General features: G+C 45.9%; 5 protein-coding genes and 2 pseudogenes across 9 annotated transcripts; 1 reads left to right on the top strand and 6 right to left on the bottom strand.

Annotated features, from left to right (window-relative positions):
- Positions 1-2925: 2925 nt before the first annotated feature.
- On the bottom strand, positions 2926-5267 carry LOC116903565 (N-acetyltransferase family 8 member 2). The gene is made up of 2 exons (XM_032906184.1): positions 5122-5267; positions 2926-4778 (listed from the first exon to the last, which is right to left on the bottom strand). The coding sequence occupies exon 2, from the start codon at positions 4702-4704 to the stop codon at positions 4024-4026; it is 681 nt and encodes a 226-aa protein (XP_032762075.1). The 5' UTR covers positions 4705-4778; positions 5122-5267; the 3' UTR covers positions 2926-4023.
- A 6137-nt stretch (positions 5268-11404) lies between these two features.
- LOC116903563 lies at positions 11405-13906 on the bottom strand (annotated as a pseudogene). Its single transcript, XR_004388286.1, has one exon. The product of XR_004388286.1 is annotated as an N-acetyltransferase family 8 member 2-like (transcript).
- A 7830-nt stretch (positions 13907-21736) lies between these two features.
- On the bottom strand, positions 21737-28313 carry LOC116903562 (probable N-acetyltransferase CML1). The gene is made up of 2 exons (XM_032906179.1): positions 27910-28313; positions 21737-23766 (listed from the first exon to the last, which is right to left on the bottom strand). The coding sequence occupies exon 2, from the start codon at positions 23732-23734 to the stop codon at positions 23039-23041; it is 696 nt and encodes a 231-aa protein (XP_032762070.1). The 5' UTR covers positions 23735-23766; positions 27910-28313; the 3' UTR covers positions 21737-23038.
- Positions 28078-41957, top strand: Tprkb (TP53RK binding protein). Of its 3 annotated transcripts, none has more exons than XM_032906181.1 (6): positions 28078-28169; positions 33266-33343; positions 35982-36143; positions 38851-38973; positions 40430-40606; positions 41372-41957. In XM_032906181.1, exons 3-6 carry the CDS (start codon positions 36003-36005, stop codon positions 41456-41458), a joined length of 528 nt encoding a protein of 175 aa, XP_032762072.1. In that variant the 5' UTR covers positions 28078-28169; positions 33266-33343; positions 35982-36002; the 3' UTR covers positions 41459-41957. The 3 variants fall into 3 exon arrangements, with proteins under 3 accessions (XP_032762072.1, XP_032762074.1, XP_032762071.1); XM_032906180.1 differs by lacking the exon at positions 28078-28169 and adding an exon at positions 31761-32429 and having other exon boundaries at positions 33255-33343; XM_032906183.1 differs by lacking the exon at positions 33266-33343 and having other exon boundaries at positions 28149-28169; positions 35984-36143.
- Positions 28092-33560, bottom strand: LOC116904317 (annotated as a pseudogene).
- Positions 41958-44529: 2572 nt separating the features above from the next.
- Positions 44530-48242, bottom strand: LOC116903560 (probable N-acetyltransferase CML6). Of its 2 annotated transcripts, none has more exons than XM_032906177.1 (2): positions 45990-48242; positions 44530-45373 (listed from the first exon to the last, which is right to left on the bottom strand). In XM_032906177.1, the coding sequence occupies exon 2, from the start codon at positions 45311-45313 to the stop codon at positions 44645-44647; it is 669 nt and encodes a 222-aa protein (XP_032762068.1). In that variant the 5' UTR covers positions 45314-45373; positions 45990-48242; the 3' UTR covers positions 44530-44644. The 2 variants fall into 2 exon arrangements, with proteins under 2 accessions (XP_032762068.1, XP_032762069.1); XM_032906178.1 differs by having other exon boundaries at positions 47857-48056.
- A 7442-nt stretch (positions 48243-55684) lies between these two features.
- On the bottom strand, positions 55685-69589 carry Dusp11 (dual specificity phosphatase 11). Its single transcript, XM_032906176.1, has 9 exons — positions 69368-69589; positions 67127-67202; positions 66494-66625; positions 61809-61932; positions 60797-60857; positions 59215-59261; positions 58724-58799; positions 58333-58506; positions 55685-56162 (listed from the first exon to the last, which is right to left on the bottom strand). The coding sequence occupies exons 1-9, from the start codon at positions 69460-69462 to the stop codon at positions 55967-55969; spliced, it is 981 nt and encodes a 326-aa protein (XP_032762067.1). The 5' UTR covers positions 69463-69589; the 3' UTR covers positions 55685-55966.
- Positions 69590-69902: the final 313 nt, after the last annotated feature.

Genomic DNA, 69902 nt, shown 5'->3' with positions numbered 1-69902 from the left:
TATCTTCCCTGGAAAAGTCAGTTACAAAACACTTGGCACCACTAGGGACTAAAGCCAGATGACCCTGAGAGGATCGGTTGCATCAGCTTGCAATGAGAGATAAGACACACCACCCAGGCTAATTAGCAAGATGGTCTCTGGCCTGCACACGCTCACCTTCGCACACAGGCTGAAGGACTGAGACAATGCCATCCTATCCTAACTTTATTTTATGTCAGCTTGGTCACTTCTCAGCTCTCCACCCTCAGGCAGCCACCTCTGCCTTGGCAATGCTTCAAGGACTGCCTGTGACCTTATCTACGGGCTAAATGTGTTGGAAAGATAATGTGGAGCTCTGAAAAGGAATCAGAAGTTACTCAGCTGTTCTAACTCCCTCATTATATACCCCCCCTCCCGAACATTGATGTAATTATAGTTTTGTCTTTTAAGACACTCTAAGGCAGAACTTTGGCAGCAAGAGGTTTTACAGAGGCACGAGCTCACTCTTGGTCTGGCTGTCCAAAGAAAAGGACTGAACACTTGTAATTTGATCAGTCAGCTTGGTTGTCAATAACTATCTCATGTAGCCTGTTTCCCAGGCACCACACATGCAAAGTAGATGAATGTGATACCTCTTGTAAATGACCAATCAAGCAAAAAGTGGTTGTTTAATCAACTCCAGGCAGGTATGTTGTAGAAGCTGTCTGAATCAGTCCAGTCATTATCCTCAACTCCTAACCAAACACATTAATTGGAAAGCTGGTTGGTTCTGATGGAAAGAGTTCAGGGATATATCCCCTAAAGCAAGAAATAATCAACAAAGACTGTGCCAAAACCACACTGCAGTGGGCAACTTTGCCAGGCGACTTTCCAGGGACCGTTGGTTTAAGGTGGGAATGGCCATGCTCTGATTGCTAAACTTGAACTTCATAGATTTTACTATTTGAGATTAAGGACATCTGTTTCACTAACTCTATGTAGCCCTCCCCATGATCCTTAAAACCTTCCTTGGGATTGGAGAGATGACTGAGTGTTTAAGAGCATGTGTTGTTCTTGATGAAGACAAGGGTTCAGATCCCAGCACCCACATAGTGGCTCACAATGATCTTTAACTCTACTTATAGAGGACCTGATATCTTCTAACATCCATGGTACCAGAATGGAGTACATACATAGATATAGGCAAACACTCATGTGCAAACTATGTCATGTAACAATTTCCTCTGAAATCAAAACATTCCATCCTACAGGGAAGCTCCTTAAGCAGGAAGGTGAACAACTCACATTAGCTTCAGAAAGTCCCTGAAACTGACTAGATTCAATAGCCCTCCTCCCCCGGCCCCCTGCCTAGAATAAGCAATAAAGCTTCAAAAATGATGCTTAACCAAACTTCAAAACAAACAAACAAACAAAAAAAACACAAGACCAGGCAAACCACCTAGAAAAAGCACACGTCAGCCAAGCTTCCTGGAAGACATTTGGACAAGAGTCGCTTGGAAAGGACAGTCTCCAGTCTGTTGCAATGCCTATCTCTGAGTCACTTCTACTCATGTTAAGTACACACTCACTGGCATTCCTGGAAGTAACACTCAATAAAACTCATTAGTTCAGTCAGAGTCAAAGTGGGACAGCCACTGGCTCTGGCCGCTGACATTTCTAGCCTTGGAGATGCTAACTCTAAGAGTTCATAAATTTCCAAACAATGTTCTTTCCTCTTTTTATGAAGGTATACAATGTGAAATTAGCCTATGGCCACACTGTAAGACTTTGTGGCCATCACTCAATCAAAAGTGATGGCCATAATCATATTTCTCTGGTTCTGTGGTACTATGTCATGTAATAATTTCCTCTGAAATCAAAACGTTCCATCCTTCAGGGAAGTTCCTTAAGCAGAAGGTGAACAACTCACATTAACTTCAGGAAGTCCCTGAAACTGACTAGATTCAATACCCTCTCTCTCCCGGCCCCCTGCCTAGAATTATTGCTTTGAAGGAATGAAGCTTCAAAGATAACGCTTAGCCAAACTTCAAAACAAACAAACAAACAAACAAACAAGACCAGACAAACCATCTGGAAAAAGCACAAGTCCCATCCATAGGTACATGCAGCCATCAGAACAGCATGGGCTGCAGCTTCGAATCCTCCAGGAAGAGCTGGGGAAGCATTACTGACTTATGCAGAATTGGTTCAAGAGGACTGATGACATTTGCTCCCCTCCTTGAGATGGCTACATGGCACCTACATAAAGCACTGTTTAGGTCAGACATGTAAGTGTTGATATTAGCCTCGTGGGTGTAGAAAGCTCCGTGTCCCCTCTGTTATTCATCATGGAGCATGGCCTCTGCTGCTCCCCCTGTGGGGATCACAAGACATGGAACACAGAAATAACCCTCCATGGCAGACAGAATTCCAACAGGACAACTGGTCACCCTGTCCTCTCAGCTGAAAGTGCAGCTGCTGAGCTCATAAGGACCATGACAGGGGGAGCAGAGAGTGGGAGGATGTGGGTGGCTGTTAGTATGGCATTTTGGGTGCTGCCAGCCAATCTTACTGCCCTGGGGCTGCTGCCATGCCTGCACAGAAAGAGCAGGGGCTGGACAAGGAGGTCCAGCACAGATCTGAGGCTGTGTCCAGAGCAGAGTCCCTGAGCAGGAGAGATGGCAGTAAGGCGTTGGAGAGTCACACAGCTTCCCAGGTGCCAAGGACATGCTGATTACCCACCTTGGCCGTCCTTCCACCCTGGTCTTGCTTGGCCTCTCTGTTCCTGTCCTTTGGCTCCCTTCCCAGGTCGGTACAAAATGACTAAAACCATCTGTTTTTGTGCCTGTGTCAGGGTTTGTGTCTGAATTTGCCTGGAGATGTGAACGAACATCTATTCATACCATCCAGGCCCTGTGACAGACCCAAGCAAAGAAGCAAACACCAATCTACCCAAGTCAAGGTGGATGAAACATTTTATTGGAGCTACAGGGACTCAGATGAGGGATTACTGATGGGGGCGTGGGTCGTGCAGGCAGTATTACCATTGCAGAGGTAACGTCTCACACAATCTACAACACTGGGGTTCCTAACAGGCTTCACTCTGCCTGGGTGACTTTAGAGAGGGGCCCTCTCCTGGGTCTGCTGATCCTCAGTCATCCCTCAACACGAAGATGCTTCAGTTCAGACCAAACAGATACAGGAGACTACACACAAGATCATATTATCCACCCAACCCCCTCATTAGTTCTGAGACTTTTCTCCACTCTACAGTGCTGTTCTAACTCCTGAATGACCATTTTAACTTTTTACAGAGGGTAACCAGGAGCACTGGATGCCTACTGCTCTCCAACCCAAGCAAGTACCAATTGGTCCTGGGGTTTTTCTCCAGGGCAATATTCATGAGACTTCCTGACCCCATATCATCTTCCTGGATCCCCAAGAAGCTTTCATGCTCTGCAACCATATAGTTGGACTTTCCCATGAGACTGGGACCAAATAAGCACCCAGGAGAGGCTGTTCAAAGCTATTCCCACTGCATCAGAGGTCCCTTTCCTGCCTCTGCACAAGGGTGACTTAGGAGTAAGTTACACACTTCCTTGCTCTAGCTCTCGAGGGGCGCCCACCCTGACCTATGACTGTGGTGCACCTCTACCATGGAGACTCCATTTCTACATGAGTCGTAGAATTTTCAATAACCCACGCCTGTGTGTGTGAGGAAAGCCTTTGTTTTGAGTTCACTTATCTTGCGTGCAAAGATCCTGAATCCTGTCTGAGCTGGAACTTCAGCTCGCCAAAGTTGCTGATAGCTAACGGACTCCTAGTGAATGTGTGCAGGGTCCACTCGGCTGGGTTTCGTGCTCTCTTATCACAGCACTAGAAAGATGAAAGAAAGACCCTTAAAAAGGCAGAATGGAGCAGGAGGCCAACACCCAGAGGTCACCACCAGCACTGCTGCATCTGAAAGGGATGGAAAGGGAGCCTTGGTCTTGGTAAATGAACTGCCAGGGTTGGCTTGTTCCTAAAGCAGAGTGAACTGGAGCCCTCTAGACAAAGGAAAAAAGATCACATCCTTGGTTCCCAGACAGAAGGGAGAGAGTAGGTGAAATGAAAGATAGAAAGACCCATTAACCTCTTGGTTATGCTGACAAAGTAATGGCCTGTCTTCTGGAAGCCCATGCCCTGGTACAGAGACATAGCGCTATACTGCATATTGCCAGTCACAAGGACAACATCTGTGTAGCCCTGGCCCCGTGCAAACTGGAGCACAGTTCTGACCAGTGCTTTCGCTATCCCCTGTCCTCGATTCTGTGAGGACACAGACAGGCGAAAGAGCTGCAGCTGCTTCCTCCCTGATGGAGGATCCTTGACTGGCAGAGCACCCACTATGCCCACCACCTGGCCCCCAGACTCAGCCACCCAGAAGGAGCCATGTGCATTCAGGTAAGACTTGGTGATGTCAGCCAGGTCTGCCTGCAAACATTTAACCACATAATTTCTGCAAGAAACCCAGAAAATGAGCCGCAGGCAAAGGAGAAAGAGGAAACTGTACACTGTGGCCAGGAGCCAAGAGCCAGACACTAGGACTATGGTCACGGGCACCGCAGGTAAGAGCAGGAGAGAATGAGGCAGTGTCAGCATATGGTAGAAGGCAGCAGGGACATGCTCCTCCATGCCTCTGGAGAACAAGTCCAGGACCCTTCTGTGGTCCCTGTCCTGGAACTGTCTGATGTGATAAGGAGCCATGGGGAGACTTCTGCCTCTCAAGTATCAGTGATCACCAGGGATGTCCAGACCTTCTTGCACAGCTTCCCTGAGCCCTGCAGGAAACAGAGGAAGGCAGGTCAGCCCCCCAATGCCCTCCCAAACTCCCAGAAGCCAGTGAGACTCCATCCACAGGTGGGCCTCTGTTGACACCCATGAGGAAGCAGGACACTATCCTGGGACAACATGTCAGGTTGTCCTCACCTAATGACCCCATTTCTTCCCTTTTCTAGTCATGTGTCCCTGGGACATGTTCCATGACCTGTCTGAGCCTGTGTGTCTTCCCCTGCAGATCATGGTAAAACAACGCCTGGTTTCGAGGTTGCTTTGAAGATTTAACCCAGGAAGCTGTGCGCAGAGCCCTCCCTGAGATCCTCCTCCGGTTACAAGTTCTCTGACCTTTGGGACCTGAGGTGCCACACTGTGGAAAGATGTGCAGTTCTGAGATCTTCTGTTTCCTCTTCAGGGTCCAGACATTGAAAACTCCTGTGTTTCCAGGTACAAGCTTGAACAATTCCTCTTTCCAGCAACCAGAGAGATTCAGTCTACAGAAAAGCAAAGGATCAAAGAAAAATGTCTCCACCCATGGGACTCCAGACTCCCAGAAACCCAAGTCTCACCTCTCTGTCCTCTCACCTAACACCACACATCCAAGTGTCCAGGATGGCCTCCTCTTCTGATTATGTCCAGGAGGACCTGCCAGAGCATGCTTAAACTCTAGGGCACAGATCTGGCCTGGAACTTCATTGGCTGACTCCTGGACAACCTTAAACCAAAGGTCAGGAGCTGAAAAGTGAAAGGGAAGAGAACCCATATTTGTTTATCTCTTGATGACTCCAGGATTAACCTGGAGGGGAAACTGGCTCTGCCTGGCCCTGAGTTCCTGCTCATTTTGGGAAGAGTCTCCCTACTTTCTGTCCCTTTTAATCATAGCCTCTTACACCCAGTGTACTTTGCCACGTCTGGTTTCCAGGCTAGTCACTGACATTGGCACCTACCTCCTGGAAGAGGCCTGTGCTTGGGAGATGCTGAGCTTATCTTTCTCTCTATGCTATGGTTGGTCCTGAGATAACAGATCCTGATCTTCCAAACTGACTTCCTGTCCCCCCCCCACCCTCAGGGATGCTGTCACTCAGCTTCCTTGCTGATTCACCTGCTTTACTGAATGTGTCCTTTCCAGCCCTTGCAATGCTTTGGTCCAGGTAATCGGCCCCACAGTCAGCAGCTGACTGAGCTTGGCAGCCCCTTCAGAACCAAGACATCAAACTCTTCACAGATGACCTGAGGAAGTCCTTCAACACACCAGGGAAGAGTGACATCATACTCTTCACACAGATTATCTGAGGAAGTATTTGATCCACTGGGGAAAAGTGACAGAGGAGCTCCTTTTCTTGTAAGATACCCCGAGACATGGATGCTCTTTCCCCTAGGACTGACCTACCTATCAGTGAGGGTCCTTCTGTCTGCACTCATGGCGTCCTACACAGGGCCATGATGTATCCAAGCCGGCACTTCTTCGGTGCTGTTAGCTTGGGCCTATTGTAGGCAGGGCCAGTGGGCTCCCAGGAGACAGACAATAAGGTGGAACATCACAGAATCTCCTCAGGAATCATCATGTGGCAAAGTTGGGAGCTTTGGACATGGTCTAGGTAGCAGAAACAAGGCCACAAAGACAGGGAAGACAGGTACAGCACAAGACCATGGTGTACGCTGGTACATTCTGGAGCATTTAACTTAGGACTGTGGTTACTTGGGGTGGGGTGGGGAAGTGAGCTTTAAGGAGAAAGAGGAAAGGCCTTCCTGGTGGGGTCTGATATTGAAAATTCTCAGGAGTTTTAGGGCTTGAAGGATCAGGAGAAGCCTTCAGAACTTGAAAGGAAATTGTAAGAAAGACCAGAAGATGTAGGAGAGAGGATGAGAGGTGGTGAGGATTTCCAGGGAGGACTAGGGATTGAGGCTCTAGGAGAGCTTAGTTCACCCCTTGCCATCAGTGAGGGAGCTTCTCAGGATGAAGGGAGAGAGAGACTCCCCTGAGCAGGACTAAAGAGGAGCCTGAAGACCGTATGGTCATTGTTTCAGGGGAAAGAGACCACACATAGAGGGGGTACATTAGGATGGGGGAGAAAAGTGGGAGGGAGGGAGGGGAGAGAGAACAAGTTCAAGTGTATGAAGCATGCAGCCTTACAAGGAGCAAAGAGAAATCCTTTTAACTGTGGGATGCGTGTACTGGGTGTATGTTTATATGACTTGATCTATATGTGACAATCAATCGGAGAGAGAGAAAGATGGCAGCGACTTCCCCAAAGGCAGTGATGCATCTGAGCTAGAGAAGGCCCAGGCTCAGGTACAAAGTGCTCTGAAGGCAGCTGGGCCAGGAGAGCAACCTTGCTGGAAAGAAATCAAGCTACCTGCGGGTAAACAGCACGTGAGGCCCGGCTCTGATGTGAGTTTGCCTGAAACAAAAGGCTTTCCTTCTGTTAATTCCCTCAGGGCTGGGGTGTGCCATTGCCTTGCATTGCATGGTCTGTGGGCATCTCATGGCTTTGGCATCGTCTGTGGGCATCTCATGGTTTATATGGTCTAAAAGGCAGCAATGTCTGAAGTGACAAGGAATCATTTGGGCTGGCAGGGACCCAGGAGACACGGGTAGTTGAGAGTAAAGACATCATGATATCTAAGCCTCCACCAGTGTTGGCCCCTTAGAGCACTGCGTTGATCTTATCCCACTCCCCGCCTCCACAATACCAAGAGCACATGAGGTACAGGAGGTGTCCATCCAATATCCGGTCCTGGAAACTCAGTATCCTCGGAAATGCTCGTCGTGGTTGAGGCTGTTAATCCTGCTCAAGGCTTCCAAGCACTCCTGAAACTCCTTCAATGCAAAACACTCACTCACCTCCCCACGTGGGTGCCTCCCTAATTCCTCCTGAGAGCCCACTTGATCAGAGTCCAGAATATTCTTGGAAAGAACCGTGACTCTTCCCTTGGTGATTATCTCTCCCCACCCCAAGGAGAACCTGAGGGTCTCTAATGAGAGCCATGATGTTGGCTAAGAACAAAGGCACGACTCAAAAACACCATTTCAATTTCCACCTCTGCCGAAAGAGCACCTGATTTCCTCTGAGTCAGCAAGCCATGCTCTGCAGTGAGGAAGACTCATTGGAAGGAAGGTGCAGACGACACCACCAGGATCTGAAAGACTTCCTGTCTACCTGGGCAGGAATTGTGAGGAAGATCTTCCCGAGCTGACAGAGACTGAGTGTGAGCTTCGCTCTCAGGAACTGACACAGCGAGTGCTTCTCCTGCCTTGTGGACACTTTTCTTGTGAGATGGAACTCAGACTTCTGGCCCAAGTTTGCTGTGCGCCCTCCAAGGCCAAGGGTGGGGAACAGGTGAAAGGGGTGCGCACCTCAGCACTGCACGGCTCGGCTCCTCGCTCCCTGCCGCCCCCTGGAGGCAGTACGCGAGGATGAAGCAGGAGGAGAGAGCTGAGGCCAATGAAGATCTTGTGCTTGCAGGAGACAGTGTCTGTGGTGTCCATTGGTCTCTAGGGCTTCCTGCTCAGTGGCTACTCGGCCTTTGCCCTAAATCACATTGTTTCCAATTAAAAAAATACAACCAAGCACTTCACAATTTAAGGGATTAAAATTCTGTGTATACAACGTCCCCCGAGGTCATGAAACCATAGTCCATTAGGAATCAAAGAGCTGTCAAAGGGAGCAGTGTTACTGGCTCACAGAAAACCAGCGATCACACACTGATGTATGACAGCGCTTCAGGCTCTGAGTAATCCTTTTGCTTGCTGACCCATGTCAGATCTGGTGGCTACCATCTGATTTCCCACTACAAACTGGAAAATGATGATTAACTCCATCATGTTCAACCCTTTGCAAGGGAAACTTGTCTGTGAAAGAAAGGAAGCACACGACTGAGGAAGAAGGCAGGTCAGGAGATGTTTCAGACATAGAAAACACTAGTTCCTTGTTTTCCTTTGCTGTCAGGGGTTTTGAAAGCCGTCTTAGCGAATGTCACTTCAATTCTGATAACCTTGAAGTGGGAGGGAAGAAATAATACCTAACATTTCAAATAGACGGACATCAGGTTTGTCTAAAATTCTTCCTGAAATAACAAGTACCTAGGGAATCAAGACTGTTAGGGGCCGGGAAGGCGATGCTCAGTAAAGCCCTTGCTGGACGAATATGAGCACCGCGATGGGGAGAGCCTCCACACCCAGATTCTCCTTTAACAAACCGGGGGAGGGGTGGCCAGGGAGCCAGAATCTGCATGCTCATATCAGAGGAGGACTTGAGGAACTGGTTCTTTCCTTCCACTGTGGGACCTGGCATTGACCTTAGCTTCCCTGCAATGGAAAGAGTGGGAGAAGGAGGAGGCAGGCTCTCCATAGTGGATTTTGGTGTGAGGCTGTTACTGTCCCCACTACCCATGCCCGTGCACAGGTCAGGCTGCTGCACTGCACCTCTAATGGCTGCACAGGGGAAGCTGCCCCAGGACACTCTGAAGGCCAGTGCTGGGATGGGCTGCCCAAGCCATCTCGCAAGCACTGCCGGTCACTAACACATTGTCCACTTTGACTGCTGCAGTGCTGGTGCATTTCATTAATGTGTGTGTCCTGAGGCTGATTTGTGAAGCTTTTACTTCTCTCCGTGGGGTGTGTGTGATCCCTGTGAGTCTCTGACCAAGAAAAGGAGAAAAGTGTTGCCATTGCCCCGGGAAGAAGTTAATGGAAGTGCCCATGTCTCTTAAAGGATTGTCTGAGCCCATGTAAGAACAGTGTTCTCTTCAGTAACCAGTCAAGTCTGAAGCCTGAGGTATGCTTTGGAAGAGAAGCTCATTTCTCGCTGTAATGCACTCTGGGAGAAAAGCAGATGAAGAAGCTAGGGATATGGCTCCATCAGAAGCCTGCTTGCCATACAAGGTGACTCCCTTCTTTGGTCCTTCAGGTCAGCCTCAACTCTGTGTCCATGACCAGAAACTTGCAGTGGAACTCCAAGTGAAGCCCGGGACTCACACACTTGGCACTTTCAGGCTTCCGTACAGGACATGATTTATATGTGAGGAAGAGGCTCAGCGGACTTTCTTGCCACTTTGGAGGGGACACGATACTCTCTGATTTATTCAACCACACGCTTGAAGTTCCAGCTCCCCCTGAACCTTACACTGCTTCTTCCAAGGAAGCTTGTTTGGGTGAGAAACTCTCCTCATCAATATCACACTGTTCATGTCTCAGGCTCCACAACCTAAGGTGGATGCTAAAGACAGAGACCGCAGGAACGTATTTTATATTTTATATTAAAAATACGTTGCAGCCCCCTTTCCCTACATTTGTATCTGTGCCTCTGTTCCTGGGGTCATGGACTCATTCAGTTGGAACAAAAGTGGCACAGCCATTGGCTCTGGTCACAGTCCCTCCATTGTGACAGAAACTCCACACAGTTTGCCATTTCCAGCCTTGGAGACCCTTGCCCTTTGAGTTTATACCTGTCCACACATTTCTCTTTCCTTCATTGTTTTTGTTTGTTTTTTTTTAAATGAAAAGTATACAGTAAGAATTAACCTATGGCCACACTGTAAGACTTTGTAGCCATGGCTCCATCAAAAGTGTTGGCCATAATCATATTTCTCAAATCCCAGGCAATCCCAGCGAACACTGCCTCCTTTTCTGTCTCTCCCAAACTCAAGCACCTCCATTCTGCAAGGTTAACTTGCAGTTTGGCCCATGGCTCATGCCATAGTTTCCTATTTACCGTGCTGACTTCCCAACCCCAGTGCATCCTCCTTCTTGTATCAGCCCCTCTGACTCAGAGATGCCATCCCATCCATGGGTGCATGCAGCCATCAGAACAGCATGGGCTGCAGCTTCGAATCCTCCAGGAAGAGCTGGGGAAGCATTACTGACTTATGCAGAATTGGTTCAAGAGGACTGATGACATTTGCTCCCCTCCTTAAGATGGCTACATGGCACCTACATAAAGCACTGTTTAGGTCAGACATTTAAGTGTTGATATTAGCCTCGTGGGTGTAGAAAGCTCCGTGTCCCCTCTGTTATTCATGATGGAGCATGGCCTCTGCTGCTCCCCCTGTGGGGATCACAAGACATGGAACACAGAAATAACCCTCCATGGCAGACAGAATTCCAACAGGACAACTGGTCACCCTGTCCTCTCTGCTGAAAGTGCAGCTGCTGAGCTCATAAGGACCATGACAGGGGGAGCAGAGAGTGGGAGGATGTGGGTGGCTGTTAGTATGGCATTTTGGGTGCTGCCAGCCAATCTTACTGCCCTGGGGCTGCTGCCATGCCTGCACAGAAAGAGCAGGGGCTGGACAAGGAGGTCCAGCACAGATCTGAGGCTGTGTCCAGAGCAGAGTCCCTGAGCAGGAGAGATGGCAGTAAGGCGTTGGAGAGTCACACAGCTTCCCAGGTGCCAAGGACATGCTGATTACCCACCTTGGCCGTCCTTCCACCCTGGTCTTGCTTGGCCTCTCTGTTCCTGTCCTTTGGCTCCCTTCCCAGGTGGGTACAAAATGAGTAAAACCATCTGTTTTTGTGCCTGTGTCAGGGTTTTGACTCTGAATTTGCCTGGAGATGTGAACGAACATCTATTCATACCATCCAGGCCCTGTGACAGACCCAAGCAAAGAAGCAAACACCAATCTACCCAAGTCAAGGTGGATGAAACATTTTATTGGAGCTACAGGGACTCAGATGAGGGATTACTGATGGGGGCATGGGTCGTGCAGGCAGTATTACCATTGCAGAGGTAATGCCTCACACAATCTACAACACTGGGGTTCCTAACAGGCTTCTCTCTGCCTGGGTGACTTTAGAGAGGGGCCCTCTCCTGGGTCTGCTGAGCCTCAACAAGAAGATGCTTCAGTTCAGACCAAACACATACAGGAGACTACACCCACTCCAGATCTTATATCTGTAAGGCATCCCCTTCCATACCTCTTCTAAGGCTTGGAGCAAGTGATACATGTACACATCTATTTTCATTTACAGCCCAACATCAGGCTCTATCACAGATCACTCGCTGATCCTCAGCAATTGGACAAGGTCTGAGTCTCTGGAGTAACTACCACCCACTGTGAAAGCTCCCTTTACCACTGAGGCTGGCACCGCAGTCATAGGGCATAAAAACAAATGTTTTGAAGGCAAGAGCACACACTATACCTGTTTAATAAAAAATAAAACAATACTAGTAGTAGTCTACTTACTATGGCCTATGGCCTCCATGCCCACGGAATTGTGTCCTGGCTTAGAATAACGAATGGGAATGCTAACCAGCGGAGGTCTCAAACATAAAGTATCTGTGCTCAAATATTACAATTCCACTATGGCACTACGACTAGTCTTGCGTGTAACAACACAGCACACAGGCTGCAACAAATCTCCCTCAGGCCCTGAGCCTCTTGGCACCAGCACACAAGGCTCTTTCAGCCTAGCCTCTGCTTGACTCCTCCATGTTCTAAAACCAAACAATGTGATGTCCTCACACAGGAGTTCTCCAGTTCCTGCATGCAACCAAAAGCAGTGGCAACACTTGTGCGATTCATTGGCCTTCAGGGTCTTTTCCAAAAATTCATGAAGGCTGCCTGTGCCTAGCACGGTAATCTTCACCCAACAACCTCATTAGTTCAGAGACTGCGTTTCTCCACTCTACAGTGCCGTTCTAACACCTGAACAGCCATTTTAACATTTTACAGAAGATAACCAGGAGCACTGGAAACCATTGCTCTCAAACCCAAGGAAATGCCAATTCGTCCTGGGGTTTTTCTCTAGGGTGACATTTGGATGATAATTCTGGATCCCATGTCCTTTCCCTGGATCTCCAAGAAGATTTCATGCTCTGCATGCATTAGGTTGGGCTTTCTCATGAGACTGGGACCAAATAAGCACCCAGGAGAGGCTGTTCAAAGCTATTCCCTCTGCATCAGAGGTCCCTTTCCTGCCTCTGCACAAGGGTGACTTAGGAGTAAGTTACACACTTCCTTGCTCTAGCTCTCGAGGGCGCCCACCCTGACCCATCTATGACTGTGGTGCACCTCTACCATGGAGACTCCATTTCTACATGAGTCGTAGAATTTTCAATAACCCACACGTTCCGTGTGTGTGAGGAAAGCCTTTGTTTTGAGTTCACTTATCTTGCCTGCAAAGATCCTGAATCCTGTCTGAGCTGGAACTTCAGCTCGCCAAGGTTGCTGATAGCTAACGGACTCCTAGTGAATGTGTGCAGGGTCCACTCGGCTGGGTTTCGTGCTCTCTTATCACAGCACTAGAAAGATGAAACAGAGACCCTTAAAAAGGCAGAATGGAGCAGGAGGCCAACACCCAGAGGTCACCACCAGCACTGCTGCATCTGAAAGGGATGGAAAGGGAGCCTTGGTCTTGGTAAATGAACTGCCAGGGTTGGCTTGTTCCTAAAGCAGAGTGAACTGGAGCCCTCTAGACAAAGGAAAAAAGATCACATCCTTGGTTCCCAGACAGAAGGGAGAGAGTAGGTGAAATGAAGGATAGAAAGACCAATTAACCTCGTGGTTATGCTCATAAAGTGCTGGCCTGTCTTCTGGAAACCCATGCCCTGGTACAGAGACATAGCGCTGTACTGCACACTGCTGGTCTGTAGGACAACATCACTGTATCCTTGATCCCGTGCAAACTGGAGCACAGTTCTGACCAGTGCTTTGCTATCCCTGTCCTCGATTCTGTGAGGACACAGACAGGCGAAAGAGCTGCAGCTGCTTCCTCCCTGATGGAGGATCCTTGACTGGCAGAGCACCCACTATGCCCACCACCTGGCCCCCAGACTCAGCCACCCAGAAGGAGCCATGTGCATTCAGGTAAGACTTGGTGATGTCAGCCAGGTCTGATTTCAAACACATAGCCACATAATTTCTCCATGATAACCAGATAAGGAGCCACAGGCAAAGGAGAAAGAGGAAACTGTACACTGTGGCCAGGAGCCAAGAACCAGACACTAGGACTAAGGTCACGGGCACCCCAGGAAAGAGCAGGAGAGAATGAGGCAGTGTCAGCACATGGTAGAAGGCAGCAGGGACATGCTCCTCCATGCCTCTGGAGAACAAGTCCAGGACCCTTCTGTGGTCCCTGTCCTGGAACTGTCTGATGTGATAAGGAGCCATGAGGAGCCTTCTGCCTCTCAAGTATCAGTGTTCACCAGGGACGGCCAGACCTCTGCACAGCTTCCTGAGCCCTGCAGGAAACAGAGGAAGGCAGGTCAGCCCCCCAATGCCCTCCCACACCCCCAGAAGCCAGTGAGACTCCATCCACAGGTGGGCCTCTGTTGACACCCATGAGGAAGCAGGACACTATCCTGGGACAACATGTCAGGTTGTCCTCACCTAATGACCCCATTTCTTCCCTTTTCTAGTCATGTGTCCCTGGGACATGTTCCATGACCTGTCTGAGCCTGTGTGTCTTCCCCTGCAGATCATGGTAAAACAACGCCTGGTTTCGAGGTTGCTTTGAAGATTTAACCCAGGAAGCTGTGTGCAGAGCCCTCCCTGAGATCCTCCTCCGGTTACAAGTTCTCTGACCTTTGGGACCTGAGGTGCCACACTGTGGAAAGATGTGCAGTTCTGAGATCTTCTGTTTCCTCTTCAGGGTCCAGACATTGAAAACTCCTGTGTTTCCAGATACGAGCTTGACGAATTCCTCTTTCCAGCAACCAGAGAAATTCAGTCTACAGAAAAGCAAAGGATCAATGCAAAAACTCTCCCCATGGGACTTCAGTGAATCCTAATGATCCAAACTGACTTCCTGTCCCTCCTCCTGCCCCTCAGGGATGCTGTCACTCAGCCTCCATGTTGATGCACCTACTTTACTGAATGTGTCCAGCATTTGCAGTGCTTTGGTCCAGGTAATCGGCCCCACAGTCAGCAGCTGACTGAGCTTGGCAGCCCCTTCAGAACCAAGACATCAAACTCTTCACAGATGACCTGAGGAAGTCCTTCAGCACACCAGGCAAGAGTGACATCATACTCCACACAGATTATCTGAGGAAGTATTCAACACACCAGGGAAGAGTGACAGAGGAGCTCCTTTTCTTGTAAGATACCCCAAGACATGGATGCTCTTTCCCCTAGGACTGACCTACCTATCAGTGAGGGTCCTTCTGTCTGCACTCATGGCGTCCTACACAGGGTCAAGATGTATGCAAGCCGGCACTTCTTTGGTGCTGTTAACTTGGGCCTATTGTAGGCAGGGCCAGTGGGTTCCCAGGAGACAGACAATAAGGTGGAACATCACAGAATCTCCCCAGGAATCGTCATGTGGCAAAGTTGGGAGCTTTGGACATGGTCTAGGTAGCAGAAACAGGGCCACAAAGACAGGGATGACAGGTACAGCACAAGACCATGGTGTACGCTGGTACATTCTGGAGCATTTAACCTGGGACTGTGGTTACTTGGGGTGGGGTGGGGCAGTGAGCTTTAAGGGGAAAGAGGAAAGGCATTCCTGGTGGGGTCTGATATTGAAAATTCTCAGGAGTTTTAGGGCTTGAAGGATCAGGAGGAGCCTTCAGAACTTGAAAGGAAATTATAAGAAAGACAAGAAGATGTTGGAGAGAGGATGAGAGGTGGTGAGGATTTCCAGGGAGGACTAGGGATTGAGGCTCTAGGAGAGCTTAGTTTACCTCTCGCCATCAGTGAGGGAGCTTCTCAGGCTGAAGGGAGAGAGAGACTCCCCTGAGCAGGACTAAAGAGGAGCCTGAAGGCCGTATGGTCATTGTTTCAGGGGAAAGAGACCATACATAGAGGGGGTACATTAGGATGGGGGAGAAAGGCGGGAGGGAGGAAGGGGAGAGAGAACAAGTTCAAGTGTATGAAGCATGCAGCCTTACAAGGAGCAAAGAGAAATCCTTTTAACTGTGGGATGCGTGTACTATGTGCATGTTCATATGACTTGATCTATGGCATATGATGGCAGCGACTTCCCCAAAGGCAGTGATGCATCTGAACTAGAGAAGGCCCAGGCTCAGGTACAAAGTGCTCTGAAGGCAGCTGGGCCAGGAGAGCAACCTTGCTGGAAAGAAATCAAGCTACCTGCGGGTAAACAGCACGTGAGGCCCGGCTCTGATGTGAGTTTGCCTGAAACAAAAGGCTTTCCTTCTGTTAATTCCCTCAGGGCTGGGGTGTGCCATTGCCTTGCATTGCATGGTCTGTGGGCACTTCATGGTTTATATGGTCTAAAAGACAGCAATGTCTGAGGTGACAAAGGAATCATTTGGATTGGCAGAGAACCAGGAGACACAAGGGTAGCTGAGAGCAGAGTAAATATGACAAGACCTCTGAGCCTCCACCATGTAGACATACATTTTGGAGCCACGATGACAGTAGATTTAACCCAATTAGGGTGGGGGGTACACACTGAGCCCACATCTATGGCAGAGTAACCGAGATCCTGCTGGGGTGAGGCCATGTTGGGAAAACTCATGGTTTGTCTGTCAATGCTGCCTTCAGCTTTCTTGCACAGGGCAAACCAGAAGCTGGAACCAGGGTCCTGGAGGACACTGCTGTTACCACCTGAATGGCAAACGTTCCCCAAAGGGTTATGTGTTTTAGCGTTTGTTCTCCAGAGGCTGTCATTGTTTTGGTAGGTTGTAGACTCTTTCAGGCCAGGGTAGCATTAATGTGGGACCACAGGGGTAGACTAGAGGGTTACAGCCTCCTCAGCTTGGGACCTGAGTTCTGCTCCCTGCTGCACCTGGATGTAAGCTGCATGCCAAACCCTGAAGTTACTCCTGCTGTGCCTCCAGCATCCCCCACACAAAATGATACTCATACTCATACACACACAAACTGAGGCTAAGTCGATCCCCATTTTAAAAAAAAAAAAAAAGCCTATTTGTGGTCTCTTGTGCTCCTGGAATTGAGTCCATGCCCCCTAATAAGGATGCAGAACCTGCAGAGGCAGGCCCTTGCTGTCCATCACCCACTCTCTTCCTTGGTGGTCTCCTTAAGAATAGTGCGTTGATCTAATCCCACTCACTGCCTCCACAATACCAAGAACACACGAGGTACAGGAGGTCTCCATCCAACATCCGGTCCTGGAAACTCAGTATCCTCAGAAATGCTTGTGAAATGGTTGAGGCTGTTAATCGGGCTCTAGGCTTCCAAGCACTCTGGAAGCTCTTTCAATGCAAAACACTCACTCACCTCCCCACGTGGGTGCCTCCCTAATTCCTCCAGAGAGCCCACTTGATAAAGAGTCCAGAATATTCTTGAAAAGAACCGCGACTCTTGGGCTGCTCAGTGGTTAAGAGCACTGACTGCTCTTCCAGAGGTCCTGAGTTCAAATCCCAGCAACCACATGGTGGCTCACAACCATCTGTAATGGGATCTGATGCCCTCTTCTGGTGTGTGTGAAGACAACTACAGTGTACTAAATAAATAAAAAAATCTTTAAAAAAAAAAAAAAAAAAGAACCGTGACTCTTCCCTTGGTGATTATCCTCTCCCCACCCCAGGGAGAGCCTGAGGGTCTCTAATGAGAGCCATGATGTTGGCTAAGAACAAAGGCACGACTCAAAAACACCATTTCTATTTCCACCGGAAATTGCCAGAAGAGCACCTGTTTTCCTCTGAGTCAGCAAGCCATGCTCTGCAGTGAGGAAGACTTATCTGAAGGAAGGTGCAGACGACGCCCACTAGGATCCGAAAGACTTCCTTAGCAGCTCAGCAGCTAAGCAGCTCTCTACCTGGACAGGAACTGGACTCCCGGAAGTAGCATACTTCTTTCCATGAGGAAGATATTCTTGGGCTGACGGAGACTGAGGGTGAGCTTTGCTCTCAGGAACTGACGCAACAAATGCTCCAACTCCCCTGCGGACTCTTATCTTGTGAGATGGAACTCAGACTTCTGGTCCAAGTTCGCTGCGTGCGCTCTCCAAGGCCAAGGGTGGGGAACAGGTGAAAGGGGTCCGCCGCTCAGCACTGCACGGCTCGGCTCCTCGCTACGCGCCGCCCCCTGGAGGCAGTACACGAGAATGAAGCAGGAGGTGAGAGCTGAGGCCAATGAAGATCTTGTGCTTGCAGGAGACAGTGTCTGTGTGGTGTCCATTGGTCTCTAGGGCTTCCTGCTCAGTGGTACTCAGCCTTTGCCCTAAATCACGTTGTTTCCAATTAAAAAAATACAACCAAGCACTTCACAATTTAAGGGATTAAAATTCTGTGTATACAACGCCCCCCCCCCAGGTCATGAAACCATAGTCCATTAGGAATCAAAGAGCTGTCAAACAACGGGAGCACTGTTACTGGCTCACAGAAAACCAGCGATCACACACTGATGTATGACAGCGCTTCAGGCTCTGAGTAATCCTTTTGATTGCTGACCCATGTCAGATCTGGTGGCTACCATCTGATTTCCCACTACAAACTGGAAAATGATGATTAACTCCATCATGTTCAACCCTTTGCAAGGGAAACTTGTCTGTGAAAGAAAGGAAGCACACGACTGAGGAAGAAGGCAGGTCAGGAGATGTTTCAGACATAGAAAACACTAGTTCCTTGTTTTCCTTTGCTGTCAGGGGTTTTGAAAGCCGTCTTAGCGAATGTCACTTCAATTCTGATAACCTTGAAGTGGGAGGGAAGAAATAATACCTAACATTTCAAATAGACGGACATCAGGTTTGTCTAAAATTCTTCCTGAAATAACAAGTACCTAGGGAATCAAGACTGTTAGGGGCCGGGAAGGCGATGCTCAGTAAAGCCCTTGCTGGACGAATATGAGCACCGCGATGGGGAGAGCCTCCACACCCAGATTCTCCTTTAACAAACCGGGGGAGGGGTGGCCAGGGAGCCAGAATCTGCATGCTCATATCAGAGGAGGACTTGAGGAACTGGTTCTTTCCTTCCACTGTGGGACCTGGCATTGACCTTAGCTTCCCTGCAATGGAAAGAGTGGGAGAAGGAGGAGGCAGGCTCTCCATAGTGGATTTTGGTGTGAGGCTGTTACTGTCCGCACTACCCATGCCCTGCACAGGTCAGGCTGCTGCACTGCACCTCTAATGGCTGCACAGGGGAAGCTGCCCCAGGACACTCTGAAGGCCAGTGCTGGGATGGGCTGCCCAAGCCATCTCGCAAGCACTGCCGGTCACTAACACATTGTTCACTTTGACTGCTGCAGTGCTAGTGCATTTCATTAATGTGTGTGTCCTGAGGCTGATTTGTGAAGCTTTTACTTCTCTCCGTGGGGTGTGAGTGAGTCTCTGATCAAGAGAAGGAGAAAAGTGTTGCCATTTCCCTGGGAAGAAGTTAATGGAAGTGCCCATGTCTTTTTTTTTTTTTTTTTTTTTTTTTTTTTTTTGAGCTGGGGACTGAACCCAGGGCCTTGCGCTTCCCTAGGCAAGCGCTCTACCACTGAGCTAAATCCCCAACCCCGTGCCCATGTCTCTTAAAGGATTGTCTGAGCCCATGTAAGAACAATGTTCTCTTCAGTAACCAGTCAAGTCCGGAGCCTGAGGTATGCTTTGGAAGAGAAGCTCATTTCTTGCTGTAATGCACTGCTGGGAGAAAAGGGGATGTAGGAGCTAGGGAAAAGCGCTTGCCACAGAAACTTTAGGACCTGACTTGGATTCTTTGTTTTTGTTTTTCCTTTTTTTTTTTTCCGGAGCTGGGGACTGAACCCAGGGCCTTGCGCTTCCGAGGCAAGCGCTCTACCACTGAGCTAAATCCCCAACCCCTGACTTGGATTCTTAGCAGCCATGTTTAATACTGAGCCAATGGTGGCTAGCTCTTGTAATTCTGGGTCTGAAGAGGCAGAGACTAGAAATTTCCTAGGACACTTTGCAGGCAATGTACCCTAAGACATGAGTCCCAGGTTCCTGTTAGGAACTGTTTCAAGAAGAAGGGGTGGCCTCCTCCAACCTCTGCACACATGTGCACCCACCTCCATGGGCTTGGAGGTGAAGAGACAGAAGATGTGTTTTCGTGGGTCACATGTATTTGCCTCCTTGGATAAGAAGCCAGCAGGGATAAGGTGGAGGAGGGGCTGGGTAATCCAGAGGTCACTGTTACTTCCCAGGATTCAGAAAGACAAGCAAGGCTTTGTGTCAACAGAGAGGAGGTGTCTGGCACACCCCATTCACCATTGAGAACCCAGCCTGCCCTGAGCCTCCATTTGCGTTTTAGGAGAGCCCAATGCCTCAGAGGCTTTGTGTATGGCCTCTGCTGCCAACCTCCTTCTTACCCCATCCCAAGCTGTCTGTTCAGCAGCCTGGAGCTGTGCTGGCTCATGGCCACTCTGGCTTTGTTGTTTTGTTTTTCCTGGCTTTGCTGCAACTCTGTTCAGCCACTCCAGAGAGTAAAGCATGGCCTTCAAAATTTAGATGCATCACAACCGGCTGTCCTGGATGCCTTCACAGCCCTTTGTGCCCAGGTCAGCACCTCCCTCCCACCCTCTGCCCTAGAGTCTGGTCTTCTGTTCTGCCCCCTTTCAGCCTTCACTTGGGTTTGGCCTTGAGGATGGGGTGGGAGGCCTGGGAGAGATTGGGAGATGGAGGCAGAGAGTGAGCTAGTGCTTCGTCTGGGACCTCCTTGAGGACAGGGGCTATTCCCAGCCGTCAGGTTCCCCAAACCTTCCCTCCCTTCCTGTCCAGAACAGGCAGCCTGGATGACTTCACTTCTGCTCCTCCTCTTCAGGCCGAGGTCACCGCATGCTGGCTTTGGCGCATCCTGGGTGTGAGCTCTGCCTGTCCCTGTGGTGCTCAACTCCCGTCACTGTCTCTCAGTCCCTGAGGTAATCGACGAGCAAAGTGACAGGGGCTGTTGTGGCTCAGAGGTTTGGAGGGTCTAGCCCAGGGTAGATCCAGGTGCCCTGAGAAGGCTCTGAAGGAGGAACCCCTGCAGGCTTCATAGGCAGCTCAGACACTGGTCAGGGGATTGTCCCTAAGACCTTGGGCTGTGTGGGCTGGGAAGAGATGAGTCCTTGGTAGGTGGCCTTTGGATTTCTTTCAACAGAGCCCCAGACTAGGGCCAACTTGGATCCTAGGAAGGGCTGAGCAGTCCAGAGCTGGCGAAGGGTAGTGGGTATAGCAGGTGTCCTACCCCTGTTGTAGGGACAGACACCTTGGCAAGTAGAAGCTAACATTCTGTGTTTTGTCCCCTAGAATGTGTGGAAGAACCTACCTGAGAAGTCCTGGCATCCAGGGGCAGGGGTAGCTCCTCTACAGAGGCTCCTCTCAGATATGGCTCCATATATGGTCACATAGACCAGAGCCTTCTTCCTCCCAGAGGCCCAGTGAGCCAAAAAACATCTAATTTGTATTCTAGCTGTGTGTGGCCATCTTTTTTGGGTAGAGGACACACTACAGTGCCATTAAGTGCAGCGTAGAGAGCATTCCCACAGCCCTAGAGCCACTGTGTAGAGACCAGGCTGGGTGGACCATGTTAAAATTGGTGCATTTAAAAACAAAGATATCCAACCTTGAAGGCCTTTCTGCAGGGGTAGGAAAGGAAATATTCATGGCTGAACACGGGCTACCCCAGGATGATGCCAGCACTGCATTTAAATGGCAGTGTTCCAGACTTAATGAAACTTCACTGTGTCATACTGCCTGCAGCTACACCGACCCCATGCTTCTGAAAACAACAGTCTGTGATGGAGGATAGCACTCACCTTGATCTATCCATGGCATGAAGGAAACAGTGTGAAGCAAAGCAACAAGAGACTCATATCTTCATGAGTGAGCCTTACGTGTCATACTTAAGTGATCGAGGTAGGCTTCCCATGTTCTCACAGTCTAGGAAGTAGGCACTAATCCTCTGGGTGACTGCATCTCTAGAGGGCACAAAGGATCTTGAGAAGACTGATCGTCTGCAGCTTGTGAGCACTGTTAACTGGTAAGGTTTACACCCATCTCCAAGGAACAGAGGAGACATTTACAATGACAAGCATTGTGAGGCTTTTCTTACAGAAATATGATGATATTCCAGATTGGACACTGACTGCCAGATAAATTATACCATCCCAGTCTATCTTAGTTGGATTGGTGAGTTTATTGAGATGTGTATAAGAATGAGAACAAGGAGTTACTTACAGGAGCATGGATGACTCAAAGGCAGCTTCATCACTGGAAAGGCACAGGCATGACTTACAAAACATTCATTCATTCTGGAGCCCTGCACTACTTCCAAGCAGCTCTGAAGGTAAGTCTCTTCTCTCCAGCAGTAGCTGCTAATAGAACCTTGGGGTGGGCCTCAGTGAATCCTTTAAGTTTCAGGTGCTTCCTGATCTTGTTAAGTTGTCTCACCTCTTGGACCTGTCTTACTTACAAGTCTCATGAGCTTTCAGAAAGTAGCTATTTCCTAGGAAATAAAATGAAAGGGGTAGCGTTTCATTTCTTAGGAAATAGCTATATAGCAAGTTTACTGCAGAGTGCGCTGCTGTAAAAGAAAGTGATAAAGGCATTTTTTTTCTAACTTCCAAATAAGGAGACTATAGTGACACCCATATTCTACTTCTGAGGAGTCAGAGATCTTCTCTACCAGGATAACAGGGTTCTTGGGTTCCAAACACAGGCCATAGTTAGAAATGTACTTTTACTGAAGCCTGGGGGTAAATGAGCTTTCTTAGTATTTTGTATAACTCTACACATCTTTCTAATGAAAATCTCTACTCTGAGGATGTAAACATGAGCTAAAACACCTCAAGACCCTGGGCTGCTGATCTTTTCCCCAAACACCCTTCTGATACTTGCATCAGTATCCAGCCCTGGGGAGCTCCTGGCTTGTTTGTGGGCTGGGCTTGGCTGTAGTGATGCCTGTGTGAGTGAAGACAGTAGAATAAGAAACTCAGTGTATCCATGTGTGAACCTGGCAAAGAATTAAAACAAAGGTGTCATTCACTGAGTCTGAGAAGGACAATGACCAGAGGCCAAAGCTCATGGCTTCCTGAAACGTAGGAACAGAGAGAGAGAAACCTTCATGTTCACTTCCCATGTTTACATTCAACCAACTAGGTGTCCTGGCAGTAGGTGAACTCCAGCCTTACAGAAACTTCTGGTCCACACTCAAAAATGAAATACATACATTAGTATTTTGCACGGTTTCTAATACAACAGTAATATGGGGCTAGGTATATGAAACACAGGCACCCCAGACACCTCGAATGCAGCAGAGCCCCCATACCCCCTGTCAGCCATCACATGCATCAGAAGCTGGTGCACAGCAACAAGCTTTTATTGTTAATCACACTGACATGACAGGGTTCACTGGTTCCTGTAGCAGAGTGCAGAGAAGCGTGCTTGCTCCACAGGAACTCAAGGTCACAGCCCCCCTTCCTAGGCAGAAGGGAAGGGATACTTTAATTGAATTGTCCTAATACCCATTAACCTCCAGAACATAGTCAGGAAGCGTTGGCCTGTCTTCTGGAAGCCCATGCCCAGGTAGAGGGTCATAGCACCTTGCTGTATGATACTGGTCTCAAGGACAACATCAGTGTAGCCCTGGCCCCGTGCAAACTGGAGCACAGTTCTGACCAGTGCTTTCGCTATCCCCTGTCCTCGATGCTGTGAGGACACAGACAGGTGAAAGAGCTGAAGCTGCTTCCTCCCTGATGGAGGCTCCTTGACTGGCAGAGCAGCCACTATGCCCACCACCTGGTCTCCAGACTCAGCCACCCAGAAGGAGCCATGTGCATTCAGGTAAGACTTGGTGATGTCAGCCATGTCTGTCCGCAAACATGTAGCCACATACTCCTTCCAGGGCTGTCCAGCAAGGAACCGCAGGAGTAGGAACAGGAAGAAGATGCATACAACAGCCAGCAGCCAGGAGCCAGACACCAGGACCAGGGCAAGGGACACCCCAAGTAAGAGTAGGAGGGTTCGGGGCAGCATAAGCATGTGGCGGAAGGTGGAGGGGATGTGTTCTTCCATGCCCTTGGTGAACACATCCACGACACTTTTGTGGTCGCTGTCTTGGTACTGGCGGATGTGATAAGGAGCCATGGGAGACTTCTGGGTCTCAAATCTTGGCATCCAGGAGAGACAGCTATACCTATCCCTGAACCCTGCAGAAGAGAGAAGCCGTGAGTCTCCTGAACTTCCCTTTCCCAACCTCCCAGGACCCATGTAGGCCCTGTTCAAAGGTGTATTTTTCTGCTATCACCATAAAGGAAGCCGGACACTAACACTGAGAGGAAGTAGTGTTAGGAGAACCTGAAGGCCCCCTGCACCCTCCCTTTTAGTCGCTAGCCACTGGGTGCTCTTATTCTCTCTGATCAAGTGTGTCCATCTGTCCATCAGGGAAAAGGAACATTTGGTTTTAACGCTCTGACCTGTGGGCAGCATGTGATAAATTGCCGCTATCCCCTTACTCAGTTACAGGCTCTTTGGTCTTTGGTACTGAGATGGCACCTTTGTGCAGGAAGATGTGATGTCCCAAGAATTGTGTTTCCTAGTCACAGCCCTGCCTCACAGAGCTGTGTTTCCAAGCTCAAGTTCCAGCAAAGCCTTTCTCCTCACTAGAAAGACTTGATGTGGTGACCAAGGGTTAACTCCAAGCACCCACCCTTAGATATTATTGTGCAATACAAGCCCCAGCTTTGCCTCTCTTCCTCTCACCTGCTACCACAGAGCCAGGAGTGTCTGGAATGGTTCCCACTTCTAAGTCACACTAAGAAGAAACTACTGCCCTCCCTCTGGGCAGTAGAACTGCGGAGGAAATGCCTTGGGTGGCTCCAGAATAATTGTAAACCAAAGGCCCAGAACTGGACTGAGAAGGTAGCACACATCCATCTTTCCTTGTGACCCCATCAAATACACCTGGACAAGCAAGCTCTGGAGTGGTACATTGGGCCCCAGCATTATGAAGCCCACCACCTCTTGTTTCCTTCACTTCTTATTGGTTTTCTCCAATTCTCATCCTGGATATCTGAATGTGCTTGCTATGATAGTGTCTCTTTCTATGGTGTGTGTGTGTGTGTGTGTGTGTGTGTGTGTGTGTGTGTGTGTGTGTGTGTAAAACAACCCTTTACAGGGGGCCATCCAAGACTCTCGAACGTATCAGGTATTTACATTATGATTAATAACAGTAGCAAAATTAGTTATGTTTGGGGGTCCCCACAACAGGTGGAACTATATTAAAGGTTTGAGAAGCATTGTTAGATTTGGTCACTGGCTATGTGCTCATACCTCCTGCCTCAGTAAGGGCCTTTATAGCAGTGTTCACCCCTGCCTCGGCTGTAGCTGCTCCTACTGAAATGGATCTGTAGCCTACACTGACCTCCCCACTCCTTAGCCACAGTGTGAAGGAGGCAACTCTTGTGTTTCATGAGCCCCTTTCCATACCAGTAGATCTGCTTTCCAAATAACAGTCCCCAAGTAGGGCATCTGCTGGAGTTCTGAGCCATGCTCACACCCGCTAACAGCAGCATCACTTTACCGATATGGGCAAGAGTGGCTTACCTGACTCTCTTTTCCACGTAAACATGAGAAATTTTATTTAAAGAAAATATGAGAATATTTTTGTAAGGACAAAAGGGGAATGCCACCATGCCCAGTGAAAGGGAATATTTCAGATATTGAAGGAATTTAGTGTGGTAAAATAGGGTTTTGCCTTGGATAATAATGACCAGATTTTTTTTCCCAAATGAAAACAAAATAAAACAACAACAACAACAACAACAACAACAACAACAAAAAATGAGGGTAAAGCCAGGCAGCCGGAGTGAGCGGCAAATGAAGGGCACAAAGTCTTCAGGGACAACCTACGATGGTGCAGTCTTGTGCTGCTACTGGAGTTCCTTAAGTCAAAATTAAGCCCATCTACACGACCTAACGGCCCACAGTTAAAACAGTGGGTTCTTGTTAGACTGTAAGATATTAATCTCCTCTCAGCATTTGTAAAAAATACTTAAAAATGCAAACATTTTAATTAACTACTTCTGCTTTTTGTTAGCTTTGTCAAAAATTTAACTAGAGAACCCGTCTTAAGCTGATGCTCATTAGGTCTAATTTGTTTTTGTTAACCTCTCTAAATAACCACTTTTATAAGTAATTTTCCCAGTAAATTTAACACCCTATGCATCTGTGTAGCAATCTACGTCTGACCTTGTTTGTAGTTACAGACATTTAATTCATGTAGAATGATTGACACAACACATTTTATACAGAAGTCGTAATGTATACTTATAACCATATAATTCTTTTGCTATTTGTACTATTTTTAACCAGTATCATTCAGAATTAAAAACAAAACCAATCACAATTAGTACTGTTATCTAAAATCCTGGTGTATATGTCTTCACCTTGACAGAAGACATATCTGATTGCTGTATTCGTAATTCATTTATTACATCTGTGTATAATCATTGACACTGTTCCCCATTATGGGTCTAAAGTTTATTTTTAAATAGTTAATGCTGTAGACCTTTTACCCTACCAGCCAAAGAACCCAAATTTTGCTTCAAAATTGTGAGTGGAGGTTAGAAGGCAAGCTTGTGGAGTTGGTTCTCTCCTTCCTCCTTAGGTGGGCTCAGGGGATTTTATTCAGGTCTCAAGCTTGCTGGGCTATCTTAATGGATTACATACTGAATTTTAACACTAGCTTTCCTTAAATGTTTGCTCATTAGTTCTGTGTGGTGTTCTTTAAGAATTATATGGCTACCGTGTACAGACATTTTTGCAAAAATACAGCCTCTAATGGGCATCCCCCTTAGTATTTTTGGAGATGCTAAGATAGCATCAACAGGATAAACAAAATGTAAAAAAATAGACAAGGTAGGATTCTAGGGTTTATTGGCATTAATTCCTTGACATCTGTCACTCATTCACACCTTCAACACAGAATCAGATCTGTTGGGACAGATCTCATCCCAAGGATGAGAGACAAGATCAAACCATCAAGCCAAGCAATAGTATCTTCAGCGAACATTCTTCAGAGACGTGGAAAGGTTTGTCAGAACCAGAACCAAGTCACAGTGGCATGATGTTGCTTGTCTGCAATTCCAGCACTTGGGAAGCTGAAACAGAAAGGCTGACAACTGCAGGACAGCCTGGCCCTCATGAGTAAGGGCCAAAAGTAAAGCAGAGAAGTTAAAGAGAAATGGTTTTTATACATAGTTACCTGACACATTTTCCAACCTTGGTTCATACTTTTATTATTTATATTTGCTTCAGAACAAGGCATATTTCAGAAATTCTCACTCCAAGTCACAGCTGCTCCTGTTACACATATGCTGTGTTCTGACACACATCTTTTTGTGCCAGAGAATTTTCTTACAAGTAAGAAGTCATTCTGACAATCAACCAGGTACATGGTGTCAGGATCTCATTTTTTATATGACACAGATCTCAGAGTTGCTACTGACAGCGGAGAATGATTGGGGACAGATAGGGACACTTGCATATTCTGTATTATGAAGACACCCATACTCCACACTGAGGAAAGGAACTTAGTGCTGACACCCTCTCATTTGTTTTGAGTTAACCTCCCAGGTACCTCTGGAGGAGTATAAGGTTGATCTCAGTAGAAACTAATTAGACTCTGAGTTTCAACGTGCCTAGGTCCAAACATCTGCAGATGAGAAAGAGTGCAGAAAGCTGACAAAACAAATATCATCTGCCCAGCGAGGCAAAATGGAGCTCCAGGATTATTGGCTGTCTTTGCCTATGGCCCAATCTCCTCCTTTATATAATCTGCTGGGTGGAGATGGTATAAAATACATGTCTTTAGGGTAATTAATCTACATTCTTAAGACTGTTGGCTCTCTCTGGATAAACTGTAATATTAAGATTCAAGCCCTTTATTCATTGGGTTTCTGACAGGTAGCAAGAATCAAAATCTGATTTTACTATCTAGGTGGCCATCCTTTCCACGAGCAGTACCCTGGTCTTGCACAATTTCCTGAGGCTGATGGATTCTGGGGACTTGATCCCAGTATCACGTCCATCTGTCTGCTCAAGAAATTTGCCTTTTTCCTCTGTCACAGCTGTGAGAGTCCCCTTGTCTCTAGATCTCCAAGCACCGAAAGAGCTCCTTCAAAGTAAGACCCAAGCACGCCACATCCCCGTTTTCACCTGAGAGCATACTCGGGTAAACAGAGTCTCAAAAGCTGATGAATTGTAACTCACGTCCTGGTGAATATTTTTCTTTTCACAGGAAAAGGGCATTCAACACAGGCTAAGAACAAAGCTGACACTCAATACCATACCTCAACTTCTAGGCCCAACCTGTAGGGTGCTTTCTGCTTCCGAAGCCGGGACAAAGCAGAAGTAGCTATCCTCAGCCTCCGCCACAAGCTCCTAGCATTAATAGTAGTTTGCTGAAGTTCATATAAACATAGCCAGGAGTCCGCCCACCGGAAACAGGCTGCCTTGGAGTCCGTCCACCTGATCAAACATTAAGCTCTTCCGGAAGTAGAGAGCTTCGTTTCCAAGGGGACGGTCTTCTGAGACGGACGGGAGACTGAGGGTGAGTTCCGCCCTGTAGCTCTTCCCATGCGGACAATATTGTGGGCGAAGTGTGCATGTTTTTGCCAGTGTTTGTCGCGAGCCCTCCCAAGCCGCGGGTGGAGAGCGACATAGTCTCAGGAGTGCGGCTCCGGCCCGAAGGCCACTCGGCTGCGCGCGCCCGGGCGCCCCCTGCAGGCGATGCCCGAGGCTGAGGCTGGAGGAGCCGCGTGTGGACCGCACAGCCACAGCCAGGCCCAGTGCTGGGAGGGAGTCGCTTCGGAGAGTCGCCCCCACGCCGGGCTTTAGGGGGCCAGCGGGCTCCCAGGGGGCGGGAGGGATCCAGGCAGGAAGCCCGGAGTACAGGGACGTCTTGTTGGAAAGCCTGACCAACCTAAGTGAGGGCAGGCCATGCCATCCAGGCCGGAGAGGAGTCAGGCAGGGAAGTTAGGGCTTTAGCTTCAGCTCTGACTTCCTCCTGAAGGACCCGGTGACCATAAGGATAGGTTAGAATTGCATTACTGGTGGCCAGGGCCCGGATGAGGACGTCGTTAGGATGTTAATGATAAGGGGTGATGGTAATGTCTGTGACAAGGATGAGTCAGAATTAGAAGTGGATGTAGAAGAGTTAGAACATGGGCATTGCCTTAGGCCACCTCCTGTTGCTAATACCACAATACTTCATCGGGAGGGTGAGGTATTTTGTTGTGTTTTCCTAGAAGAGGCTTTCTTTGTGTATCTCTGGCTGTCCTGAACTCACTCTGTAGACCAGGCTAACCTCAAACTCAGAGATCTGCCTGCCTCTGCCTCAAGCCAGGGAACAGGTTAGGAGGCTAGGCAAACTTGCTTTCACCACAGACTTGCTCTGGAGATGTTAGCCATTATTTTGATGTTTTTACATGACAGAGCATACGGATCACGCCTACAATATTCTTTATCAGTTCGATGCTAACTTGAGAAAGACTGTGTCAGGACATTATAAAACTTTTTCTATAACAGAAACCTTCAGACATAATTCTAGAAAATCAGAGGTAACTTTCTGTTATGTTTAAGTTTTGTGGTTTTTAAATTATTTTTTAAAATATTTTATGTGTAAGTATGTTTTGCCTGTATATATGTGTGTGTGCCACTTGGGTGCCTGGTACCAATGGAGGCTAGAAGACGGCATTGGATCTGCTGGGACTGGAGTTACAGATGGTTGTGAGCCACCTTCTGAATGCTGGGTCCTGGTCATCTGCAAAAGCAGCAAATGTTCCTTTTTTCTTTTCTTAAAGATTTATTTACTTGTTATATAAATACATTGTAGCTGTCTTCAGACATACAGGAAAAGGGGATCAAATCTCATTACAGATGGTTATGAGCCACCATGTGGTTGCTGGGATTTGAACTCAGGACCTCTGGAATAACAGTCAGTGCTCTTATCCACTGAACCATCTCTCCAGCCCCCTTTTTTCTTTTTAATTGGATAGTTTATGTATTTACATTTCAAATGTTCCCCCTCCCATCCCCTGTCTCCCTGCTTCTATGAGGATGCTCCCTCTCCCACCCATCCACTCCCCCTCAACACCCTGGCATTCCTCTATACTGGGGAAATGAGACTTCACAGGACCAAGGGCTTCTCCTATTGATGCCAAACAATGCCATCCTCTACTACATATGTGGCTGGAGGCATGAGTCCCCCCCCCCCCCGCCCTTGTATACTCTGGTTAGTGGTTTAGTCCCTGGAAGCTCTGGGAGGTCTAGTTGGTTGATGTTGGTTGATGTTGTTCTTCCTGTGGGGTTGCAAACTCTTTCAACTCCTTCAGTTCTTTCTCTAACTCCTCCATAGGGGTCCCTGTGCTCAGTCTGATGGTTAGCTGCAAGCATCTTAATCTGTATCAGTAAGGCTCTGGCAGAGCCTTTCAGGAGACATTCATATCAGGCTCCTGTCAGCAAGCATTTCTTGGCATCAGCAATAGTGATGCAAAGGACACTGTTAATAGGACAAAATGGCAACCAACAGATTGGGTAAAGGTCTTTTACCAATCCTACATCTGATAGAGGGCTAATATCTAATATATACAAAGAACTCAAGAAGTTAGACTCCAGAGAATCAAATAATCCTATTAAAAAAATAGAGTACTGAGCTAAACAGAGAATACTCACCTGAGGATTATCGAATAGCCAAGAAGCACCTAAAGAAATGCTCAACATCCTTAGTCATCAGGGAAATACAAATCAAAACAACCCTGAGATTCCACCTCACACCAGTCAAAATGGCTAAGATTAAAAACTCAGGTGACAGGTGATGCTGGTAAGGATGTGGAGAAAAAGGAACACTCCTTCATTGTTGGTGGGATTGCAGACTGGTACAACTGCTCTGGAAATCAGTCTGGAGGTTCCTCAGAAAATTGGACATAGTGCTACCTGAGGACCCAGCTATACCTCACTTGGGCATATACCCAAAAGATGCCTCAACATATAACAAAGACACATTCTCCACTATGTTCATAGCAGCCTTATTTGTAATAGCCAGAAGCTGGAAAGAATCCAGATGTCCTTCAACAGAGGAATGGATACAGAAAATATGATACATCTACACAATGGAGTATTACTCAGCTATCAAAAACAATGACTTTATGAAATTCTTAGGCAAATGGATGGAACTAGAAAATACCATCCTGAGTGACGTAACCCAGTCACAAAAGAACATACATGGTATTCACTCACTGTTAAGTGGATATTAGCATAAAAGCTCGAATACCCAAGATACAATCCACAGACCATATGAAACTCAAGAAAAAGGAAGACCAAAATGTAGATGCATCAGTCCTTCTGAGAAGGGGGAACAAAATACTCACAGGGGGAAATAACGGGACAAAGAGTAAAGCAGAGACTGCCCCACCTGGGGATCCATCCCATATACAGCAGCAAATGTTCTTAATGGCTGAGCCAACTCTCCAGTCGTGGTTTATGTTTTGTTTTCTGAGGCAGGATCTCATATAACCCAGGCTAGACTGGGACCGGAGTTGTGTAGTTGAGGGTGACTTTGACCTCTTTTCAGATGAAAATGTAACTTTATACACATCTAATAGGATATATTAGAATAGGCATAGACAAAGAAGAAGCTCAAAGAGTCAATGCCATTTTGCTTGCAGGGAGGAAGGCATAAGAAACTGGAACAAACTAGGGTTTTGAGGAAAACATTCCAAGACTTGCCTCCAAAGGAGTTATGGAACATAAAGTTAGGATTCAGGTGCCAAAGTTAATCCTTGCCGCTTAATGTACACGTGTAATAAAGAGTCCAAAATTCCGTTTGGTATAAGAAGTTTTTCATTAAGTATGCAACAGTTTGTTTCTCAGAAAGTGATAGGTCACCCTTTAGACTTGGTTTCAGGTCAACCTTTAGACGTGGTTTCAATTATGCAAGTTCCAGGAAATCTCAAGTACAAATAACCAGCTATGCTGATTCAGGCAAGTGTGACACTGAGTCCGTGTTTTAGGTCCTGTTGGTTGTGTTGTAAGCCATCTCTGCAGCCAACATTTTGGGTTTATAAATGTCAGCAGTTATTATATTTTGGTTTTTATTGTATATGTTCACTATAACCTTTTTGTTTTTGTTTATTTTTGAGACAGGTTCTCACTATGTAGCTCTGGCTATTTTGAAACTAACTATGTAGACCAGGCTAGCCTCAAACCCACAGAGATCCACCTGCTTCTCCCTTCTGAGTGCTGGAATTAAAGGCGTGTGCCACTATGCCCAGCTGATGTTCACTATAGTTAAAGCAACAGATGACACACATTAAGTGAAGAGAATTGAATTTTAATAATAATCATGGTAATTCTTGAGATAATGCTTACACAGAATGAACCAGTATTGATTAATTGGCATTTTACACACACCAACCAAGAAAACTTAAAACAACTATCAAAGGCAGTCTCCCCTGAGTAGACTATGGTAATGTCTACTATTAAATATTTAAATATGGATGCCAAAGTATTACAGAGAGCACTATAGTTCACTTGGAGTAAAAATAGCTTGTCAGTCATCCTAATCAGGATCTTACAAAAGCATCAGGTTTCCAGGAGAGACACTATTCTAGAAAAGTCAGTAAATCTTTTGATAGTTTTACATCTGTAAAACCAGGAACAGGCTACCTCTTGGAATCTGAAGAAGATAGCCAATCCCACCAGGACAAGATTCCAGCCACAGTGGAAGATGAAAAGGCCTTCCTTCAGCTTTGTTCCCTGGTTCTAGAGGACTTTCCTGTGTATACACGTTTGTGGCATCTGAGCCTTAGAAGTAGGTCTTTGTAAAACTTACTAATTTGCACAAAGATAAAAGTAGGTGTGAATGTAATTTTAACCACAGTGCCAGGTGTGTCTGTGAGTCCTTCAGTCCAATGTCATCTGTCCATTGATTTCACCGAAGTTATGTGGATGAGGATTGTTTTTGTCAGCAGGACTGTTTTCTCACTCAGGATGAACTTTTTCACACTTTTAAAGATAAAACCAACATGTCCACTACTGTCCTTAGATTTAATGGTTATCTGTTTGAAGGATCTGTCTCAAATAGTCATCTTATTAATCTTCTCTCTAAAGCATGCTTTGAGCACCCAGTGTGCCTTATCAGAGCTCCAGCCTGAAGAGATTTCACTGTATATCTGGGTCACTTCTCTTCCAAATCTCACTCCAGCAGTGAGATGTTAGCCCAGACTAGCTGAACAGAAAGACCATCATCGTTTGATTTCAGCCTGAGCCCAATTTTTCTGTCTTGATCCTTACAGAAAATGACTTCAGGGATCCTTCATTTAATTCCTGCTCTATCGATCCCTATACCATTATATGGTGTGGGTGTCACTGCATAGTTCACATGGGAGGCCCTGCTACTAGCCGAGTCTGGGCTAGTGCTCCAGGGGCCAAGGCTAGAAGTGCACAAATTTCTTTTTTATATAAACCCAACCTCGTCTGTTTGGATATAGATAAAGATTTCCAGTCTGAATGATGGGAGCAGAAGCCTCTGTAAAAATTGTTGGGCTGGCAGGGTTGGTGGACAGGGTAGTTTGGGCTTGAATTACCTATGTTCAAGAGCAGGTTAAAGACTCGTTTTGTTTTGTTTTGTTTTGAGGCATTTTCCAGACTGTAAAGACCCACGCTCCTGATCTCCTCTAATCTTGAACTTCTGATCCTCCTCTTCTGACCTGCACTGGATTCTAGGTGAGCACTACCACACCTGGTTTTATACAGTGCTTGGGATTGAACCCAAGGTTCTATGCATGTGCTTGAGTACTCTACCAATCAATCATCTTCCCAGGCCCTCTTTTCACTACCTTTTCTTTATGAGCAGCCTTTAAATTATTTTATGACGTTCATTTTCAATTTATGTGTAAATGTGTGCCTACATGCTCACATCAGATACATTCTGGATGCCCATGGAGACCGGAAGGAAGTGTCTGATCCCTGGGAGTTGGAGTTAGAAGTGGTTGTGAGTCTCCTGATATCAGTGCTAAGAACCAAGCTCAGGTCAAGAACACCAAATACTCAAAAGTGCTCAACCATCTCTTCAATCCCATGAAGAGCTTTTCCAAAACCTCCTCAGTTAGGCTGGGAATAGGCCGAGCATGGTGGAGCAAGCTTGTGACCGCACTGCTAGTGTGGGGAAGCAGTAGGACTGGGAGTTCCAGGCCAGCCTAGCTCCGAACGTGAGACTAATACAAGATTAAACTGACATATTTAACTACGTTCTGTTTGTTTTTCATCCCTGTGGTTTTACTTAATGTTATTACTGGTTTGACAAATCAACATTACAACGCTGACTTTGTGTTGTTTGAGGGCTGGGGCTTATGCTGAAAATTGAACGCGCTTGTGCACATGTTTGAAGACTGCTTGATCACTAAGCCATTTTTCCTGCCAACATGAGAACTTTTTTTAAAAATATTTTTTAAGATTTATTTACTTATTTTACTTATGTGAGTACACTGTAGCTGTCTTCTGTCTGATGCCAGAAGAGGGCATCAGATCTTATTACAGATGGTTGTGAGCCACCATGTGGTTGCTGGGATTTGAACTCAGGACCTCTGGAAGACCAGTCAGCGCTCTTAACTGCTGAGCCACCTCTCCAGCCCCCACATGACAACTTTTTTTTTTTTAAGTTTTTTAAATTTATTTTTCTCTCATACAATATATCCTGACCAAGCTCCCACTCCTCCCAGCCCTTCCCCACCTCCCCTCTCCCCTAGATCCACTCCCTCCCATCTCCCCTTAGAAAAGAGCAGGCTTTCCAGGGAGGCACCTGAACATGACACAACAAGATACAGTAAGCCTAGGCAGAAACTCTCACATCAAGGCTGGGCAAAGCAACCAGTAGGACACAGTAAGAGGAAAAGGGTCCCAGAAGCATCAGACACCCCCATTCCCACTGAACATGGCAGCTTTTAACCCTATTTAGTCACACCAAACCTTGCTATTGGTTGGATAGTTGTTTTCAGCCTTTCAAGATGATACAAAGGACATCTTATTTTATCATCATCAAACTTCAATTAGTTCCTCAAGAAAAAAAACTAGCAATGGACAGATATAAAAGATGAGTAGAACTTAGAACCTAGAAGATTGGCCAAACCAAAGAATCAGTTAAGATGTTGGTGGTAGAATATGCTTAGCCTTGGAAAGGCCTTAACATCAGTGTCCATCATTAAAAAGAAAACTGATGGTTGAAATTGTTCTTAAAGTTTATTTATTCTTTCGTAATGTATAGCAAGTCAGTTATACCCAGGACAATGCTCACAATAGGTGAGCCCTTGTGCTGTGCACAACCCTACACTTCTTTTACATCACATTGTGGACGTGAGCCAGCACAGCTGGTGAGAATTACTTAACACTTGTATGCTTTTGGTCAATTCCACGTTTAAATATATGTCTGAGTAAGGTATGGTATTTGAGTATAATAAATTATTTTTCTCAGTATTTGTGGCCAGGCTTTGTTAAAGGATAAATAAAGTAGATGAGAAAGCTAGGAAGAGTATGGTGAATTCAGGTCTTGTTACTGCTCTAGGTGATCTGTGACCCATTGGTCTTCTATGAGGAGAGCAGTCCTTGACTGTGCACAGAGGCTACCCATCTTTCCAAGCAGGGCACCAGCTGCTTCCTTTGGCCTTTCCCCGGAAATGGGAGAAGTAGAAACAGCTCAGCACAGCTAAAAACACACCTTATAAAGATGCCAAAGATGCTTTAGAAGTGGACTTTACTACTTTAGGAATTCTACAGTTTATGAAATTAATTTGTTAGCTCCAGCTGTCAGCCTGACAGCTTTCAGAGTCACCTGAGAAAGGACTTTCAATTGAGGGATTGTGCAGATCTTATTGATGCATTGACCTATCTATGATGGACTGCCTTGACTCTTACTTGTTGTGATATAGAAGGGCCTACCCCACTATGAGCAGCACCATTCCCTGGGCAAGTGGTCCTGAACTGTATTAAAAATCTAATTAGTTAAGCAGAAGCCAACAACTGAGTGAACAGTGTTCCTTCATGGTTTTGGGCTCTTGTAACTATAAGCCAAATAAGCCCTTTCCTCTCCTGAATTGCTTCTGGTCAGAATGTTTCTTCAAGCAATAGAAATAAAGCTAGAGCAGAAACAGGACAGTAGAATTCGAGGAGTCTGTTAGGATGGTTACATCCGCGTGTGCTTTCACATGCCATTCTGGGCTCGAGGAGCAGAGGCAGGAGGATGGAAGTACAGGGCTAGTTATAGGCCAGTGAGAGTCACGTGAGACAGACAAAGAGAAACTGGGTGGGAAAGGTGGACATAATCTTTTACATTCAAAAAAAACCTGTTGCTCTTTTGTTTTTGTCCAGGAGAGACCTCCTTGTCTATGAAATGCAGTTAACACAGCAGCTGGACTTGTTTCCCGAGTGCAAGGTGACCCTTCTGTTATTTAAAGATGTAAAAAATGCAGGAGACTTGAGAAAAAAGGCCATGGAAGGATCTATAGATGGCTCATTGATAAATGCCAGTGTGGTAAGTACAAAATATGGGAATGAGTTAACCAAGGCAGACATTTAAGAATATGCTCATTTTACCCTATAATTCTTTGATATTCAGGTAAAAAGTGTTTGCCCAAGTCACACTTTGGTGTTTTAAGTTTAAAATAACAAACAGAGTCTAAAATGCTGTACCTTCCTAGGAAGGGTTATGGCCTAGCTCTGAGCACCTGTGTTCTGGCAGATGCCTGAGTTTTGGCTTCTCATATTGCGAAGTGGGAGTCTGCAGAAGAAGCATAGTATCTTAGTTGCTATTCTGTTGCTGTAAAGAGATACCATACCCAAGGCAGCTTATTAAAAAAGCACATAATTGGGGGGTTGCTTACAGGTTCAGAGGCTAGTCCACAGCCACCATAGCAGGAAGGCAGGCTGGCAGGCTGGCAGGCATGTCACTAGGGCAGTACCTAAGAGCTTAGATCTGGTCCTCAAGCTGGAGGTAGAGAACACAACTGGACCTATTGTGGCCTTTGAAGTTTCAAAAGCCCATCCCCAGTAATACCTCACACCCCATTGGCATCAGTGAACCCTCAAAGCCTATCTCCAGTGACAAACCTCCTCCAAAAAGGCCACATCTCCTATGATGACTCTTAGTTCTCAACCTGACTACATCTGGAATGAACTAAATCCCCCAAGTGGCTGGACATACCTGTGAGGGGATCTTTGCTTAACTGAGTGATTTGATCAACATACTATAAAATAAATAAAAAATAAATACTTTCTTACTTCAAGAGAGAAGAACCAAGACATAGTCACAATCAAAACAAAAATCGACTTCCAACTGTAAACAACACAGTGTCCAGTGTCTGGTATCCACTCATCATCTCCTGGGCTCCTCCTCCAGCTCTGCCTTCTGCAGCACACACAGCTGCTCTTCTAAGCTCAGGCAGCCTCTGTTCCACTGCTGCTGCTATTCCTGGGGGCCATACTGGCCTCTTCAGAATGCTGGAACTCCTGCAACTTCACCTTCACCAATGCCTTACCTGACCTCTCTCAGTGCCCAGCCTCAGCGGCTCTCCATGACCCCTTCATGCCTCCTGGGTGACTCTTAAACTTGCCAAGTTCAACTGCCAGCACAAAGTACAACCTTGACTACCTCTGGAACATAGCTTCTGTGTGCTCTCAGGAAACACTTCTGAGAAAATTGTACCTCAGTGATGCTGGTGTTTTTTAATCGCTGCTAATTTGTCAGTTCCAGCTCACCAGGATCAGTTATCCAGTAACTCGGAGATTCCTTCTCAGTGGCGTTAGTCTCTTGTTAAGTACGGCTGACTCTTCCCTCCCAGCTGATGCACAGATTATTCATTACAAAAGGCTTCGTGCAGTCCTTGCTTCCCTCTGACACTTCACAAGCCAGGCTTCCATTGTCTGCCCTGCTTCCAACATTCTTATTTCCACGCTCCTACAGAAAAGCTCACTGGACTTTCAACACTCTGTGTGTGACTTTATCCCAAAAGTCATTCCACAATCCTCCTCAAAACAACATGGCCAGGTTCTTTACAGCAGTATTCCACTATCCTAATCCTAACTTCTGTCTCAGGTGTTACAATTGCTACGAAACACCGTGACCAAAGCAGCTTGGGAAGTAAAGTGTTTATTTGGCTTACATTTCCATATCACTGTTCATCAAACAAATCAAAGGAAGTGAGGACAGGAACTCAAGCAGGGCAGGAACCTGGAGACAGGAGCTGATGTAGAGACCATGGAGGAGTGCTGCTTACTGGCCTGCTTCCTTCTAGAACCTAGGCCCACCTGCCCAGGGTGCTCCACCCATACTGGCCCAGACCTTGTCACATCAATCACTAAGTATGTGCTTTACAACCTGCCTATGGAGCCTGGTCTTATTGAGGCATTTTCCCAATTGAGGCTTCCTCTTCTCCAGTGACTCGAGCTTGTGTCAAGTGACATAAAACTAGTCCTTCCTAAACAACTCACCAATTGAGAACCAAACATTCAAGTATAGGAGCCTATGGGAGCCATTCTCATTCAAACCAACACAAGTGGCAGAGTGGTTAAGGCACCAGGTTCCCACTTACTGTGACACAGGAAGAAGTGCCCTATTGTTCTTTGCATTGTGCATATCCCAACAGTCCTGCAAGGGGAGTACTGTGCATTGTCTCCCTCTGATAGTAAGACAGCAACTTGCCTGGTTCCCACATGGTAAGCAACAGGGCTGGGATTGAAACCCTGACGTCTTTATCCCAGTCACCTCATTGTTCTGTGAGTAACACTGATTTCATTGAGTGTGTGGGGATTGAAGGAAACAATGTTGTGGCTTATTCTGTATTAGAATAATGTGGCTTGTCCTGCAGCTTTAAAGTTATGTCATTTTTTTGTGTTGCAAGGGCCCTCGAGGTCATAATTTTTAAATACAGCCCATAAGAATTATGATAAAGGGACTGGAGAGATGACTCAGTGGTTAAGAGCACTGACTGCTCTTCCAGAGGTCCTGAGTTCAATTCCCAGCAACCACATGGTGGCTCACAACCATCTGTAATGGGATTCAATCCCCTCTTCTGGTGTGTCTGAAGAGAGCGACAGTGTACTCACATTAAATAAATAAATAAATTTTTAAAAGAAAAGAATTATGATCAAATAAACAGCTGGACTAAAGTTACCTCAGGCAGGCACAAGGTTAGGGACACTCCTGACTTTTTCTGTGCTAATATCTGTATTCTCTCTGGTAGATTGTCGATCCATTTCAAATACTTGTGGCAGCAAACAAAGCCGTTCATCTCCACAAACTGGGAAAAATGAAGACAAGAACTCTGTCTACTGAAATTATCTTCAACCTCTCCCCAAATAATAATGTAATGTGATGACTAATTTTATTTCTGTTGGCCTCGTCATCTGCACCTTCACCCCTAACCCCACCCCCCAACCCTGCTCCAATGTGACACCAAGGGCCAGGTTTCTCCAAGTAAGCTATTAGTGCTAAGCCAAAGTAGTTATGTGGAGAGGTCTGGGCAGAGCTGGTTAGCACTGCAAACTGCTGTGGAGTTGGTTTTTTGATCAAAGTTTAAACCACATGGGGCTGGTATCGTCTGCCCTTTCAATGTTGTCTTAAGTAGGCCCCTTGAGCATTTTTAAGCAACTGACAGAAATCCACATGATAAGACGTGAGTTATAGATATTTTTTGTGTCACTCTCCATATAAATTCCTTGAGGAGGAATCCGTATATTTTTTTTTCATAGTACTAGGAACTTTCTGTGACCTACTAGAGCCATTGACTCCTGCTCCCTCACATATATATAACTCATAAACACATGCGTGTATATGTGGTTATGGGGTATGCATATTCATGTGTGGGAATATGGGTGCCTCAGTGCCACGATGTGCTCGTGGAGGTCTAGAGAATGACCTCGGGTATTGGTCCTTGCCTTGTACTTGTTCCAGGTAAGGTCTCTTTGTTTTTTGCCAAGGTATGCACCACGTTATCTGGCCTGCAGCTTCCTGGGTTCTTCTGTCCCCAACTCCCCCCCCCCCCAGCTGGGGACCGAACCCAGGGCCTTGCGCTTCCTAGGCGAGTGCTCTACCACTGAGCCAAATCCCCAACCCCTGTCCCCAACTCTTACCGTGCTGTAGGAACACTGGGATTACAGATGATTGCTGCTGCGCCTGGCTGTGCATGGGTGCTAGGGAACTGAACACGTGTGCCAAGTGCTTTACCCACTGAGCCATAGAGTGCGGTTTAAATGAAAGCTGTTGAGGTGATGACATTCTGCATGTGACACAAGGAAACGATGTCTGTGCTCTGCTGATGACGATTTGGTATTATTGCTGTTAATCACCAGCTACCAATATCAAAGGGAAAACTAAGAAGTCTTTGGCATGAATTAAACCACACTTGGTTACAAAGTTTATAAAATCAGTCAGCATGGCATCAGAACTCCTCATTAATAGAATCATTGGAAATAATTGAAAACATCATCCTTGTTTGAGACACAGCTCTGGGGACAGAAAAGCAAATACAATCTTGATAATGAACAAGACAAAACTTAGTACCCTCAGATAAATGACAAGAGGAATACAAACTGTAGTCCGGAAAGTCACTTGGAGACAGAGGCAGGGGCGTTCGTGTGCAAAGCCAAAAAGTCTGGACTTGATCCAGAGGAGTACAGTGCAAATGTAAGCAGGGCAGCAATAGTAGGTGCTGGGAAGGGTCACTGAAGGGGAAGGTACCCCAGAAGCAGTGGGCTGACTGAGCAGGCCAGGACTTAGTCCAGACAAGACACTGGCTCATTGTCTTCCGTTTCTTTCTCTAGATTTCAGAGGCTTTGAAGAAGTTTGGCATCTCAGAAAGTAACACTTCAGTTCTGATTGTTTATGTTGAAGATGGAGACAAACAAGTGCATCAGGAACACCTAGTATCTCAAGTGCAAGGCCAGCAGGTGCCCTTGGAAAGTCTTCCTGAAATAACGAGGCTTTCAGAAGTCAGGAAGGTTTGTAGCGCACTCCTGAGGAGTTCAGCAGATGAGTTCTGCTGACACTCCTTGCTCATCTCTGCTGTTTTGCGAATTTTGAACCATTAACATTTTAGTTAGTTACAAGGTAATGGGATTCATGACATTTATACACATCCTGTTTCTGCTCTTTCTCATATCCTCTCCCTCTCTTACTCCCAATACCTTTTGAACTGTTAAGAGCTAGTGCGGGGCTGGAAAGCTGACTCAGCAGCTAAGAGCACCTGCTGTTCTTCCCGAGGACTCTGACTCCTGGCAAGCTCCTAGCCATCTCTGCCAACCCTTCCCGGGGAATCCGATGTCTGCTGGCCTTCATGGGGACTGCACACAAGTAGTACACACACATAAAGGCAAAACACCCATATAAGTAAAAGTTTAAAATGCTTTAGAAATAGTAACATAATTTTACAAATTCTTAGAAGGTATTTATAAATGAAAGAACTTGGATGTGGAATGAAAACTGTAAGAAAAGGCATCTCTTTCCATATTGAATGACTTCATAAAGTTAATAGCTAGATGTGGACTCTTAAAATTGATACAAATATGGTCTATATGTCCAGGCAACTTGGTTTTTTATATTAATAACTACACTTAAAAAGAATATTTGACATTAGTGACGAATTGGCACCAACTGTGAACACTTTAAACGGATTTGTGATTTCAAGTCATTAAAGCCATAATTAAATGTTTATGTAATAACATCACGTGGACATAGCATTCACTGACTGTCCTTCACGTTTACAGATATATAAACTGTCATCACAAGAAGAGAAGATTGGGACATTATTGGATGGTATCATTTGTAGAATGTCAACAAAGGATGTTTTATAAGTTGTTTAAAATATCAACAGAAAATCACAGAGGTAATTACTAGCTTTTCTTTCCCGCTTCTAAAATTAACATACTCATCACAGGAAAAGGGAAGAAGGTACTACTACCAGTCCGTTTGTTTTTTTACCTCTTAAAGATAACCTCTGTCACTGGTTTTATCATTGTCATTTAGTCCTCTGCTTATATTTCAAGACATTTCATTTTTATACAATTGGAATAAAAAAGTGCAAGCACCTAGAGAAGGCTACAGTTCTCAAGGCTCAGCCTCAGAAATCCTTCATCACCTTGTCACTCACCTTATACTTCTGGCTTTTCCACATTGCCCTTCTAAGCTCTGGGTCCTGAGAGTTTTACGCCTAAGAATTTCTTTTACTCTAAGCCAGGTATGGTGATTTTTACAGTCCACTACTCAGGAGGCTGAGGCAGGAGAAAGCTACAAGTTCCAGATCAGCCTAAAGTACTATGTCAGTTCCCTTCTCAATAAATACACAGCAGTTCATTTAACTCTCTTAGCCACTTATTAAGTGGATATGTCTTTGTCCTCTTTATACACGAGGCAACTAAAAGATTGTAGGAATACTAACCGATTAGCCCAGGGTCATGTAACTAGTATAAAACCGTGTTTGACGGTTCCTTTTCCCCTCACTTTATCTTGTATTTTGATTGGATCCATCACAGTAGGCTTGGTCAAAGGTCAGCAAAGCTCTGTGAAGAGCCAGATAAGCATATTGCTCCTCAAAGGCCATCTGCTTCCTGCTCAGTTACTCAGTACCACCTTTGCAGTCTGAAAGCAGCCACAGAGGACAGGTGGATAGTGTGTGGCCTCTGTCCTGTAAGCCTTGAGTTGAGGCTGTGGACTCCAGAGTTGGTTATAGTGACAGTCAAGCCTTAAAGCTCACTGGCTCAGTACAGCAGAAGGAAACATTTCGTTATCTTTAAGGTCGTACGGACCATAGGGAAAACCGGCAGCTGTGCTTTGGGAGCCTTCTGCTGGGCCTCTCAGCCTGGGCTTCCAGGTTACCGTGCAGCTGGGCAGAAGCTCTGGGGAGGGCAGTGTACCTTGAAAGCATCCACACGGGAGAGACCATATTGATCACCTCTTTTCTTTCATACAAGTTTTAAAATGGTGACTCCATGTTCTTCCCCCAAGCCCAGTCAGTTCTGCTCCTTCAGACCTCTCTAGAGCTCCTAGTCTGAAAAGCCCGGAACCCTCTCAGAGTGCAGTTCTAGGGTTGTTCTCTAGGTTACCCTGTGGTGGTTTGAATACACTTGGCCTAGGGAGTGGCACTATTAGGAGGTATGGCCTTGTTGGAGTAGGTATGGCCTTGACAGAGTTGGGAATAGTGTGTCACTGTGGGCATGGGCTTGGGAGCCAGTCTTTTCTTGGTGGCCTTCAGATGAAGATGTAGAGCTCTCAGCTCTTGCACCATGCCTGCCTAGACACTGTCATGCTCCTGCCTTTATGATAATGGACTGAAACTCTGAACCTGTAAGTCAGCCCCAATTAAATGTCCTTATGAGAGTTGCCTTGGTCATTGTCTGTTTGCAGCAGTCAAACCCTAACTAAGACATACCCCATACCCAGAATTCCTTTCTGAGTCACACCTCTTGAGCAGTCAGACAAGACTGCTCCATGGGGTTGGGGGGCAGGGTGGGGGCGTAGAGAATGATACAGAACAAAGAATAGGTGACTCTTACACACTTGCCCAAGATTGTCCAAAATGAAAGAAATCTTGATTCTTTTTCTTACTATGATGGGGAGGGAGTGCATAATCTCAGTGTCCCTGCCTCATATGGGCTGTCACAAGGACCACACTGAGTATGCAATTAGAATGTTAGCTCAGGGGATGCAGAGTCCTAAGGTTGATACTGCCCGGCTTTACGTGATGGAGAAGGTCTCACAGAAGCCTAAGGAGGCTGTCCTTAGTGACCACAGACAGAACATACTTCAATGACCATCAAGGCCAGCCAGGGTCAAGGAGAGCCACATGGCAAGAGAGGGTGAGGCATATAGTCCTAGTAACCAAGTCATGGGTGTTTGGAGGGGCATAGCAAGGGGTCTCTGTGTAACTGAAATTGGTTAGTGGCAAGGTTTGACTTGACTGACCCCTCTAGAGTTGAACTGTATCAGAGGTAATGCCAGGATGAAACAGAATCCCCAGTAATGCCCAAGTGTCACAGATTACTGACTTAGGGATACCTGGATCTCCATGATCAGCAGTCTCTGGCTTAGGGTAGGAGAGAGCAAAATACCTCACATCTCTAATAGTACCCCAATATTGCAGAGGAACTGGCTGGGAGGGAGGGCTAGCCTTGCATATGTAAGCACAGTATCATATCCCATCACAGCCTTGAGTCAGGTTTGCGAGATGGCACAATCATGCACAAGGCACCTACATTTCTGGAGTTCCTGAGGCTTTGAACTCGGGCTAGCTCCAGCCTGAATTCCAGCTGTGCCAGATGTAGGGTGCATTCATCCCCGTATCCTTTTAGAAATGGAGAGTTTTATGTTAGGCCTACTTAAAGTGATGCTGGCCTGTGAGATAGCCCACAACAGCAGCTCTACAACACTGGCTGTCGTGAGTCATCTCCCCCATAGAATCAGTCCTTACTCTGTCCTCACCAACTTCCTACTCACAAAAAAATACCTCTGCCGGTCCTTTTCTCAGTTCTGCACCCATTTCTGCACCCAGTTCTGGTCTGACTGTTCAGATCGTGCAAGCACAATCTCCATTTGTCTCCAAGTCCTGCATGTTCTGCAGGTGATACCTTTGTCTTTCTACTTTGCCTTAACTTTGGCTGTTCTCAAGGCTCTTGATCCTTGCCCAGCTGGCTTGCTGGAACTACTAGGCGCAAAGTCATCTGGCTCTTCAGCTAGCTTAGATGTTTGCACAGGTGAGCTTGGAGAGCTGTTCCCACCAGACCTGCAGAAACTTCTGGTCCACAGACTTGTAAGTGAAATACATAACATTTTGCATTTTCTCCTAATGCAACCGTGATGTTGGGCTCATCAATACACAGGCCTGCCAGAAACCCCAACTCAGCCATCACATGCATCAGAATCTGGTGCACAGCAACAAGGTTTTATTGTTAACCACACTGACATGACAGGGTTCACTGGTTCCTGTAGCAGAGTGCAGGGAAGCGTGCTTGCTCCACAGGAACTCAAGGTCACAGCCCCCCTTCCTAGGCAGAAGGGAAGGAGTAATGTAGTTGAACAAAACGAAGACCCACTAAGCTCCAGAGCACACTCGGGAAGCGTTGGCCTGTCTTCTGGAAGCCCATGCCCAGGTAGAGGGTCACAGCACCTATCTGCATGGTGCTAGTCTCAAGGACAACATCAGTGTAGCCCTGGTCCCGTGCAAACTGGAGCACAGTTCTGACCAGTGCTTTCGCTATCCCCTGTCCTCGATGCTGTGAGGACACAGCCAGATGGAAGAGCTGCAGCTGCTTCCTCCCTGATGGAGGCTCCTTGACTGGCAGAGCACCCACTGTGCCCACTACCTGCCCCCCAGACTCAGCCACCCAGAAACCTGAGCCACGATCACTCAGATAAGACTTGGTGATGTCAGCCATGTCTGTGTGTAAGCATTTGGACACATAATTCTTCCAGGGCTGTCCAGCAAGGAACCACAAAAATGGAAGCAGAAAGAAGATGCATACAACAGCCAGCAGCCAGGAGCCAGACACCAGGACCAGGGCAAGGGGCACCCCAAGTAAGAGTAGGAGGGTTTGGGGCAGCAGCAGCAAGTGGCGGAAGGTGGAGGGGATATACTCTTCTGCACCCTTGGTAAACACATCCACAACACTTTTATAGTCGCTGTCTTGGTACTCGCAGACGTGATAAGAAACCATGGGAGAAACTTCTGGGTCTCAAATCTCAGCATTCACTTGCCCACACTCCTTCCCTGAGTCCTACAAAAGAGAGAAGCCATGTGAGTCCCCTGACCTCCCTCTCAACCCAGACCTCCCCAGACCTATGTAGGCCCTGCTCGAGGGTCATCAGAGGGCAAGCAGGACACTAACACTGGGAGAATGTCTGTTCAGTAACACCTGACTACATCCCTCTCTTCTTACCCGCAACTACACAACCTAGAGTGTCCGGAATGGCATCAGCTTCTGGTGGCATTCAGTGGAGACAGTCTAATAAGAGTTTTCTGACAGCTGTGAGCAGGCCTGACCTTGCACTTCCTTAACTGGCTCCTGAACATTTGTTAACTTAAAACCCAGGGTCATAGAGCTGACCAATGACAGCAGGTCGGTCATGTCCATTCACCTCCGAAGTCTGGGCTAATAATTAATAGAGAAAAGTAGGATGTGGTTGCCACCCAGCTTACTACTCCAGTACCTCAGGCTGCAGCATCTCTCTGCCCTTTTTAGAAGTCAGCTTGGTCCCTGCACATAACTGCTCAGAGTGGCCTGATGTCAGCTGTCCTCCCATAGCAACGAGGCTGTTACCGCAGGACTTTTCTCTATGCTGTCCTGATCCTGATAAAATAGATCCTAAGGTTTCCCGAGTTGTCCTCCTCACCTCCATCACCTTCACTCAGTCATAGTGTCCTTTGTCATCCCCAGCTGAGTGGCTGCCCAGATGGTGGGCCCTGGACAGGGACAGCTACATGAGCTCTAGGGGCTGTTCAGAGCTTACACATCATGCTTTTCACATGGGTTAGCTGAGCTGTTGCTTCCCTAAGACAAAATAGAAGGGCATCTTTCTCTACCGATTGTCCCTGTGGAAGGGATGCTTTCTGCCTTTGCCCCAAACCCTGGCCTGAAGGCTAATGAGGACTGGGCTATCCCATTTTACCCAGGCCCGCTGTTGCTTGACAAGCAGGTTCTCTGAAAGAGATAGAGAAGCTACAGCAGGTTGAGGGAGTTCTGAAGCCAGGAGAGAATGGGAGAGCCTCCCAGCTGTAACAAGGACCAGAGAAGATACTGAGATGTCAGGATGAAAGTAGTGAGGTTTTTCAGAAAGGACGCCCAGAGCCAACACCTCAGGAAAGGTTGGTCTCCTGAGCAGTGACAGGAGCAAAGCAAGTATGCTCCTGAGGCTGGACCATCCTTGAGAAAGGAGTGACTAACACCAGCAGGGACCAAAGGACCTGCACACAGTCAAGTAGTGCAGACATCCTATTCCAGATGCACATGAGGCCATGATTACGTTTAGCTGGGAAGCTGATGATAGTGGAGGCGTGAGGGCAGCCCTGGCAAGACAAGGCTCTCAGGTGTGCAGGCTGCATGCTGTTAAAGTCCCTGACCAACAAGGTGTTCTGGAAATTAATACTCAATCAGTGCTGACTCCCAAGAGGAACCCTGTCGAATAGCTAAGTTAGACATAAGGACAACATGTTCCTTAATTACTCAAGGTCTTCTCTGCACAAAACACTGTGGGCCTAGTAGGTTACTGTTTGCAAGATGAACCTTTATCAGCATCAGCAGTGTGCCCAAGATTCATGTGACCTGTCCATTATGACACAGGCCAGACAGTGAAGTCCTAATCACCTTGAGGTGCATTTAGGGCAGAAATGACAAGGAATCAGCACTATTTGGCTAGGGATAAGCAGGAGACAGCTCCACAGACAGGGACCAGCCTGCAGCTGTGCATCTAATCTACGGTTTCTCAACCTTCCTAGTGCTGCGACCCTTTAGTACATGCTTTGGTGACCCCTAACCATAAAATTATTTTTGTTACTACTCCATGTGTACTGACACAAAGCCCTGGATCCAACCCAAGCACTTCCTTCCCATCCCCAGACTAGACCTGCAATGCTCACAGCAATGCAAACAGCAATCACATCCAATTAAGTTACACGAATGAAAATGCATGAAGCACACAAGTACAGCTAAACCATGGAATTTTTCTTTTCCTTATTTGAGCAAGTATTAAACAAAAAAGAAAGCTTTTGGTCGCTGAAAGGTGATCCAAAGGTGTCAACTATTTTATAGCTGGTCACCCCTGGGCACCCTTGTTGCAATTCTTTGGATATTTTGAAGGTTTTATCACATAGCTCAGGCTGGTCTGGAACTCACAAGACTCTTGCTTCTCCCAAGTGCTAGGGACTATATCCATGGAGCACTAACTATAGTGCTTTTAAAAACCTGTACACAAAGACAAAATAGTGAAAAGAACAAATACCAAAATTAAATGTTCATTTCTGATTTGCTGGAATTGTCTAAGGTTTTTAACACAAAAGGGGAAGGGGATATTTGTAAATAGTTCCTGATACACAATAACAGGCCACCAATATGCAAACTGGTCTATCCCGATGGTCACCAGGTCCTTCAGGAGGAAGTCAGAGCTGAAGCTAAAGCCCTAACTTTATGTCACCGGATCCCGCAAGTAGAGTCTGGACCCTGCCTGACTCCTCTCTAGCCCTGATGGCATGGCCTGCCTTCACTTAGGTTGGTCAGGCTTTCCAACAAGGCGTCCCTGTGCTCCAGGCTTCCTCCGTCAAGTCCGCTGGCCCCCTAAAGCCGGGCGTGGGGGCGACTCTCTGAAGCGCCTCCCTCCCAGCACTGGGCCTGGCTGTGGCTGTGCGGTCCACACGCGGCTCCTCCAGCCTCAGCCTCCGGTATCGCCAGCAGGGGGCGCCCCGGCGCGCGCAGTGGCCTTCGGGCCGGAGCCGCACTCCTGAGACTATGTCGCTCTCCACCCGCAGCTTGGGAGGGTTCGCGACATACACTGGCGAAGACATGCACACTTCGCTCTCAAAACGGTCACTGCACGGAAAGAGCTATGGCTCCGTCTGGGCGGAACCCACTACCATTTTGCCACGCGGCTTGGCCGATCGTCTCCCGGAAGCAAATCCCTCCACTTTCAGAAGTGCTGTCTCCGCCCAAGTGGAGGTCAACATCCAGAGTAGTGCTTCCGCTGACTCCTCCCTGTGTGAGGGCAGCTTGTGCTGGAGAAGAAATAGTCTAGTCCTAACCTTCCTGTTCAAACCTTCCTGTGGGTGGAGCCTGGAAGTTGGGGTCAGTTTGTAAAATCTACTGAAGGTTTATTTGAGAGATGCAATCACTTTCTTGCTGTGATAAGAAAAGTATTAGCCTAAATAAAGTGAGCACACTTTTCCACTACTAGAGACCCCACAATCATTTCTCACTTTGCTTCCCGTTGTCCCACCAGTCACTGGGTACACCCCTGGACACCAGAGCCCTCCTCAGCGACTTGCTTCCGGGACTTACCCAACATTAAGTATGGTCTTTATATGTAGAGTGGGCTAGGAAGGTCGTGTGTGACCCTTGAGCTTCCCAGCCAGACTAAACGTGCCATAACCTGTTTCCTATTTTCCTTAGTTGGCGTGTTTTTGTTTTTGTCAAAACTTTGTTTACATGGAAGGTATCTGGTGGTATGTGCACTAAAAACAAAGGGAAGAGTGGAAGCCTTAGGCTGCGGGCTTTCTCTCCTAATTAGGATAGTGGGGAAAGCACAACAGAAAGAATCAGTGACTGGAGGAGCTGGGGAAGTCTTGCTTGTATCTGGGAGAGCAGCACTTGGGACAACAGTTTAAGAATTGTGAGAAAACTGGCTTGCAGGCTTACAAACTGTGTGCGGAACCCTGAATTTTATGCTAGGAGACAAACTACCACTGAGCTACAACCTCAATTTGCTTTTAATTTTTAAATTCATAATGACATAAGTCTGTCATCCATACCATCTACACAGTATAATATAATCTATACAGTAAGTGAAGAAAACCTAGCTAACAGTGGTAGAGCGCTTGCCTAGGAAGCGCAAGGTCTTGGGTTCGATCCCCAGCCCTGAAAAAAAAAAAAAAGAAAAAAAAAACCTAGCTAATACATTATAAACACTTAACAAAAATGTCAGGGAAAAAAAACAGACCATATGAAAAGAGACTCAGCCTTCAACCTCAGTCATGGATGAAGTAAACATTCAAAATAAAACATACTTCACAAATAGATTTATCTCAACAGGAGAAATGTAAAACTAAAGCCAAAAGACACAGCTTCATATATTAAAGTTCTGTATATAATGATAAAAACATTTAAAAAAAGTTTTTAAAAATTGAAGTGAACCCTGGGGGATTAATAAAGTGCTTGCTTTCCAAATTAGATACCTGAGTTGGACCCCTAAAACCCACATTAAAAGAAAAAGGCCGAGTGGAGTCCTGGGGTCATGTTGTGTGCTTGTAATCCCAGCTCAAGTAAGGCAGAAGCAATGGAGCCCCCGGGTCAGTGGCCAGCCAGCCTAGTTTGTTGGGTAAGTTCCAAGGACGGCAAGACCGGCCTCAAAAAGAGATAAAATGACAGATTGGGAGCTGGGTGTGTACACCTTTAATCCCGGCACTCAGGAGGCAGAGGTAGGTGACCTCTGTGGGGTTAAGGCTAGCCTGGTCTACATAGTAAGCTCCAGGTCACCAGTTACCTGGTGAGATGCTATCTCAAACAAAATATAGAGCTCCTGAGGAACGGTTATCTGAGGTTGTAACAGCAGGCAGACATAGGAAGAGTTCACACTATGACTCCGATTCTTCCGGGACTGCCACGGAGATCAGTAACTCTTTGGAAAGGGTCTGGATGGAGAGGGTTCAGATTTGCTGTGATTTCATCATGGCTTCATAGACACGTGCATAGTTCTGATTTTGTTGCTGTGAAGCGACATCGTGACCATGGCAGCTCTTATAAAGAAAAGCGTTTATTTGGGGCTGGCTTACAATGTCAGAGGTTTAGTTCGTTACTGTCATGGCAGAAGTATGGCAGAGTGCTGGAGAAAGAGCTGCGTTCTGCATCCTGATCTGAAGGCAGCAGACACACTGGCTGTAGCTAGACCACAGGCCTAGGCCTCAAAGCCTGCCCCCACAGTGACACGGTTTCTCCCAGGCCACATTCCTAATAGTGCCACTCCCTACGGGCCAAGCAAACACATGACTCTATGGGGGCCATACTTATTCAAACTACCACACATACAAAGCAATTTTAAACACCTGTAAAATATATCCATTGTATCTTTAAAATAATTTCAAAAGCACAGTGAGACAACCTATCTTTCTAAATCAAAATAGCTAAAATTTGAGTTAGAGATAGCTCAGTAGGGATAGAGAGGTGGGGGACAAGTACTCAGGCAAGCTCTACGCCAATGCAACACCCTGTCCCAAACAAACAACCCCCAACCCCCACAAAACAATGTGGAGCTGGGTATGGTGGTACATGCCTTTAATCCCAGCACTCCAGAGACAGGCAGGCAGACCTACACAGAGAAAGCCTGTCTCAAGCAACCGAACCCCAAAAAACAAAAACAAAACCAACCAAAAAACCCCCAACCCAACCAACCAACCAACCAACCAACCAACCCACCAACCAACCACCCACCAACCAACCAAAAAACCCCCCCCCCAACCAACCAACCAACCAACCAAAAAACCCCCAACCCAACCAACCAACTAAAACAACCAAGTTCTCACGGTGGACAGAACCTTCTGAGGATAGCCCCCCTGCACCCCCAACACATGCACACTACTAACTGCTAGTGAGGTGTAACTGGAACACTCATTTCTTGTTGGTAGAATACAAAATAGTACAACTGTTTGGGAAAGTTTGACAATTTATTATAAAGTTAAACATACATGGCAGCATTCCACTCCACGGGGAGGGGAAAGGGAAGGTATTTACATAAAATCCTATATAAAAATGTTATATTTAAATTTAAAAATTAAAAAACCCCTACAACCTAAATATCTTTTATCTGGTTGGTGATTAAACAAAGTGCAAGATAACCATAGAGTAGAACAACTCAGCAACAGAGGGAAGTGACCGCTGATCCATCCTGTAACACAGACCTTAAAGCCAGTAGCCAAACGCGAGACCCCACTCAGCAGCCTACATCCTGATTTCCCCTGCACGGCATTTGAGAAAAGGTCAGAGAAAAACTGGATCAGCAGTTGCCAGGGCTGGGCTGGTGGGAAGAGCTGTGAAGCAGACGGGAGTTAGAGGGTGGAGTCAGGATGCACACAGAAATTTGTTTTAGTTTTCTTAAAAAAAAAAAAAGCTACCTCGAGCTAATGACCCTTCTTCCTACAGATGCAAGGAGACCATTATCCAGCATGTGCAAGACGGTTCAGAAGGTGTAACTGTGCTATGCTGTGAGATGGGCCTTGCATAAACAGTCACAACTGTGCTGGTTGTTAAACTAAATATAGTCTTACTCCAGATTCTAAAACTCTTCTCCATGTCACGCAAATATAACCCCAAATGAAACCTTAGGTACTGATAAATTGTTCTGTCCATGTAACTGACACGGGTTTTCTCAAAAGGTCCAAGTCTTTGTAGCGTGTGAGTTGGTGAGAGACCGGGTCTATCAGTCGTGTAAGGTTAAGAGCGTGTGACCCATAAACACTGGAGGTCCTTCAGAAAGCAGGGCTGGAGATGAGAATTAAGTCATTGGCATTTCTGTGATGTACAGAGTGGTGAGGAAAGGTCTGAGGCAGGGGACAACACAGCCACGGGATACAATGTGTGCACTGCTTTAGTAAGTGCCAGGCTCCCTGGCGTGATATTCCGTCCGGACTTTCTCTGGAAGGCTCATTAGATGAAACCGTGCAAGTAACCCAAGGCAGAACAAGGGTGTTGCTTGCTAGGTGCCTCTGGTCCTCCCCACTTCTGTCTCCTCACCTCACCCTCTGGCAGCAGCTCAGGGAGCCAGATGCCATGGTCGTCTGTGTCCCATCCCCTGTAGTTGGAAGTGGGGTTATATTTTATAATAAAAGATAGAACGTGGTGTGGTGGTGCCAGAGTTACCATGATGACCAGAGTCAATCTGTCCTACTTGGCCTGGGAATTTTTTTTCCCATTTTCATGATGGGGCTTCTCTGTGTAGCTTTGGCTGTCCTGGAACTCCCTCTGTAGACCAAGCTGGCCTGTATTCAGAGATCTGCCTGCCTCTGTTTTCCAAGTGCTGGGATTAAAGATTTAGCTTGGGAATTTTAAGACTCATTTGCAAAGGCAAGACAGGGTGTATCCTTCCCTGCAAAAAGGTACTGTCATACTGTGCTACTCTGACATGGTGGCACAGAACCTGAAGTAGTATTTTAGTTCAGCGTACACAGAATACACTGCAGAAAGATAATTCACTGGGGTAGGGTTGAAGGAGAAGACTTTCTAGAGAGTGGTTCATACACGAATGCCTAGCTCAGAGACCAGAGACAGATTACAGACAAAGGACAACATTCAAGACAGAGTATGAGTGCAAAATGGCTGGCATTCAGAGAGGTAAACATTGAAGGAAAAGTCAGCTTGCAGCCAGGTACAGAAAGCCTTGGCAGTCCCTTCCCCAAGGCCATAAGCCATTTGACACTTCAGTAGGAAAGAACACAGGAATTTGTTTGGACACAATTCTGGGAAGCTTTAAGTTTTACTGGAAATTAGACTCCTACACGGAACCTCCCTCCGTAATTTGAGTGTAGTAAACATGTAATAACCAAGAAATATACTGTGATTATTGTTTTTTAAGAAAAGAATGAGCTAATAACTCTTAGGAATTAAAATTTAGAGCTGGGCATGAACTCCCACATGCTAGGAGACTGGGCAGATGGACGGTGGAGCCCTGGGTTCAAGGCTAGCCTGCAGAATAAACTGAACCCGTATCTTTTTTTAAAAAAAAAAAAATCATATATGTAATATATTTAAATATCAAAAAATGCTTTATCTTTTATATTTTTATCACGTTTATATACATCACATATATAGGTCAGAAGGCTGGCGGTATAGTTCAATGACAGAGTACATGTCTAGTATGCTTAAGGTCCTGGTCAACCTCAGCATCTACAACCCCTATGTATCAGAAGAAAAATGCTGGAGATTAACATGAAAAGGTTAAATAAAAATAAAAATACTGTAGCTAATTAAAGGACAGGAGCAGAGAATCAAACATCCATTTCTGTGGCTCGGCTGTTATCCCCCCCACCCTTCCCTGAGAACCCGCTGAAGGACATAATGATCAAATGGGAAATTATAGTCATGAAAGGAGGACCCTGGGCCCAGGGCACATAAGTGGGTTGTAAGAAATGACAAGAGGGAAGAGAGCTCAGGTCGGGAGCTGTGTCCCATGTGTAAGGAACACAAGTGTGCCTCCTATGGACAGTAGTGTTTCCTCAAATTCCTGGTAGCGTTCTAAGCCCCAGTATCTGAAACATCACTGCATTTGGGGACGTCTTTCAAGAGGCAAAGGCGTTAACATGAGGTCGCCACAGTGAGTCTGAATCTGATGACTTGGCATCTTTGAGAAGAGAGAGCAGAGGACGCATCTCAGGACATCATAAGAAAGGAGGGAGTGCTTGAGTGGGGGAGATGTGAAGACAAAGAAGGCCACAAGAAGATGGTGAGGTACCAGTCATCTACAAAAAACAAATTCTTGCTGACTCCATCCTTCCCAGTTTCTAGAACTATGAGAAACAAAAGATTCCTATAGATTACATCCCTTAGTCTATGATCCTCCACCATGGCAGCCCTAACACCTGGACTTGGCACCTAACTGGGACATTTTAAGAAGCTTCAGCAAAGGAGTCAAAGCAAAAGGGCGCATCACTCACTGAGACGGTTTATAATGCTATCAGATATGGAGGGTGAATTTGTGACATAATCAGCAGAACATGGAGAAATGAATGAATGAGGCAAAACGTTAAGGAAATGGGAAGGCATAAAAGAACCCACAGCCATGAAACACGACAGCTCATGATATCTAACACTCATCTAGTGATTTCATCAAAGAGGAACAGCAAACAGCTGTGGTGTGAGTAGGCAGGCTGAGAGCTAAATCCTCATTTGCTAAAGGAAGAATCCATCAATGTATAAATTGGAAAATCAAGCAATGGCAATCGGTAAGAGTATTAAAAAGGAGAGAAGACATAGAATCAGGCAGAGCTCCTTAGGCTGCTACCCGAGACCTGACGCGCAGGTACCCAGAGGACACCTTTCCATGGTAACTTCAGGAAAGCTGCCTGAGAAAACACTCACGTGTGTTTCTGAAGTAAAAAACACAACTTATGAGTCATCCGATGAAAAAGAAGGTATTAACTAGGTATTGGCAATCCAAAGGCAGAGGAACCGGGCAGTAGCAGGATCAATCCCTGAAGGTGGTAGAGCTCACACAATGGCCCTCTCCTGGCAGTGCCCTCCAGAGGTGGTTTGCCAATGTGTTCTTTACACCTTCCAGATGGGGTGCACTTCTCTACCTGCCCCAGCTTGGTCCTCTTTTGGTTTCTAACCGTCTGCTCCAGTTTCTTACACTGGTCTGCCCCAGTATATTCTGGGGCAGATTCTGCAGGGGGAAGTCTCACAGCAGGAAGCACTTTGAATCTGTTAATGTGATGAGTAGAGAAAAACTCTCGACTCAAGTGCAGAGCACCTTGACTGAGCTAAAGCTGCTGCAGGCCAGAATAGACAGACTGCTGGACCTCACTAGGGAGAGGCTCCCTCCACATGTTCACACATGAGGGAGAAAATAGCTACTGTGTGTAGCATCAGTTGGTCAGTTTTACAATCCTTAAGATTAGTGGCTTACAAGACAGAAGACAAGCTGCCTAGTCCTTCACCAACATTTGCTGTGGACTACGTTGTGCTCTGAGAAGCAACTTCCTGAGTGAGTTCTAAGGTGAATTAGCACCTTCATGTAGCCTGAAGTGTGTTCCAGAGAAAGAGCACCATCCCAGTGTGGGAGACAAGTGGACGAGATCCTAACTAGAGGACCTCGGAGTAAGCACAACCGTCAGTCTTCCCAGATACCCAAGGACAGATGACATTCCTAGTCTGCTCAACCTTTCACATCCTCAGAGGTCTGGTAGCCTTCAGGAAAGCTCTACCCTGATGATGGCAGTTACCTTGTCAGGGAAATTACAACTTAACCAGCACTCTAGTTTATCAATTAGTTTCTTCTTGCCCAACTTGGCAATCAATCAGTCCCTAAAATTTTACATTTCTCTATTAGATGCCTAACCTGGCGGGTCAGTAAGAAACTGGTCAAATCCCAACACTGACCAACAAGGAAAACACGCTGATCAGAGTCCCACAAGGACAGGGAACAGGTGCAAAGAAAGAAACTGTCTCCTGGCTAGAGTTTTAGTAGAAAATCTGATCAGTCAGGGAAAATAGAAACCCTTCCAGACTGTCAGTAAAGAACAGGTTAAAACACTATGACTCTCTGCACCTGCACAGCACAGTACAAGCACGAGGGAAGGGAATATACAGGGGAAACCAAAGGCAATTAAAAACCTGCAAGTTTGTAACAGTTTATCTATTCAGAATTCTCCGAGTAAAGTTGAGGCCTGGAAGGGAGGTCTTCTTGTGCCAGAACTGCTGCACGCACCAGCAGGGAGGGAAAAAGTAAGGAAGTTCACCTTCAACATACATGAAAGAATAGCAAAACAGTTTAAAAAGTTAAAAATGTTCAAAAATTTTTTTTTAAATTCTTTTGACCTGATTTTATTAAGAGTCATCCAGCTGTCTTCTATCTAGCTCTGATCTCAGGTGGCCCTATGACAGTTCAGCCACAGTGTGTCACACATTCCATTCCCAGGAGGCTGGGTAGAAAGGTCTCTGGTAACTAGCAGCAATCCACTTCTTATGATGGGTTGCTTGACTGCCATTTGGTCTCATGCTCCAGAAGAATCTTCTCTGTGAATAGTCCTCTCCAGCTGGACCAGGAGGAGGGACGAAGCCTCTCTGGTAAACACTCTGATTTTGTGACCATTTTCTTAAACAAGAAGCAACAAATCATTGTCAGGATTAACAAACAATAACAAGCTTTATAAAATAATACAGATACTCAATTTCACTCTTTCCTACCAGGGCGACCCAAGCAGATAATCACTTACCTTTCTCTTCATTTTTTATGAAGCTAGGACTGGGGAGATGGCTCAGTGAGTACAGCTCATGCCATTCACATGGGCTGGATCCCCAGAACCCAGAGAGAGCTGACAAACGGTAGCATGTGTCTGCAATCCCTATGATAATATGGGAGGCAGAGAAAGGAGGATCCCTGGGAGCTTGAGGGCAGCTGGCCTGGAATATGCAGTGGGACTACGAGAGGCTCTACCTCAGACAAGGTCAAAGTGTGAAGAAAAGAGTGAGACTTGGGTTGTCCTCATGCAGGCAGCACCCCCGCCCCCACCCCCAAATCTCACTTAGTCACATTCGGTCAGTTGCGTCTTTGGCCTCTATCCCTTTCCATCATTCTGACTATTGCCACTGTTGGTTGTGAGCAGCCATGTGGGGCTGGGAACTGAACTGATTTTTCTGCAAGAGCAGCCAGTGCTCTCAACTGCTGAGCCTACTCTCCAGCTCCTGCTACGACTTTTACTGTTATAAATGTTTCAATTTCAGTGGCTTTATAAAAATGTCACAGTACCATTAGGGTCACTTAGCTGTATCTCCATTCTTAGAATCACAGGCCATACCAGTTTTCCCGCCATCAATATTTTGGGGATTAGCATCTCACAGTATATACTACTGTACACAGAGCACCTAGCTCTGTCTTAAGACAGCAGGATTTGAAAAGTACAGTGTTAAAACGGAACTGATTAGGTACGAACATCTTTATGACCATTAAAACTGACTCAAAAGGGCTCTCCACTCTCAGTGTTACCAGCAGCATATTTTTGAAGGTGTTACAATACCAACTTGCTTTAACAGATGTAGCAAGGTAAAAACCATTGCTATGGGTTATGCATTTGAAAATCTCCACCTCAGAGAACGGAAATTAGAGATGTGGGCTCACCCAAGATGGCACATAGTGTCAATGGCAGAGTAAGGAGACAAATTCAAACCCAGCCTGACTGTTAAAACCCTTGAATGCTCATAAAAACTTAAACTAAATTAATAGCCAAAATGTTTTGCAAGCGATGGTTGTTAATTGTGTGTAGCATCCTGACTATAGTAAGGAATGGATACAGAGCTGTAGTTTTGCATCTGCCAATAAGAGTGTTTCCAAAACAGATTGAAGTATGAGGAGTAGGCTCATAAGGAAGGTCTGCTTTGCATGTGGGTGAGCACAAAACACCTGGACAGGAGAGCAGCACCAGCACAAAGCAGAGCAAGGGCACGTTTACCCTCCCGCCTGCCCTTCCACCCCCTATCTAAGGCTTCTCTGGCCTTTCTTCACCACTCCTAGAAAAATCGCCATGCTCCTTTGGTCTGAGCACCACTACTGGCAACCCAGGGTTTCCAACTTACAGAGGGCTCATTGGGCGACTTCTCAGCCCACAGAGTTACACGAGTTAATCACCCTACTAAAGGCCCATCTTCTCTATCTGCCCACCCTCTCTCCCTTCTTCTCTATCTCCCCTTTCTAAGGAGACAGACAATTTTGACTGAACAGAGAATTTCCCCATTTCCCAACTGAAATCCTTTTATGATTTAATCTGCTCAAAACATGTGTAAATATCTCTATTATGACTTTACTCTTTCACCCCCCCCCCCCAGGCCTGGGTCTATGTTGACCTGGAGCTCACTATATAGCCAATGATGAACTCCTGATCTTCCTGCCAGTGTACTACCCCTGTCTGGATTTGTATTTGTTCTTTAATGACAGCCTTTTTTATTCCCAAAGTCTTAAAGCCTAGGGATATACCTGAGAGGTAGAATCTTGGGTTTCGAACCAAGAATGCAAGATTTTATTTTCTAGTAGGCCCATCTAATTCCTCTTAGATTAAGTTAATTAAAAAAAGATAATAAAATAACATTTCCTTTTCTCAGCTGTGTCTGAAGAGCTACACATTTCCCATCCAGTGTTTGATTTGCTAAGCAGCATGACTGACCCTGATTGGGAAGGAAATACCAATTGCTGGTCATTATCACAGTGGACTTTCCCCTGGCTTAAAATACAGTGTCCACCTCAGTTCTGGGAAAGGGAGAAGCACAGGTACCTGAATGAGTACGCTGAGCTCTGGGTCTGAACATGCTGGGACGATGCCACATGACCACCACGTCGGCTTTTCTTAGGTCCTTTGTTCACAGGTTTGTTAGTGGTGTGGACTTGTTCTGTAAGATGTGCTGAGTCTTCAAGACCACCTGATCTAGATGCACTAACATTCTGGTTCCTGAAAGAGAAGTGCGCCACAGTGTCAGCAGACTCCAGCTCCAGTGGCCAGTTTAGTGACTGTATTTTGACTCCTGAATGTCTGATGTCATCTCCCCACTCCCAGTTGTTTAGGTTTTGCTCACAAGTGAGCAAGCGGCCAGGCAAATGTGCTGCTTGAACTATACCAAAGAGGCTTTCCTAGCCACGAATCTCGCCTAAGAAGATGGAAGACTTACTTTCTGACACGACGTTTCTGCAGGTTTTCAATGTAGTTCTGCCTTTCTATGCAATGTCCCCGGCACCTGTTGAACACTGAGGAGTGGATGAAGATGAACTATTAGAACAGAGGCACGGGAAGGGATCTGGCCGAGAATGCAGATCAGAGCTCACACTCACTGACTAGTCACAGGCTGATGCAGCTCACTCCTGCAGACATGTTCCTTCTTAAGCTCTTTGGCAAAAGGCTGTCTTCCATCCCTATCCTTGCTCTTCCTTCCCCTGGTGCTGGAGACCACACTTGGGTTCCACACGCTGAGCAGATGTTCTGCCACTGAGCCACATCCCCAGCCCCACAAGCAACACTCCTTCCTTTTCGCTCTCCACTTTCCTTCTGGTATCTTATATTGCCTCATATACATTACTTTTTCCAAAACTTGAAGAGTGGTTCTACCATTTCCACCTTTTGCTTTTATAGGAAGGGAAAGACAGTGGCACCCCTCATACTTACATTCAATTGCATCATCTGGCCTCATGCCTTCTACATCAATCAAATATCTAACAAAACAACATAATTTGGGTCACTTAAATATACGAAAAGAAAAAATGAAAACAGGTCCAATTTCACTTACAAGTGGAGACATACAAATCCTAAGAAAATACCATATATCTAATCCAATAGTTAGAGAATAACATGCCATGACCATAAAAAAAGACTATCCCAAGATCGACTAATTTAGAAATATATTAATAAAGATACTTATATTAATATAACAATATAATTAATAAAGAAATGCATGACCAAACTGGCAAATGTTTCAAAGGCAGATTTAGCAGTCATTTCCATCCACCTGCTTTGTGAACTAAAACACAGGAAGTTTCCTTAGTATCGCTGTGCACTCATCAGTAACCAACAGAGCAACTGGGAAAAATAGTAATGCAGCAGACAAATGATATGGGCCAAAACCAGGAGCTAATGTCACTGTCACCTACTTTTCCTGATTTTCACCTTCAATCTACCACCAGGGTCCTGACAGTGATGACTGCCTCCTTCTATAAAATGGCCTTGACATCCTTGTCCAAGTGACCATCAATACGTTAATTTGTACAAAAACCTAATGACTCCTTGCCTCCACCACTCTTGAATATCCTTTACTCAGCAGAAATAGATGGGGGTTCAACAACACATCCCCAAAAGGTGCAACAACAAAAAACCCAAACAGACTGCAATACCACTTTGCACGGCCCAGCTGACTCCTCCCCACACCCGCAGTCCACTGCACTGCCATACTTACCGCACTGCCCACCTCCTCCAGCACAGTGTATGGAATCCTACTCTAGGCTCTTGGCTGAGCCTTAAGTTTATAGTCTCTTCTGTGCCCTTACTCAGCCAGTACTAGTTCAACCTTCAGACGGTCACTCAGACTCTCCATGGAAATGTACTGTCTTCTTGAGGAGATAGGCCAAAGCCTCCCTCTCATTTGCTCTCATGTTCCTGCACTCCTCCGTAGCTGACAGTGATAATTCTATAGTCTTATTATTATTATATTATTCTAGTCTTCCTTCTTTCTTCAGAGGCAGGTTAAACAATCATCTTTGCCCGCACTCACACTGCTCACACAAACTATCACTCAGTAAGGACGAGCATAAAGTCACATAGCACGGCGATTCTTTAAGAAGCACCAGAATGCATCTGAATTTAGTGCAGCAGTGGATCCAAAGACACTCATGCCACTTTAATGCTTTACCAACCCCCAAACTTCTGACTTGTATGTACATCAGTACGCGACAAACGAACAAACAAGCAACGAAAAACAGGCTTGCCTTTAACAGTCTGCAGATATGTCCAAGAAGATTCCTACTGTGTTTTTAACTGCAAAACTGAATGTCTATTATACGTGAAGCCACAGAGATGTGCTTATTTCTCTATCTGTGACGTCTACAAGGGTATTGCTCATGGCAGTTTCTGGGTAGAGGCCACACTGCTCTGTATTTAACCCATGTCTAAGTTTATATCACCATTGTAAACACACACACACACACACACACACACACACACAAAACATTATTTGACTTTTGGGTTGGCAACTCACCTGCAAATGAGGTAGCCAGTCCTATTTAAGCCATGGGTACAGTGGACACCAATAAGTTTGTCTATAAAATAGAAAATGTAGAGTTAAGAAACAAGATACACCAAAAATAATTTATACAATTTTCTGAAGAGTGAGACAAGTTTGTGAAATAGTGCTGCTATGTTGAAAAGTGGCTTTAAAAACATGTTATCAAGAATAACCTGCCAAAAGCTCATTGTTGTGGAAATTTTGCAGGTACTGGTTAAATAAAATAATTCATATTAAAAGGTACTAGAGGGTTGCATTAGACAAAGAGAGCTGTCTTAATATGAAGAGGAAACTGCAGTGTGTGTGTGTGTTTGCACATGCACACAATGCTGAAGTTTGAAACTGGGACTCACGCAAGCCAGGCAAGTGCTCTGTATTGAAGATACAGACCTCTCAGTCCAGCCTCTACTCATGACAGTAAATAGCAATCCCAACTATACTCCAAATGGAAAGACAGCAGAGACACCGTCAGTATGTACTATAGAGATGCAAGCCTCCTGCCCACTTGTACACTTCCCCCAGCCTTTGCCTTCTGTTCTCTTTATGGAACTTTCGGATCCTGCATTTTCAATCTTCTACCTCTCATTCCTTAGCCACAGAGAAAGGGAAACACAGTTTTCAGTCAAATTTTGTTTCTGTGTGGCCAACAAGAGGAAAAACACTTTATTCCCACCAGTTGACATATTGAAAAAACAGCAGACCTAATATTAGAATATTAACAATATCACACTGCCCTGGAGAAACGGCTCAGTGCTGGAAAGCACATCTGCTCTTGATAAGGATCCAAACTCAGTTCCAGCATCCATGCTGCATGGCTCACAACTGCCTGTAACTCTGGACTCTCTGAGGACCTGCACTCATAGGCACACAGCTATAAGCACACATATGTAACTAAAAATAGAAGAAATCTGAAAAGTCTCCAAACCTATTCAAAATAGAGTTCAGACAAGGAAAACAAAACAAAAAAACCAAACCAAAAACTTACCATTGTTTTTATTTCTCTTTAAAAACTCTTTAACTGCACTTTTGAACTGAAAAATAGTGCCACTGTCAGGTACCTGATGACCAACTGTAAGAATTTTTATGTAAGAAATTGTTTTTGGCAAATCCTAGAAAGCAAAACAAAGACAGACAGACATTACTTCATTTGTAAGTAGTAATGAAGGATTCGAGGAGCCTGAAATAAGCTGATAATGACAGACTCACTATGACCGACTTCTGACTAGAGAGCCACTTCCTACAAAGCAGTTTCAAGCAGGACAGAGAACTTGGTTCTCACGGAGACCAGAGAACAGTCACTAGGAATGCAGAACACACCAAATACCACGTGAATCAGGGCGTGTATGCCGTGAGACTAAACAGAATCAACGGCTTTTCACTCTTCTGTGCCTGCACACAGTAGTAATGACTGGGCGAAAGGAGCCGTGACTAGCAGAGAGAACAGGAAGTAGGGTTGGAGAGGTGGCTCGAGCTCAGCAGCGCTTGCTGTTCTTCCAGTGGGCGTAGTTCAGTTCTCAACACCCAAGTCTGACGGCTCACAACAGCCTGTAACTCCTGCTCCAGACCATCCGGCGCCCTCTTCTGACCTCAGCCGACACCTACACACGTGGTAGACACTACACAGACAGACACAGCTACACAGATACACGCACGCGCGCACACGCGCACACATACACGCACACGCACACACACACGCACACGCACACACACACACTAAATCTCAGGGAAAAAAGAGAGGTTAGGTGAAAATCTGTAACTCTGGGTTTAACTGGAAAGCACTATCACAAATTTTATAGAGTTCCTGGCTTGTCTAACAGTATCAGTCAATTAGCAGTATATACTCAACACTCATGTACCTGAAAACTACCAACACAGAAAGGAAACAAAGCTCTCTGCAAGGCAGAGTCAGCCTGGGACAGGAGACAACTAAGGTGAAGACCGAGCGATCACGAAGGATCAGGGCATTCCACGGTCAGCACTGAGAAGTGGTTTAACCTACTGAGGGGCTACTGGCAGCTGGTGGCTGTTTGGAGAGGCCAGGTCAGTTTTCTTCAGGACTATGGCCCTGGGTAGTTGGTCATGCTCCAGTAGACAGCGTAGACATGTGCACTTGAGCAGCATTAATTTTGAACTCAGTGGATTATTTTTAAAAGGCAGAGGGGATGGAGTGGAGAAATGGCTCAGAGGGTGAGAGCTTAAGACCTGGGTTGAGCTCCCAGCACCCACACCAGGCAGCTCACAACTACCTATCACTTTAGGTCTAAAGGATCTGACCCCTTCTACTCTCCATGGGGACCACCAAGCATGTGGTGAACTTATTATTATAACAAATATAAAAAGAAGAGGACATGACATTGGAGTGTAAATCAGGAGGATTTAGCTGTGGTATTGGGGTGACTGTGATCAGAAAAGTATATTATACGTGTATGAAGTTCTTAATAATATTGTCTAAAAAAGGTTTTAGGAGTCGAACTGAGAAGCCTCAACTATCCAAAGAGAGGCCCTCCACCTGTGCTCCAATTCAAAAAGGCAACTACATGGGCATTTGTGATGACAGAAAAAATTTAACTAATTAAATAAGCTCTGACTAGTCACTATTGGCGGCTATCAGGGAGCCAAGATGTTATTTTGAAAGCATAGAGGAAAGAATCCTGTGGACATTACTGAGTAAATAAAACATGAATGATAAAATTCACCTTGTATAGCCTGGTATGGTGGCATACACCTGTAATCCTAGACCCTGGGAGGCTGAGGCAGGATAATCTTGAGTTTGAAGTCAGCCTGGGCTACACAGCAAGAGCCTGTCTCAAAAAAGAAAAAAGAAAAAGAAGATCAACTTTTTGAAGCCTCAAAGGAATTAATAGAGCAATCATTAATTAACTTGTAACACCATAAGAGACAACCACTCGTTATATGCCCCCTTAACTAAAGGACATGTGACAACTTATGAAAACGTCTCATGTTGGGTACAGCTGTACACCTTTGTAATCCTTGTGTCTCAGTAGGCTGAGCACAGGGGTTCAAGATCAGTCAGGCCGATATAGCAAGAACCCATCTTGAAATGCTTAAAATTGCCACATTAAAAGGAAAATCAAGGTTTTGACAGAAAATGGCTCATAGTTAAAAGAGTTTTTACTGTTTTTGAAGAGAATGAGGGTTTAGTTCCCAAGACCCAGATAGCCAGTTACTGTCTGCAACTCCAGTTCCAGTTTCTGACACCCTTTTCTAAGTTCTGTAGGCAATGATAGTGTTGCCCATAAACTCATGCCAGCACACAAGCATGCATTAAAACAAAGACTTCTTAGAAAAGGAAATCAGGCTGGGTGTGGCGGTCCATGCCTGTAATCACAGCACTTGGGAGGTAGAGGCAGGAGGATCAGGAGTTTAAGGCCATCCTCGGTGACTGAGGGCAGCCTGGACTATATGAGGCATTATCTCAAATTTAAATAAATAAACAAAGGCAGGTGGAGTGCTATAGAATTATAATTCCAGTATTAGAGAGACTGAGGAGGAAGATCATGAGTCAACCAGGGCTACATACTAGGACTCTGTTTCAAATACTAAACCCCAAATAGAACAATAAGGAAGAGAGGAAAGGAGGGTGGGAAAGAGAAAGGGAAACCAGGGCTTAGAGGATCAGGAGGAGGGAGGAGGGAGAAAAGGAGAAAGGAAAACAGAATCCTGAATCTGGCTATGCTAGCCCACTGGCAGAGAACACTGGGCTATACTAGCATGTGGAGGCACACAGCTAACATTTAGATGGTACAGCCTGACTGGATCTCTCAAAGCAAGAATTCACGGGATGGACAAAATAAAGAGACATGGACAGCAATGTATAGACTTAATCAGATCAGACAGACAGCCAACTGCAAACTAACAATTCTTATGACAGTTAGGAGCTATCAAATTGCATATCTGACATAAAAGAACTGATGTTAAGGAAAAAGCACTGTATCTTAAATACACATACCAAAGATGTAGAGATGAATTCTATAGTATTTAAGAGTTCCATTAGAATAAGACGAAACACGCTGATGTGGTGGTGCACACAATGAATCTCTGCACATGGGAGGCAGGAGCAGCTTGCCTTTGTGGGCTGGAGACCAGCCCAGTGTACATATAATACATTTCAGGCCAGCTAGAGCCACACTATGAGAGTCCTTCTCATGGAAAACAAACAAACAAACACCAAAACAAAAACAACGAATAATTGCCTCCACCCCAACACCCCCGCCCCCATCTACACAGGGGCAGGGGAATTCAGAAGGCAGAATGGGGGTGAAATAGATAGCACCAATAATGAAATACAGCATATATGTATAACTTAATATTGAGTCAGAAAAGAAAAAGATTCTGATATGTGCTTTAATAAATGTCAGAGACATAATTACTAAAATCATTCAGTCACAGAAAGGCAAGTATTACATGATACTGGGGCTGGAGAGACAGCTCGTGCAGAAGACTCTGGTTCAACTCCCAGCACATAGCAGTTCATAATCATCTGTAATTTCAGTTACACTCAATATAATGTCCACTTCTGTCCTCACAGACACCTGGCAGGTCTGTGGTGCACATATATACAGGCAGGCAAACACTCATACAAATAAATAAACCTTTAAAAAATTACTCCACAGACAGTGTAACTCTCCCACCACATCAAAGATACTTTCTTCCTCTTACAGCACACAGATTACAAAAAGCCACAACTAGTCAAAATGCAGAAAACTACTTCTAAATACGACCTTACATCTAAGGCTCTGAGAACATAAGGAGGAGGTAGAGATACTGTAAGAGCTCAAAGACCAGGAGGTCGAGGTCAGCTGCGAGATTATATTCCATACGTATGACAGGGAAGGCTACACCCATGAAACTGCAACAATACGGGTGCTTAAACAAGATCTAAACAGTAGCCATCAGTTGACATGCCAACATGGATGGGAGAAACTGCAGAAGGCCCAGCCCCTGAATGAAGAACATCTGAGAAAGGGAGAATCAGCCTTCAGATATAAGTACTATAAAGCGTGGCCCAAAAAAAAGCCACACATACAAGCAGAACTAGACAGACTCAGCAGGGTGCATCGTGTACATGCAGCAACACTAAAGAGGAAGAGGCTGAGTGCGAAGGTGGGGCTAGGAGGTTAAGGGAAACGACAGAATTCTATTTTAATTAATTTAACATTTAAATGCATGTTATGCTGTATTATGCTACTCCTATGAGATACCTAGAACTGGGAAATTCATAGTAATAAAGCAGGTTAAGAGGTTACTAGGGGTCTGGTGTATAGGAGAAGGGAGAATTAATGTTCAATGTTTACAGAACTTTTGCTGATTAAAGAGACTGATAATAATTACTACGTATTATAGTTTAATGCACGTCTCCAATCTAGTATGTGTGTATGTGTGTTTTTCGTTGTTGAAGACTTAGGTAGTCCAAGGTGGCCTTGAATTTGTGATCCTTCTGCCATAGACTCCTAAGATCTGGGATTATAGCCATTAACTACCACCCACACCTGGCCTTCGATCGCACTTGAAAATGAAATTAGGGAAACTATTGGCTTTTCTTTAAGAATTATTACTACCCATGAATGAAGTTTAGTTTTTGCATCACCACAGGATGAAAAGTATTAAATTACTATGAATTATTTCTTTTTCAGTCAGAGGTCCACTTACCTCTACTTTATAATAGCGCTGAGTATATGTTAAATCGATTATCAATCCAAGTTCTTCATTTTGTTCTTGAATTTTATTAAAAAGATCCAAAGGAGAAAAGCATTCTTCTGGCATAAGCTTTGCTTCAAATTTCTGTAAGAGAGTGAAGTAAGAGAGCAAACCTACATCAAGTCCTGCATCACACGATGCATTTATCCCAGCCCCATAAAGTGAGGACCCGGTGAGACCAAAAGGCTGTTTCCACTCTTCTGGAAGCTTGCAACAATCTTTCTTCCAGTGGTGGGAAGAACGTAAGCTCACTTTAATATATACATATTTCTGTGTTTGTCTCCCTACCTGAAAGGCTTAAGAATTTCCTAGTCAACATTAAATACACAAGGTAAAAACAAGAGCAAATAAAAATGTGTTCCTATTTGCCTAAGCCTTAAAATTTCAATGCATTTCACCAATGAACACCCCCTCCCACTCTCGTGAATTTCCAGCACAGCAACTACCATATCAACACAGTGAATTATCTAGTTAAGTTGGGCTGACATAAAATATAACACATTAAAATTATTCTTGATTAAGAGACAGCATTCTCCATGAGGAATTTGTTTCTGAAAAGATTCTGTAATCTTAATTTTCACTTACTTTTTGCAAAGGAACTTTGAAAGCAATGAAACGAGTCCCAGGCATCCGTTGCCCAACTGGGAGATAGTCTTTCCACCTGTGACACAGGGCATTGGTTAGTCAGACTGAATGCCAGCCTTGTCTCCAAGAATAAGGCTCCAATAGGTACCTCATACACACAGAATGTCCCTTTACCCTGCTCTGCCTTTTGTCCTATTTATTCTGCACAAGTAACGACCTACCATCCTTCCTTCTGTTTCCCCATCTTGAAGACAGATACAAGTCAACAAAGCAGCACATAGGTCTCAGCAAACAGTACCTAAAACTAGAATTACCAGAGAACAGAACTGCCTACAAATCCAGCCTAGAATCAAATACTAAAGTGATATATCAGACGAGAAAATAGAAGGGAGATTGTGTCAGCGGGGAAAGGGGTTAAGGGAGGGGAAAGGGCAACAAGAGGCAGAAAAGGGAAAGACAGTGTGTATTTCCCCTCCTAGGTGGAATCTAGTTTTAAACATGTAATACATATTTGAGACAGGACAGTGGTGAATTATTTAGGGGGAGGAAAGAAACTAGTAAAACATGGGCAGGAGAAAGGGGAAGGTGTATGTGTGGGGGTGACTATGAGCAAAGTACAATGACATACATGTAGAAAATGTCATAATGAAACTTGTATTTTGTATGGTAACTAAAAAATATTAAAAGCGGCAAGGAGTAATGAATGCCCCATACCGGCTGAAGGAGCTAACACTCAACACTTTCACTGCAGTGTTTTCAGTTTCCACACCAGTGACATCAGCTCAATGTGTACAAATCTCCATTCATACAACCTGAGCTTCCGTGTGGAGAGTCAGAGCTGAGTTGGTCTGTGTCCATGAATTACACATGTATGGTTCATTCATATACCTGGAGTACGGAGAGGACTGAGTGGTGAGAGACTGGAGACACAGTGGGCTAGTGTGGCAGGCTGTGACAAGAAGGTTGGCTTTTTATTTTTAAAGTCAAGCTTTACCTTACATCTATGAACTGTCTCACAATTACTACTTGATATTTATCTTGTTTTATCTCCATAAATAAGCAATACCTAAAATTATTTTTAATTTTTAGTTAAGAATTTTATACCCAATAAAGTGAATTTATTAATAAAATATTAATAAACAATAATTTACAACATACTTATACTTTAGTTAAAATATTAATGGTTAAATAATTAACTATATAAGATATGTTAAAAATGAACTGGCCAGGGGCTGGAGAGATGGCTCAGCGGTTAAGAGCACTGACTGCTCTTTGAGGTATCCTAAGTTCAATTCCCAGCAACCACATGGTGGCTCACAACCATCTGTAATGGGATCCAATGCCCTCTTCTGGTGTGTCTGAAGACAGCTACAGTGTACACATATACATAAAAATAAATCTTAAAAAGAAATGGGTTGGTGAGTATATAGACGACTGTCTTCCGCAATATGTCAGGCAAGTTCTGTACTGGGATGATAGAGAAGAGCTGACAGACTGTGAAGATATCCAGGAGATAAAACGAAGTGTTTACTCAAGTCTGGGAGGGGAGAGAGACATTATGTCCATGTTGAATTTTAGGTACTGCTCATTTGTGGCTATAAAAAGAAGTGCTTGAACTGAAGTCCTTTCATCTTGAGTTTTTAAGTATTGCTTATTTGTTGCGATAAAACAAAGGACTTGATGAATTCTAGGAAGGAGAGAGGCCGATTGGGCCACGTCTGGCTTCAGCTATTTTTTATTTGTGGAGATAAAACGACCGACTTTTGAAATCGAAAAAGGGAAGCAAACGGCCGCAAGTAAAGGTTCATATTCATAGCACCTGTGAGCAAAATCATAAAACTAGCCATTGGCACAGGCAGGGTTAACTCCCGCAAATGACACCTCCGCCCTCAGAGTCCTGGAAGCAAAAGAACCTCTCTAGCCTGTCCCAAGCGAGCACAGGGTGTATACAGCTCAGACCGGATCCCACACAGAGTCTCAACAAGCTGAAGACTGTGGCTTCAGTGATCAAGGAACGCCTAATACTGGCAGCCGCGCCCCACTGCGCCCTTCCGCCCTGGTCCGAGCTCCACAGAGCCCGGTCCGGACAGACCTGAGACCCCAGAATGCGGGGTGGGGAAGTGTGGGGGGGTTCGGCGCGGAGGACTCTGGGAGGCGGAAGGGCGCGAGGCCAGGGAGAACGCCAAGACTCTGGGCCACCAAGGCAGCCGGAACGCCAGGACCGGAACCAAAGCGCCTTACCTTTCCGGGATCTGGTTTCTGCCCTTCTTCTTGGGTGGGGCACGGGCAGTAAAGTCCCGGCCCCGACTGTATCGGCCATAATGCCACTGGTTCATGTGGGCGCAGAGATGCCGCCCACCCAACGCCAGACGTGCCAGAGCAGCCAAAGCAGCGACCTCAGGGCTGCCAGAAAACGCCGCCGGAACCAAAGCGCCGGCAAAGGAACGCGCCGCGTCGATGCCTCGCTAGTGCGCATGCGCCTTGCCCCTCCGTGATGACGTCACACGTCGCGCTGAGAATAAGGTTTGTCAACCTGCCATTGGTTCCAACAATATTGTACTTATCTGGATGGAGGCCGGTATTGCAGCTGTGCGAATAATTACTTGCGTCGGCAAAACTGCTCAGGACAAGGAACAGAAATTCAGCCCCACCCCTCCGATCCCTGCATTCTTCGCGAACGTTGTCAATTGTTTACATTTTGTATATTCATGATTTTCTTTTACACATGTGTATCCTTTTTTCCGCCAAAAAGAAATATACCAAAAGTTTTATACTA

This window comes from Rattus rattus, chromosome 6 (genome assembly GCF_011064425.1).
Source record: "Rattus rattus isolate New Zealand chromosome 6, Rrattus_CSIRO_v1, whole genome shotgun sequence".
NCBI lineage: Eukaryota > Metazoa > Chordata > Mammalia > Rodentia > Muridae > Rattus > Rattus rattus.
The sequence above is the reverse complement of the archived record's forward strand: the minus strand, read 5'-3'. Positions and strand labels throughout refer to the sequence as shown.

Excerpts from the sequence above, each read along its gene's own strand:
- LOC116903562 (XM_032906179.1), bottom strand. The coding sequence starts at position 23,734 with ATGCCAAGATTTGAGACCCAGAAGTCTCCCATGGCTCCTTATCACATC.
- Tprkb (XM_032906181.1), top strand. The coding sequence starts at position 36,003 with ATGCAGTTAACACAGCAGCTGGACTTGTTTCCCGAGTGCAAGGTGACC. Across the intron at positions 36,144-38,850 it reads CATTGATAAATGCCAGTGTG|ATTGTCGATCCATTTCAAAT; the intron begins GTAAGTACAAAA and ends TCTCTCTGGTAG. Across the intron at positions 40,607-41,371 it reads GGCTTTCAGAAGTCAGGAAG|ATATATAAACTGTCATCACA; the intron begins GTTTGTAGCGCA and ends TCACGTTTACAG.
- Dusp11 (XM_032906176.1), bottom strand. The coding sequence starts at position 69,462 with ATGAACCAGTGGCATTATGGCCGATACAGTCGGGGCCGGGACTTTACT. Across the intron at positions 67,203-69,367 it reads AGAAACCAGATCCCGGAAAG|GTGGAAAGACTATCTCCCAG; the intron begins GTAAGGCGCTTT and ends CCTGTGTCACAG. Across the intron at positions 56,163-58,332 it reads AGCTCAGCGTACTCATTCAG|AAAATGGTCACAAAATCAGA; the intron begins GTACCTGTGCTT and ends TTCTTGTTTAAG.
- LOC116903560 (XM_032906177.1), bottom strand. The coding sequence starts at position 45,313 with ATGGTTTCTTATCACGTCTGCGAGTACCAAGACAGCGACTATAAAAGT.
- LOC116903565 (XM_032906184.1), bottom strand. The coding sequence starts at position 4,704 with ATGGCTCCTTATCACATCAGACAGTTCCAGGACAGGGACCACAGAAGG.